Source organism: Nicotiana sylvestris, chromosome 6 (genome assembly GCF_000393655.2).
Source record: "Nicotiana sylvestris chromosome 6, ASM39365v2, whole genome shotgun sequence".
Classification (NCBI taxonomy): domain Eukaryota; kingdom Viridiplantae; phylum Streptophyta; class Magnoliopsida; order Solanales; family Solanaceae; genus Nicotiana; species Nicotiana sylvestris.
In genome coordinates, this window is record NC_091062.1 from 21,590,318 (window position 1) to 21,662,406 (window position 72,089).

General features: G+C 36.2%; 3 protein-coding genes across 3 annotated transcripts; all 3 read left to right on the forward strand.

Annotated features, from left to right (window-relative positions):
* The first annotated feature begins 15,438 nt into the window (after positions 1–15,438).
* LOC104228482 (uncharacterized) lies at positions 15,439–16,032 on the forward strand. Its single transcript, XM_009780946.1, has one exon. The coding sequence runs from the start codon at positions 15,439–15,441 to the stop codon at positions 16,030–16,032; it is 594 nt and encodes a 197-aa protein (XP_009779248.1).
* A 1,425-nt stretch (positions 16,033–17,457) lies between these two features.
* LOC104228481 (uncharacterized) lies at positions 17,458–21,193 on the forward strand. Its single transcript, XM_009780945.2, has 3 exons — positions 17,458–18,394; positions 19,272–19,802; positions 20,671–21,193. Exons 1-3 carry the CDS (start codon positions 17,621–17,623, stop codon positions 20,782–20,784), a joined length of 1,419 nt encoding a protein of 472 aa, XP_009779247.1. The 5' UTR covers positions 17,458–17,620; the 3' UTR covers positions 20,785–21,193.
* Positions 21,194–30,628: 9,435 nt separating this feature from the next.
* On the forward strand, positions 30,629–31,216 carry LOC104228483 (uncharacterized). The gene has a single exon (XM_009780947.1). It carries the CDS (start codon positions 30,629–30,631, stop codon positions 31,214–31,216), a length of 588 nt encoding a protein of 195 aa, XP_009779249.1.
* Positions 31,217–72,089: the final 40,873 nt, after the last annotated feature.

The following is a 72,089-nucleotide window of genomic DNA, read 5'->3' on the forward strand; positions in this document are numbered from 1 at the left end:
GATGAGAATGCTCAAACTATGGATAATTGGTTATGATACATAATACAAAAATAAAAATTATTAAAAATTATCAATATATGTTATAATAAAATAACAAATTTGATTTTACTTTAGACAAACCCAATATCACAAATTAGTACTAAATATGATATTAAGGGTAAAAAAATTAGATGCTAAAAACCAATTAAAAATATCACAATAGTTTTGAAAAATGTATCAATAGGAAGATAGAGATAATATGAGGACATTTATACTTTGAATTAATAAAAAAATGAAGTAAGTACATAATACACAAAAATATTACTGATTAACTTAGAAAATTAAAAAATAAAGTAATAAAAAAAGGTACCAAGGGTAAGATGTGTGTGTATATATATATATATATATATAATCTAATATGCTCAAAATAACAGATATCACAATTTGAAATAATTAGTATTTTTTTAATATGATCCGCGCATCGCGCAGGTTCTAATACTAGTATTATATTAAAAGGAGAGTAGTATGCATTGTGGTTAAGCCAAGTGGCAAGCTAAAATGAAGTCACTTGGCAATTTTAAGTCAATATCTATAATTACAAAGTTGTTATAAAATATTTAGTAAATGTGGATGTCCACTACTCCCACTAATTTCACCCATGATGTAAATTACCTCCCACTACCCATCACCATTATGATTGTAACTCTCATACCTTCATAACCCCTCCCCATGATCTTCCCACGATCTCAATTGTTAATGTCATGCTTAAGACAATCATTTTGTAACCCTCATATGTAATAGTATAAAGAGGCATGAAATGTGAGATGGAACACACTTGAACACTTGATGAAATAAGAAAGTTATCTCTTCTTCTCTTATTCTACTTATCTTCTTGTTTTATATTGTTACTTTGAGCTACATTTTTAATACGTTATCAGCACGAAGTTAAGCTCTTTTCGTTGTTCAGAATATAAAATTCCCCGGTCTTCAATTGGATCAAAGATGAGTAATGAAGATTTATGCCTTTTGGATAGTGCTACAACTCACACAATATTAAAAGAGAGAGAAATTTCTCTTATTTGGTTAAGAAAAAGGCTTATGTTAATACAATATCTGGTAGTACAAAGTTAATTGAGGGCTCTGGAAGAGCGGTCTTATTACTACCTGGAGGAACGATATTAATTATTAATAATGCATTGTATTGTAGTAAGTCTCAAAGAAACTTGTTGAGTTTCAAAGCTATTCGCCAAAATGGCTACCATGTTGAGACCTCTAACGAAGGAAAGGTTGAATACCTTTATATTACTACGATAAAAGCGGGGGGAAAATGTGTGCACGAAAAATTACCCGCATTTTCTTCTGGGTTGTACCACACAAATATTGGTGTGGTTGAATCACATGCCATAGTAAACAAAAGGTTTACTACTTCTAATGATTTTATCATTTGGCATGACCGGTTAGGTCATCCCAGTTCTAACATGATGCACAAAATAATAGAGAATTCAAATGGGCACACATTGAAGAATAAGAAGATTCTTCAATTTAAGAAATTCTCTTGTGTTGCTTGTTCTCAAGGAAAATTGGTTATTAAACCATCAGCAGCTAAAGTTGGGATTGAATCCCCTGCATTTCTGGAACGTATACAGGGTAATATATGTGGGCCTATACACCGTCCACGTGGATCATTCAAGTATTTTATGGTCTTGATAGATGCATCTACAAGATGGTCACATGTGTGCTTATTGTTAACACGTAATATGGCATTTGCGAGATTGTTGGCCCAAATAGTAAAGTTAAGAGCACAATTTTCAGATTATGCAATTAAGACAATTCGTCTTGATAATGCTGGTGAATTTACATCTCAGGCCTTTACAGATTATTGTATGGCTACTGGAATAAAAGTTGAGTATCGGTTGCTCATGTTCATACTCAAAATGGTCTAGCAGAATCATTGATTAAACGACTTCAACTAATAGCTAGACCATTGCTAATGAGGACAAAACTCCCCCTTTCAGTGTGGGGACATGCTATTTTGCATGCAGCAGTACTTGTGCGCATAAGGCCAACCAGCTATCATAAAGTCTCCCCATTACAATTGGCTTTTGGTCAGGAGCCAAATATTTCCCATCTAAGAATTTTTGGATGTGCGGTATATGTTTCAATTGCTCCATCACAACGCACAAAGATGGGTCCCCAAAGAAGGTTGGGAGTATATGTTGGTTATGAATCTCCTTCTATTATTAAATATTTAGAGCCTATGACAGGAGATTTGTTTACAGCCAGATTTGCTGATTGTCATTTCGATGAATAAGTTTTTCCAATATTAGGGGGAGAAAATAAATAGCTAGAAAAAGAGATAGATTGGAACGTATTATATCTATCTCATTTGGATCCTCGTACAAATCAATGTGAACAAGAAGTTCAAAAGATCATTTATATGCAAAATGTTGCAAATCAATTGCCAGATGCATTTACTAACCTTCCACGGGTTACTAAATCGCATATTCCAGCTGTAAATGCTCCAATTCGAGTTAATGTCCCATCTGGACAGTATGATGATGCAAATGAGTCTAGGCCACGCCTTAAACGCGGTAGACCAATTGGTTCCAAGGATAAGAATCCCCGAAAAAAGGAAAAGAGCAAATGATCAAGTTGATCATAACATGGAGGCAATTGCTCAAGAGGAACATAAAGATATAGCAATTGATAAGACCTCACAGGAGGTTCTAGTACCTGAAAATGATGAAAATGAAGAGATCTTAATAAGTTATGTCTCTACAGGAAAAAGGTGGAATCGAAATAACGTTGTTGTTAACAACAATTTTGCATATAATGTTGCAGTTGAAATAATGCAACAAGATGAGGATCTTGAGCCAAAATCTGTCGATGAATGTAGACAGAGAAATGATTGGCCAAAATGGAAAAACGCAATTCAAGCGGAATTGGCTTCACTCAAAAAACGTGAAGTTTTCGGACCAATAGTCCGAACGCCTGAAGGTGTCAAGCCAGTGGGGTACAAATGAGTTTTTGTGCGAAAAAGAAATGAGAAAGGTGAAGTCGTAAGACATAAAGCACAACTTGTGGCACCAGGGTTTTCGCAAAGGTCTGACATTGATTATATGGAGACATATTCTCCTGTGGTAGATGCAATTACCTTCAGGTATCTAATAAATCTGGCAGTCCATGAAAAGCTTGATATGCGGTTGATGGATGTTGTCACAGCCTACTTATATGGCTCACTGGATAATGAAATTTTTAAAAAAATCTCTGAAGGATTTAAAGTTCCTGAAGCACATAAAAGTTCAAGAGAAACTTGTTCAATAAAGCTTCAGAAATCCTTATACGGATTGAAGCAATCAGGGAGGATGTGGTACAATCACCTTAGCGAGTATTTTCTAAAGGAAGAGTATAAAAATGACCATATTTGCCCTTGTGTCTTTATTAAGAGGTCTGGATCTGAATTTGTCACCATAGCTGTATATGTTGATGACTTGAATATCATTGGAACTTCTAAAGAGCTTCCAAAGGCTATAGAGTGTTTGAAGAAAGAGTTTGAAATGAAAGATTTTGGTAAGACAAAATTTTGTCTTGGCCTACAAATTGAGCATGTACCAAATGGAATTTTTGTCCATCAATCAACATATACTGAAAAGGTTTTAAAGCGATTTTACATGGATAATGCACATCCATTGAGTACCCCAATGGTTGTGAGATTGCTTGATATAAATAAAGATTCATTTCGGCCTCAAAAAAATGATAAAGAGCTCGTTGGTGATGAAACTCCATATCTTAGTGCAATTGGGGCACTGATGTATCTTGCCAACAATACTCGACCAGATATTGCTTTTGCAGTGAGCTTATTAGCAAGATTCAACTCCTCCCCAACAAGAAGACATTGGAATGGTGTTAAGCATATATTTAGATATCTTCGGGGAACCATAGATATGGGATTGGTTTATTCTAATGAATTCAAGTCAGAAATGATTGGCTACGCCGATGCAGATTATTTGTCTGATCCACATAAAGCCCGATCTCAAACAGGCTATTTGTTTACATATGGAGGTACTGCTATATCATGACGTTCAATGAAACAAACAATAGCTGCCACATATTCAAATCATGCTGAGATAATAGCCATTCATGAAACTAGTTGGAAATGTGTTTGGTTGAGATCAATGACTCAGCATATTCAGGAAATGTGTGGTTTTCTTATGAAAAAGGATAATCCAACAACACTATATGAAGACAATGTTGCTTGTATTGCTCAACTGAAAGGAGGATACATCAAAGGAGACAGAACAAAGCATATTTCACCAAAGTTCTTTTTCACGCATGATCTTCAACAAAATGGTGAAATTAATGTTCAACAGATTCGTTCATGTGAAAATTTGGCTGATATATTCACTAAGGCTTTACCAACCTCAACATTTGAGAAGTTGAGACAGAAGATTGAAATGCGACGTCTTCAAGAAATAAAGTGATATTTTCATGAGGGGGAGTAAGATACGCGCTGTACTCTTTTTCCCTTAGCCTAGGTTTTGTCCCACTGAGTTTTACTGGTAAGGTTTTTAACGAGGCAGCAAATAAAGCGTATTACAGATATATGTACTCTTTTTCCTTCACTAAGATTTTTTCCCACAGGATTTTTTCTTAGTAAGATTTTAACGAGGCAGATTATCTATTTTTTTGGATATCCACGGGGGAGTGTTATAAAATATTTAGTAAATGTGGATGTCCACTACTCCCACTAATTTCACCCATGATGTAAATTACCTCTCACTACTCATTACCATTATGATTGTAACTCCTACACCTCCATAACCCCTCCGCATGATCTTCCCCCATGATCTCAATTGTTAATGTCATGCTTAAGACAATCATTTTGTAACCTTCATATGTAATAGTATAAATAGAGGCATGAAATGTGAGATGGAACACACTTGAACACTTGATGAAATAAGAAAGTTATCTCTTCTTCTCTTATTCTACTTATCTTCTTGTTTTATATTGTTACTTTGAGCTATATTTTTAATAAAAGTATAAATGAAAACATAATTAATGGAAGTAGTTGAATGAATCTTATACATAATCTAGATAGATCTTAGACAAATTTAATCTATTATTTGTATTTATATTTATATGTATATTTATATCCATATATACTATATTTAGATCATATAATGATCTACTCGTAGATTTTCTTCTATATTAGCTAGAAATATGGAGGTAAAAAGTTAATTTAAAAACTATACTAGAAAAAAATAAAAAATATAGAAAGATGTAAATTGAGATAACATAGGACTATTTATACTTTGAAGTCTATATTATATTAAAAGGAGAGTAGTATACATTGTGGTTAAGCCAAGTGACAAGCTAAAATGAAGTCACTTGACAATTTTAAGTCAATTTCTATAATTACAAAGTATAAATGGAAACATAATTAATGGAAGTAGTTGAATGAATCTTATACATAATCTAGATAGATCTTAGACAAATTTAATCTATTATTTGTATTTGTATTTATATGTATATGTATATCCATATCTACTATATTTAGATCATATAATGATCTACTCATAGATTTTCTTCTATATTAGCTAGAAATATGGAGGTAAAAAGTTAATTTAAAATCTATAGTAGAAAAAAATAAAAAATATAGAAAGATGTAAATTGAGATAACATAGGACTATTTATACTTTGGAGTCTATATTACATTAAAAGAAGAGTAGTATATATTGTGGTTAAGCTAAGTGACAAGCTAAAATGAAGTCATTTGACAATTTTAAGTCAATATCTATAATTACAAAGTATAAATGGAAACATAATTAATGGAAGTAGTTGAATGAATCTTATACATAATCTAGATAGATCTTAGACAAATTTAATCTATTATTTGTATTTATATTTATATGTATATTTATATCCATATCTACTATATTTAGATCATATAATGATCTACTCATAGATTTTCTTCTATATTAGCTAGAAATATGGAGGTAAAAAGTTAATTTAAAAACTATAGTAGAAAAAAATTAAAAAATACAGAAAGATGTAAATTGAGATAACATAGGATTATTTATTCTTTGGAGTAAGTTAAAATATAAAATAAAACTAAAATTTACTTAAGCTATTAAAGATTTATTCACTTTAAAAATTTAAAAAAAATTCAAGCAACAAAATAAGATCTTACATAAAATATACAAATTATATGCAATGCAAAAAATTAAATAATCAATAAAATATATTTTAATAACAAGAATAATAAAGTTATATTAACATTGACAAATCGGTCAAATGGATATTTTATACGTAAATATATATTTCTTATATAATTAAATAAATTTAACTTAAGAAGAACAAATCTTAACCACTCGGACAAAATATAAAAATATTTACAAAATCTAATAAGAATTAAGGCAAAACAAATTTGATCAAATTTAACTTAAAGGTATAAATCAACTAATATTGACTTCTATTTTCATTGTAAATAGATTCCAAAACTTTCTAAAAATAAGAATTTCTATTTTAGAATTACTAACCACATGATCCCTTTTCTTCCATTTCATATTTTTTTATTTTTAGAAATATTATGTAAAAATAAATGATAGCAGAATCATTGTTGTAAACATTTGAGATAAGATTTTGTTTATAAAAGAAATATGATAAGAAATTGAGCCACATGACAATATAATAATATCAAGTATTGAATAATATAATAGAAAAATTGAGAAACAAATAGAGAAAAAAATCAAAAATTTTATCATACAAAAGAAAAAGGATAAAACTTATTTAAATTTGAAATAAGAAAATTTTACTGAAGTATAATAAGAAATAGAATGCATGTGGATAAGGCCACATAACTAAAGTCTATAGATAAAAAAAATTAAATAATAAATAATATAAATAAATTAGAGATCATGTGTGGATATTTATACTAAGAATTACATTAAAAAAATAAAACAATGCAAGTATACAAACTCAAAAATATTATTAAAAAATTTAAATAAGTTACAAATTTCAAACAATCGTTTAAAAATAAAAATGAATATTTAATTTAATATAAAAAATTACATATCTATCTATATTATATTAAAAAATAGCAGTGGATAAGAAAATTAAATAAAGTGCAAAGTTAATAAAACAATTACATGAAAATGTGATAATATTACATATTATATAACATTATAGCAGAAATAAGAAAAATAATTAAAATTTAAAAAATATATTAAAAATAAAAAGAAAAAACTATTTAAACTTGGGATTAAAAAGTTTTTAAAGTTATGATAAGAACACTTAAAATATGAAAATGACCACAAAATTGAAGTCTTGCTAGATAAAGAAAAATAAAATTTTGATACCAAATTAAATATTTAAACATATTAAATAAATGTCTCGTGTAGGTAATTTTATTAATAAAAATTAAAAGCTAAATTTGTATCTTAAAACTAAAAGAGAAAGAAAATTTAATTGCACGTAATACAACAATAATTATAAGAAAATTCAATAGATTTGAAACATTATAAAGGAACTTATGTATTAATTTTTAGACTAATTCAAAGTAATATTTTAAAATAAGACCTGACATTATTTTGAGTTTGGGTCAAATATTTGTGTAAAAGCTAATTAAAATTTCTTAGTAGGGAAGAGAATGTATAAAGAGGAAAATAGAGATAGTGCAATGATACTTATATTGTAAATTTATTTAAAAATATATAAATTAATTATTAAATAATAGTAAAAAAATATTATTGATTTATTTGAATGATGAAAGAGTTCTGAGTAAGAGGATGATAGTATAAATACATTAAATTTTATATAAAAAAATTACATTTATTAATAGGGTAATAAGTAAGACATTAAGTTTATTTATAAGCTAATAAATATTAACATTACATTATAACAATATTAAATAATAAATAATGCAATAACTATAAGTAAAGAACAAAAAAAGAGAAAAATTATGTCTAAAAATGTAGAAGGATAAGACTTATTTGAATTTGAGATGAAAAATAAAGTGGTAGTAAGAATTTTTCCAAAATAATATTATTTAATATGCTCAAACAAGTCATATCAGAATGTTATATGTTGAGTATTCTTTAACATTGACCGTAAAACAAAATACAAGTGTCAACATCAAGGGGTTGGGTTATTACAGTATAAAAAAGAAAACAAGTTATCCACTATGAGATTTGAGAAATGGTTTCATGTACTGCTTCTTAATTAATATCTAATAATTATTTATAATTTCATATAGAAGGTTTAATTTTAAGATTATTTGCACATAATTCAAATAATCCAAATCATAATTTGATATGGTTTATATCACGCATCGCGCGGGTACTAAAACTAGTATTATATTAAAAAGAGAGTAGTATGCATTGTGGTTAAGCCAAGTGGTAAGCTAAAATAAAGCCACTTGGCAATTTTAGGACAACATTAATTATTAGAATTTATAAATAAAAACATAATTAAGGAAAATAGTTTAATAAATCTTATACATAATCTAAATATATTTTAGACAAATCTAATCTTTCTCACTCTCACTCTCAATATATATATATATATATATATATATATATATGTGTGTGTGTGTGTGTGTGTGTGTGTGTGTGTGTGTGTGTGTGTGTTTGTATCCATATCTATATATGTATTTATATCTATATCTGTATTTATATCTATATATTGATCTACTCATAGATTTTCTTCTAAATTAGTTAGAAATATGGAGGTAAAAAATTAATTTAAAAACTATAATAGAAAAAAATAAAAAGTATAGAAAGACGTAAATTGAGATAACCTATGACTATTTATACTTTGGAGTAAGTTAAAATATGAAATAAAATTAAAATTTACTTAAGGTATTAAAGATTTATTGACTTCAAAAATTAAAAAAAAATCAGCCGGTAAAATAAGATCTTACATAAAGTATACAATTATTTATAAGATAAGAAAAAAATTAAATATATTATATTAAAAGGATGGTAGTGAGTCATGATATTAAGCCAAGTGGCGTATTGAGAAAATGTCACTTAGCATTTTTAAGACATAATCTAAATAGATTTTTTAATTTAATAAGGATTAAAACAACTTAGATTTGCTCAAATTTAATTTGCGGTAGAAATCAATTAAAATTGACACACATTCTTATAGTAAATAAATTTTGATAGCTTTTCAAATATAATTATTCACTAACCACTTGATCTGTTTTCTTTCATTTCATAATTTTATTATTTTTAAAAATAGTACATAAAGAAATAAAATGATAGCGAAAATATTATCATTAGATATAATGTGTTCCAACAAATAAGAAATTGTTATAAATATATTATATTATGGATGTTCATTTAGTACTCTGTTGTAAATAAACTTCCTGAAGAAGCTTATCCATATGGGACTCCACCGTAAATATATTTATCTATTTAGTACTATATTGGAAATAAGCTTCCTGAAGAAGCTTATCACTTCGGTACCCGGTTATGGATAAACATTACCCCCAGTAGAAGTTTATCCATATCGGGTATAATAAGCTTATCTTTTCAGTACCCAGTTATGGATAAACATTACCCCCGGTAGAAGATTATCCATACCGGGTATAATAAGCTTATCCATTCAGTACTCCGTTATGGATAAATATTGCTCTCAGTAGAAGATTATCCATATCTGGTACAGCAGCAGCTTACACAGCAGCTTGTAGTAGCAGCTTACAGAGCAGCTTCCTTTCTTCTATAAATAGAAGAGATTTCAGTTCATTATGTAGATCAGTTTGAGTTCGAATAATATATCAGTTTCTCTCTATACTTGTCTTTACTTTATAGTCTTTGTTTCATAACACGTTATCAGCACGAAGCTCTACCATCTCGAGCAAATATTTTGAAAGTATCTGAGGTAAGAACTTTCTTTTCCTAAATATTGTCAAATCTTTCTAAACTTGAATTTGTAGCCCTAGATCGAGCAAAAGCTACATGTCTTGGGTGCTTGATGCTGAAATTCATCTTGATGCAATGGGTCTGGCAGACACCATCAAGGATAAAAATCAGGCATCAAACCAAGATCGTGCCAAAGCAATGATATTCCTACGCCATCACCTTGATGAGGGCCTGAAAATGGAATATCTCACTATTAAAGATCCAGTCATACTGTGGAATAATTTGAAAGATAGATATGACCACCTGAAGATGGTCGTTCTTCCACAGGCACGTTATGATTGGACTCATCTAAGGCTACAAGATTTTAAATCTATCAGTGAGTATAATTCTGCTATGTTCAGAATTATTTCCCAATTAAAATTATGTGGTGATAATATTACTGATCATGATATGTTGGAGAAAACTTTCACCACTTTTCATGCCTCGAATATGCTCCTGCAGCAGCAATATCGAGAGATGGGATTTAAAAAGTATTCTGAACTTATCTCACATCTTCTTATAGCAGAGCAACATAATGGGCTATTAATGAAAAATCATGAAAGCCGACCTATTGGTTCTTGTCCATTCCCTGAAGTGAATGAGACGAACTTCCACCAAGCTAAACGTGGAAGAGGTCGTGGCCCCAGTCGTGGTCATGACCGTGGTCGGGGAAGAAACCCCAATCATGGTAATAATAATGCACCAAAGAAGCCTTCTCACCACCAGCAGTGGAAAAGGAAGGAACAAAAGCATGAAGCGGTGCAAGCGCCAAATGTAGAAAATGCATGCTATAGATGTGGAGGAAAAGGGCACTAGTCACGTACTTGTCGTACACCAAAGCACCTGGTTGAGCTTTATCAAGCCTCCCTGAAGAAGACAGAGAAAAATGTTGAAGCAAATTTTATTTCTGAAGATAATTTAGACTTCATGCATTTGGATGTAGCTGATTACTTTGCACTCCCAGAAGGAGAAACAAGTCATGTAATCGGTGGTGAATCTGTAGAAATGTAAATATTTTAATTTTTGTTATTTGTAATAGATAGTATGGTTATGTAATTGTTGTACATAAAGAAAAATTATGATTTGATAATGATGTTTACTATAATATATCTTATTTATGTCATTTTAAAGAATATGGATAATATTATTAGATCAACTTAAACTCTAGCAGAGTTTGCAAGAAATATACAACCACCAGAAGTAGTTATATTTCATATATCTCATTGTAATTATATTTTGTTAACCACCAGAAGTGGTATATGTCTATGATCACCAGAAGTGATAATTTAGGCTTTCTATAGTTACAATTGAAGATAAGCTACATAAATATTCTCTATATTAAATGCACGCCTCGATTTGCTCCTGAAGTAGTAAATATTTTAAAAGAGGTTGAGGCATCACAATTTGATGTGATTAATGCGCATTCAGATAATTATGTTCGATTTCCTGAAGGATGAGAACTTTTGATAACATTAATCCATTCCCTGAAGTGAATGTGACAATACTAATAAGTCGGGTAAATATGAACGCGCTCTTGATGTGAATACATTACAATTCACCTCCAGAAGAGTTAATATAATTGAGAGAATATATACTCAATATTTCGTATTTTAAATTTGCTCCTGAAGAAGTAACACAGTTGAAATTGCCTCCTGAAGTGGAAAAATATTATGAAGAAGAGTTTTCGTGTGCTTAAACAATTGTTTTACATTGTTTATTTGATTGTGATTTTCTCTCATGACACCAGCAGTGTCTGAGCAATATTTGATAGTACAAAATGTATCAATAACTCCTGAAGAGCTAAATGTTTGCCTAAAGAATACATGACACCAGTAGTGCCAGATAAATATTAGATTGTGGATAATAAATGAAGGCTCTCGAAGAGCTTATATACAAATATGTCATTCATATTATATGATTATGGTCAAAACATATGTTGTAGTAAACCTGAAGTTTACTAATACAAATGGCTATCATATTGAGACTACAAATGATTGGAAGATTGATAATCTTCATGTTTCCACAATCATAGGGGGTAAAATAATATGTATGTGAGAAGTTACCTACCTTATTCTTTAATTTGTACTATATCATGTATCACAGTAAACCAGAAGTTTACTAAAGCAAAAGTTTATGCCATAGTAAACCAAAAGTTTACTAAGAGATAGCACATGACATGATAAACTTGAAATTTTCATTTGCCATTTTTAAATGAGCTATTTGAAAATTCAGATAAGCATATACTAAAGAACTAGAAGATTCTTCAGGAATTCTCATGTGTTGCTTGTTCTCATAATGAATGATTATACCAGCTAAAGTTGGGACTAAGACCCTTGATTCTGAAATATATAAAAGGTGAATATGGACCTGTTCACCTATCATGTGAACCACTTATAGGTGCATATATGAGATGGTTACATGTGTAATTATTGTCAACCTGCAGTTTGGCATTTGGAATTGCTTTTCTCGATTAAGAGCATAATTTTCAGATTATGAAATCAAGACAGTTCATCTTGATAATGCTGGTTTATATCCAAGCTGGTTTAGCATTGAATACCTCCTATTAATGTCTAAACCATTGCTTATGAGAACAAAGCTTCATGTGTTGGTCTAAGATTTTCTAAATTGCATATAGCAGCACTTGTATGCATCAGATCAACAATATATGATAAGTCCTCCCTTCACAATTGGTTTAGGATCAGAAACCAAATATTTTTACTATCTTTTGTTGTGTGGTATATGATTAATTTCTCTACCATAATACACAAAGATATGTTTCCCAAAGATGATTGAGGATATATGTTAGTTTTTCTAACATTTGAAGGATGGAATAAACAGTTGAAAAATATGTTATATGAATCGAATTATCATGATCCTCACTTAGAAGATAATTCAAGTCGAATGCCAGAAGCATTTGCTGATCCAAAATTAAATATCATATTTCAGCTGCAAATGCTCCTATTAAAATTAAAGTCCCTGAAGGATAGAGTTTACTGTACGCATGAAGCGTGGTAGACCAATCGGTTCCAAAGGTAACAATCCTTGAAAAATAGTAGGAGCTAATGATCGAAATGATCATAATGAGGAGGAAATAAGCTCTAGAAGAGCCCACGACATAACATTTCATGAAACTCCCGAAAAAGTTTAGGTACCTGAAAATAAAGAAAGTGATGAGATCTCCACAAGTTATGTCGCTTCAGAACTGACACAAAATGATCGTCGACGATACATTTGATACAATATAGTGCACAATATTTTAAACGATTGTGAGGATCGGACTAGCAGTCCAGACACTTGAAGATGTCGTACCATTTAGATACAAGTCTTAACCTATATGACTTATTTGGCTAAATCTATATGAAGATCCTTGAAGGATTGAAAATGCCCGAAGCATATAATTCAAAGTCTTGAGAAATGTACTCGATCAAATTATAAAGATCTTTGTACGGTTTAAAGCAATCTGGGCGCATGTGGTATAATCGCCTTAGTGAATATTTGCTGAAAGAAGGTTACATAAATGATGTTATTTGTCCATGTATTTTTATAAAGAAAATGGCATCAGAATTTGTTATACTTGCTGTTTATGTTGATGACATAAATCTTGTTGGAACTCCAGAAGAGCTCCAAAAGGCAATTGAATATCTTAAGAAAGAATTTGAGATGAAAGATCTTGGAAAGACAAAACTTTGTCTTGGTCTGCAAATTGAACATTTAGCAGACGAGATCTTTATCCATCAATCTGCCTATACAGAAAGGGTCTTAAAACGCTTTTACATGGACAAAGCGCACCCATTGAGTACACCAATGGTTGTTCGATCACTTGAAGTAAATAAGGATTTGTTCCGACCTCCAGAAGAGGACGAGGAACTCCTTGGTCCTGAAATACTCTATCTCGGTGTAGATGGTGCACTTATTTATCTTGCTAATGCTAACAAAAGTGGTGCAGATCATATTGGTAATGCAGGTTATTTATCCGATACCCATAAAGTTCGATTTCAAACCAGCAAGCAGGGAATGCATATGATTGAGATCAGTGATTCATTCGAGAAACATGTGGGGTGGAATGTGATAAAAGACCCACAATATTATACGGAGACAATGTTTCATGCATAGCGCTATTAAAGGGAGGATTTATAAAAGGAGATAGAACGAAACACATTTCACCAAAATTATTCTACACACACGATCTTCAGAAAAGTGGTGACATTGATGTGCAACATATCCGTTCAAGTGATAATCCAGCAGATTTATTCACTAAATCTTTGCCAACTTCAACTTTTGAGAAGATGGTATACAAGATTGGAATGCAGAGACTCAAATATTTGAAACAAGGTTTTCATCAGGGGGAGTAAAATACGCGATGCACTCTTTTTTCCTTACTAAGGTTTTTTTCTCATGGGGTTTTCCTTATAAGGTTTTTAATGAGGCACCTAACAATGTGTATTACTAAATATCTCTTTTTCCTTCACTAGAATTTTTTTCCCACGTGGGTTTTCCTAGTGAGGTTTTAATGAGACACATTATCTTTTAATGAACATCCAAGGGGAGTGTTATAAATATATTATATTATGGATGTTCATTTAGTACTCCGTTGTAAATAAACTTCCTGAAGAAGCTTATCCATATGGGACTCCACCGTAAATATATTTATCTATTTAGTACTATATTGGAAATAAGCTTCCTGAAGAAGCTTATCACTTCGGTACCCGGTTATGGATAAACATTACCCCCAGTAGAAGTTTATCCATATCGGGTATAATAAGCTTATCTTTTCAGTACCTAGTTATGGATAAATATTACCCCCCAGTAGAAGATTATCCATACCGGGTATAATAAGCTTATCCATTCAGTACCCCGTTATGGATAAATATTGCTCTCAGTAGAAGATTATCCATATCTGGTACAGCAGCAGCTTACACAGCAGCTTGTAGTAGCAGCTTACAGAGCAGCTTCCTTTCTTCTATAAATAGAAGAGATTTCAGTTCATTATGTAGATCAGTTTGAGTTCGAATAATATATCAGTTTCTCTCTATACTTGTCTTTACTTTATAGTCTTTGTTTCATAACAGAAATTAATTTTTAGATTAAGATCTAAATTAAGTGCAGTTATTGAAAGCATAAGATAACTTTTAAAAATGCAGTCCAATTAAAAATTAGAAGGATATAACCTTTTTGAAGATAAAAACAATTCTTCTTAAAATATATAAAGAAAAATATTAAGAATAAATTAGAAATAGTGTGACAATATTTATGCCAAGAATTAGTTTATAAAATAAAATAAAGTGAAATAAAATACTTAAAAATACTATTGATAAATTTAAATAACTCAAGAATTCAAGCAATGTTTTTAAAATAAAATAGATACTTATTTTAAGATTAAAAAAATTCTAGATTTATCTATATTATATTAAAGGATAGTAATGGATAATTATATTAAATAAAGTGGCAACTTAATTAAAAGCCATATGAAACTGGGAAAGGCAGAGCTATAAAATATATTGAAGCTAATCAAGCTTCATGGCTAGTGAGGAAGATTCTGAAGGCTAAGCAGTATATGATAGAGGCTGGGATCAACTTGGAAGAAACACTCGAGAAGAAGCACATAACCATCAGCAATATATACAAGATGTTAAGGAAGGATCACCAGAAGGTGCATTGGAGGAAGCTGATATGTAATAATGGAGGAATGCCAAAGTGGACTTTTATATTGTACATGGCAATACTGGGCAAGATGAATACCAGAGATAGACTAGCAAGATGGGGAGTAACAAATGAGCTACTATGTCCTATGTGTAAAGTAGAAGAGGAAAGCTTGGAACACATGTTCTTCAAATGTTCATTTACAGCAGCAATTTGGAGTAAGGTATTGCAGTGGATGGGTATTACAAGGCAAACGATGGAATGGAGTCAAGAAATAGAATGGACATGCAGCAATGCAAAAAGCAGATCAACAAATTCTGAAATCTACAGAATAGCACTAGCAAGTTGTGTCTATCACGTGTGGCAGGAGAGAAACCACAAAATTTTTCAACATAAGCAAAAGCAAGCGGGGTTACTGATTAAGCAAACTATACAAATGATATGTGGAAGGAGCTATACGTTGCCAAAACTAAGAAGAAGGCTTGAAGAGTTGAATTTCTATCCATAAGGAAAGATGAAGTACTGACAATATAAAAAATTGTAAACTGATAGTCAGTAGGAAGGATAGAAGTTTTTGATGAAACTGAGCCTGGGAAGATGTCCACACTTAGTGTTTGTTGATTTGAACTGTAATTTCTTGCTTTGGTAATAAAATATGATAATTACCAAAAAAAAAAGTCATATGAAACTGTGATAATACCATATATTTGATAACATAATAGCAAAAGTAAAAAAAATAATTAAAAATTTAATATTAGAAATGAAAGACTATTTTACTTAATGTTAGAAAGTTCTTAACATTATGATGAGAATGCTCAAACTATGGATAAGACCACCAAAAATTAAATTCTTGCTAGATATAGAATTAAATTTTAAAAAATATAAAATAAATATCTAATAGAAGTAATTTTTTAACGAAAACAAAAAATTAAATTTTGTATCTTGAAACTAAAAGGAAAGAAAATTTATTGCATGTAATACAAAAAATAAATATAAGAAAAACTCAATAGATTTGGAATATAATAATCAAAGAACTTGTATATTAATATTTTAGACTAATCAAAGTTATAATTTAAAGTAAAATATGATATTATTTTGATTACAGGTAAAATATTAATATAAAAAATTAATTAAAAATTTCTTAGTAGGGAATAGACTGTATAAAGAAAAAAATAGAGATAGTGTGAGGATATTTGTACTTTAAATTATTTTAAAATAAAACAAAGTAAATAATTGAATAATATTCAAAAATAATACTGTAGATTTAAATAGTAAAATATTATCGAGTATTAAATTTTAAAAATAAAAAATAATATTTATCTATAATTATTAAAAGGATAATAAGTAAGATAGTAAGTTAATTAGCCGAAAAAAAATCATATGAAAGTATAATAATATTAAATAATAAATAATATAATAATTATAAGCAAAGAACAAAAAAAATGTGTAAATTTTAAAAGAATAAGACTTATTGGAGCGTGAGATAAAAAATAAAATGATACTAAGAATTTTATTAAAATAATATGATCTAATATGTTCAAACGAGACAAATCACCACATGACATATTTAGTGTTTTTTTTAAAAATATTGATAACGTTACGAAATTCAAATACTAAAATTAACCGGTTGGATTATATAAATATAGAAAAAGAAAACATGTTATCAACTAAGAGATTTGCAAAATTGTTTCATGTCTTACTTCTTAATTAATATCTAATGATTATCTAAAAAATTTATCTGGAATATTTATATTTTAAAGTTATTTATACATAATTCAAATCATAATTTGACATGAAATGTATCCGTGCATTGGGTACTAATACTAGTTTATTTTAAAAGTAAACTAGCATTCTCATCTCTCCAATCTCTTTTTGTGGTCAAAGTCTTTTCTTTATTCCTTGTACTTAGTAATCTATTAACATGTGGAGATGCAATTAAGTTTTCGAGGCATAAAATTCTATATTCCTACTTTGCCTTGGGCGTAGATTGCGGTGTCTAAAAAGGTACTCCATCTTCAAAACCTACTAACTTTATTCATATTCCATTCTAATAACAGTTAATCCGTTCTAAAACCCCTTCGTTCATCTTCAAAAAAATGAAAAAAATTCAACTACCAAGCAAAATCGCATCTTGCCATAGCATCAAAAATCTTATTTTAGTGTCCTCTTTTGTTTCTATAATCTATTTTCTATATCCTATCATTCTTGCCCCTAAAACCAACTTTGTTCATACCTCAATTTCATCACAAAAATATGATTTATCATCTCCAACAACACTTCACCATGTTGTTTTTGGTATTGCGTCTAATGAGAAATCATGGTCTAAGAGAAAAGAACTTGTTAAGCTATGGTACAAACCAAATGAAATGAGGGGTTGTGTGTTTCTTGAAAAAATGCCTAATAGTAGTACAAATGATTCTCTTTTGCTCCCTCCAATTTATATTTCTGAGGATATTTCAAGATTCCCATATACAAATAGAGGTGGGAATCCTTCAGCTATTAGAGTGGCACGTGTAGTTTCAGAAACAGTAGCACTTAATCATTCAAATGTTAGGTGGTTTGTATTTGGAGACGATGACACAATTTTTTTCCCTGAAAATTTGGTGAAAACACTTTCTAAATATGACCATGGGCTTTGGTATTATATTGGGTCAAATTCTGAAAGTTTTATACAGAACAAGTTTTTTTCCTTTGAAATGGCTTTTGGTGGTGCTGGTTTTGCTATAAGTTATCCACTGGGTAATGTTTTGGCTAAAGTATTTGATTCATGTATAGAGAGATATCCACACCTTTATGGAAGTGATGGTAGAATTCATGCTTGTTTGACGGAGCTTGGTGTTACTTTAACACATGAGCCCGGTTTCCATCAGGTATATCTTCTCCTTTTTTTGCCATTGTAAATTAGAAAAATAGACCGCGTAGCCTTGGCGTAACCGATAAAGTTGTTGCCATGTGACAAGAAGGTCACAGATTCGAGCCGTGGAAACAGTATCTTTCAGAAATGCAGGGTAAGTATGCATACAAATAGACCATTGTGGTCAGGCCCTTTTCCAGATAATGCACATAGTGGGAGTTTAGGGCACCTAGATGCTCTTTTGTAAATTGGAAAAATAGACCGGGGTAACTGGTAAATTTGCTGCCATTTTTTCGGCAGGTCACGGGTTCGCGCCGTGGAAACAACCTCTTGCAAAAATGCTGCATAAGGCTACATATAAATAGACCCTTGTGGTCCGGCCTTTCCCCGAACATTGTGTACAGCGGGAGCTTAATGCACCCGGGCTGCCTTTTTGTAATTGAAAAAAAGTCAAATTTACTTTTTTACTACAAGAAATATCTTAATTTCCCCGTTACATTATAGAACAATTCATATCTTGCTGTTAACTAATCGTGTCGTATTTGCCCGTGATTTTGGTGAAGCCACAATGCCGTATTCGATGAATTTTAGGCATCAAAATACTTCAAGAAACGCGTCTAAATTTACCACTTTACTTTTGGCTATGTTTTAAAAATTACTCTCCTATTATATTTCGGATAGGAGCTTAGTTAAGGCAAAGGGCTAATAGAAGACGATTTGTTAACAACATGAATATGAATGACTCAAAACCACAATGGAGGTAAAATTAAGATGTTTGGTATAGTGGAGAGTATTTTTTTACTTTACTACATTGCAAATTTTGAATTTTGGTAGATGGAAGGTGAATTTAACACCAATTTTCTTGTTCTGTTTGTGTGAAATTGAATGACTAGATGGATTTTCATGGAAATGTATTTGGATTATTGGCTGCACATTCCATTAGACCTTTGGTATCTCTGCATCATATGGAGATAATTGAACCGATATTCCCTAATATGACAAGAATGAAGTCTCTGGAGCATTTGTACCAGGCTGCAAGTTTCGATCCACAACGACTTTTGCAGCAAGCAGTATGTTATGATCGTCGATTTTCTTGGACAGTGTCAGTGTCTTGGGGATATGCTGTACAAGTTTTTGCACATAATGTGTTTTTGACAGACGCTCAGCGTGTACAAGAGAGTTACTTGCCCTGGAAAAAGAATGCATATGGTACACTTTATGAATATAATACAAGGAAATTTGAGTCTGATCAATGTAAAAAGCAGATTATTTTTTTCTTGAACAAAGTTTCTTCTGGCATGGATGAAATCAAGACCATTTACAAGAAGAAAACATCTGATAATTGCACATTCAGCAAGAATTCACCTAGAGAAATAGAAGAAATCAGAGTGTTTTCGCACAAGTTGGATCTTGACACAAATCAGGTATATTTTTTCTCTAGCTTTTGAATTCAATTCAGGCCGATATATTCTTAACCTATAATCAATGGTGGAGCCAGAAATTCTAACAAGCAAATTAAAAAAATACAAGAATATTGCACATGTAATTCAAATTTGCAATCTAGAGCAATTCTTGAGCCTGCTTTATCACTAAACTATAAGCTTCCTTTACGTCAAGTGTATTCAACAATTCATATATATACACACACTCATAATTCTTTTTTGCTTTTAACTTATTTGAGTATAATAATTTTTTTGACAAAGTAGATTCAATTGAACCCCTTCGTATCATGTAGCTCTGTAACACCCCAGACTATAGACAGAGTCCCACATCGGCAAAACACAAGAGGGATGTTGGATATATAAGTTAAGAAGCCTTGGACCCTAGTGACACGTTTTAAACCCGTGAGGGCCTACGGACAATATCACTAGCGGGCTGGGCTGTTACATATGGTATCAGAGCCACATTTGTGTCAGCCTTGCCGATGGTGGGTCGAAGTTCAACTAAGTTTAGGTAAATCCCGGTTAGGCGAGACAAACCTCAGTGCTGAGTCTAGGCAAATCTCATGCGGTGGGGCAAACCTCAGCGAGGACGATGAGTCCATAAGAGGGGGTGTATGTAACACCCCAGACTATAGACAGAGTCCCACGTCGGCAAAACACAAGAGGGATGCTGGGTATATAAGTTAACAAGCCTTAGACCCTAGTGATGCGTTTTAAACCCGTGAGGGTCTAGGCCCAGAGAGGACAATATCACTATCGGGCTGGGCTGTTACAAGCTCGGCCCCTTTCCTATAATTAGGACTCTTATATGTTTAAATTATTTTAACATTTTGTTCAATGATTCATGCAGTTGCTAGCACCAAGAAGACATTGTTGTGATGTATTGCCTTCTACATCTGGTAAAGTGATGGAAATGGAAATAAGAGAATGCAAAGAAGATGAACTTATTTACATGCACAAGTAGTGCTCTCATTCAGCATTGCAGCCACCATTGGTTCTTTTTGCAATTGGCATAAGGAGTTCCGCTCACCGCGAAATTTGTATCTGATGGAACCACTTAGTTGTGATTTTTTTCAATGGCAAATTGGTGACCTAAAGAAAGTTTGGAGCACAAGAAAGTTTTACACTGCCTCTGTATTTCTTGAAGGCTACTTTGCTTTCAGATCAGAGAAGTTTAATTTCTTTGCTTGTGACTAAATTTAGCTGCAGAAGATAAGTCTTAGTTTTCAGAATTGTTATTGTACGTGTTTAGTCTGTTATATATATATATATATACTTTATATAAGCAAATAATTTAGAGGACTACGAGACATGGTCATACTTTTCTTTGATTAGCAGCAGGCCTAATAACTTGAGTTCATGATTTAAGAAAATCTCAGACTTGACTGGAACTTGTTCAAGATTTTTTCAGTGTGTGTATAATCATGATTACATACAGAGAGTGAAACATTATTATGGCATAACCAAGTAAGGCTTATGATTAATTTGTCTGAGCTCTGAGTCTGTGCCAACAATTATACAAACTCTGCAACCTGAATTTGTGCATGTGTTAAACATAATTAGAATTTCGTATAGTTTTCACAATATCAGAAACTTTCTTGCTTTTCACTTCAAAACCGGTTATGAGAGCAGGGTTGGTCTTATCACCCCGAAACGAAAATGAAAGTAATTGATAGTGCAAGATCAGATCCTCTTTTTTTTCCTCATTAATTTGTGTTACACTATCTGGGAATCTTTGAATCTATGCTTATTTTCAGCTCCATGAAATGGCAGAAACGTATTCAAGGAAAGTAAAGCTAACTCTAAAAATTGAGTATTACTTCAGCTCAAAGTTTGTTTATTGAGAAGTAAAATGCTACTGTAAGATTTTTGGGTGATTGAGTTTCTAAAGTACCTTACCTTTCATTGTCTGGAAAAGAAATGAACTAAATTGAGGATATCTATAGTCTGAAAATAAAGCTGATAATAGCATTTGAAGGTTTTCATGCACTCGATCTCAAAATGGTTTTGCAAATCATGTGGGCCTATTGGGCCGAGGAAACGAACTGATCTTCTTAGCATGGGCTACTCCTGCTCGTTTCTACTCACAATGGACATGATTGGGTTTGGACCGTGCTCGTCGCACTTATCAGACAAAATAGCACGGGCTAGAAAGTTCCAACATAATATAGTAAAAATTGTGTGGGGTAGCCACTTTTTAAAGTGGTATTTATTTTTTATCCACCATTTTCAATGTTTAGCAATAATAGCCATTAGTCTATTAAAATTAATATGAAAAGACTTTGTTACCCTTTCTTCTATCTCTTTCATGTTAGGGAGAAGAACTGTGAACAGCGGCACCCTTTCTCCAGACAAAATGTAATGCATATTACACTATGCAGTATTCACCAGCAACGAATCTCACAAAAATCTGTCAAACACTCAAACCATTACAGCTTTCCACCCAAATGTAAAGCGCATAGTATATGATAGAAATTCAGGAAAGTACAGTCCCTAAGGTCAGAGGCGGCTAGTGGGTCAAGCAGTTAAAGCAATTGCTTTGGGTCCCAAAAATTTTGGGCCCCAAAATTCTTTTTTCGGTATTTGTATTGAAGCCCCGACTAATTTAAATTTGTATTGAAAAGCACTCTAACATGATATCGTCCATAGGGCTCAAACCTGAAATATCTTATTAAAGTAGGTTAAATCGTATCCATCCCACCACAATCCTTGGAGGTGGAGCCCAACTTTTATCAATAATAAATTTATAAATTAATATTTTTAAAAAATATTGAGTATTAAAAATAGAAAAGTAAAATCTTTTATAAAAAGTAAAGACAACTTTTAGTTTGTTATTGATATAATTGTTTGAGCAAAAATTGAAGAAAGAGAATTACTTTCCCTAAAACCCTTACCCGAAATATAAAATTATGTTATTTACATTTTAAAATCGACATCATTAGTGAAATACCTACATTATCTTTCTCTTTTTTATATTTCTCACTAGAAAACGTGTAATAAACTTTTAGAGTCTCTATTTTAGTATCTCTAATTGTCCAAATCTCATTTTTTATATTTCTCATCAGATAATGTGTACTACACTCTTATATTTTCTTTCTTGGTTTCTGCAAAAGTTCAAGTTTTCGACAAGCTATATTGTTTCGTAAAAAAAGATTATTTTTTTCCAATAAAAATAAGAGCTGCAGAATACTATTGAATACGCTTTATTACACATTCTTAATTTTTCTCCTCTGCAGGTTTCAAGCATTACAACAAGTATATTAAAAAATCAAATAATTATTTCGATATCAAGTTATCAACATTTTGAATCTAGTTTTATTTCCTAAGATCAACAATATCCTAAGAGTGATTAAATGGTTTGTAAAAGAAATTATTAATAACTTTACATCTCAAAAAGCTAGAAAAAATAGATTTCAAATAAAAATATATACGAAGGTTTTGTTTCAACAAAGGCCTCAAATTAAATTTTTGCTTTAGAACTCCAATCTTGTTGAGCCACCCCTGCCTAAGGTGTACTCCATGTCTGGGCAAAAAAATGTACTCAAACTGGTCATGCAAACTTCTCTACAAATTTTGCTACATATGTATATTTTACTTGAAATACACAATTTTGTTATCTCTTGCAAAAACTTATTATTTCTCTTATGAAATGTTTATTATTCGTTGATGGACTTAAAACTTATGCTATAGAAAGTTTGGTTTTCTGCTACGTTATGGATCCTAAATTTACAGTTACCAGTTTAAAAGTTAAGGACACTTGGTCCTGAACTTCGATTCCAAGTTCAAAAGTTAAGGATACTTGGTCCTGAACTTAAAATTACAAGTTCAAAAGTTAAGGACACTTGGTCCTAAACTTAGACTAACAAGCTCAAAAGTTAAGGACAATAGGTCCTAAACTTAGACTTACAAGTTCAAAAGTTAAGGATAAGTAGTCCTTAACTTAGAGTTACAAGCACAGAACTTAAGGACAGGTGGCCCTGAACTTCGAGTTCCAAGTTCAAAAGTTAAGGACATGTAGTCCTGAAGTCCTGAACTTCGAGTTGCAAGTTCAAAAGTTAAGGACATGTAGTCCTGAAGTCCTGAACTTAAAGTTGCAAGTTCAAAAGTTAAGGACACTTGGTCCTGAACTTTTATGAGCAGAAGGATGTTTTCGTCCGAGCAGGTGAAGTTTATTAAAGCAGTGGCTAAAGACTAAAGACATGTTAAACAGTGGCTTAAAATTAAATACATATGTTATTAGTGGCTAACCGTGCACTTCCCCCCATAATATACTGGAGACTGGAGCACATGTGTATGAACTTCCAGCATATTATGCTGGACCGGTATATTATACTGGAGCTCCAGTATATTATGCTGGAATTCTAGTATAATATACTGGAGTTCCAGTATAGTTATGTTGGATATACTGGAGTTTCAGTATATTATACTGGAATATCAGTATGTTATGCTGGAGTATTTTTCGGATTTTGAACAGTATTTTCGTTCAGATTTATCTTTATATGAAAAGTGGCTAAATTTTGATAACTTTTGAAATTGTGGCTGTTTTTTAATTACCAATTGTAAATCTGGCTATTTTTAAATTTCTCCCCACTTATCAACTTCGTTACTTTCATGTACCCATCAGACGACAGCTCTTTCGGAGATTCCTTAGGGACCGATCATTCATCGTAGATTGTGTGAATTATTATGTACTCAAATTGAAAAAAAAAAAAGGATTTGGATTAAATTTGATTGATCGAATACAAATTGCTCATTATCGTAGATTATCATTTTCTGACGGCCAAATATTATTTTTCTTGTCTTATTAAAAAGTGGAAGGATGACTTCGCTTATTTTTTTTCCTATTAGTCCATTAGAAATAGTTTCTAAAGTTTAAAGAGTATCGGATAGGGAAAAAATGTTTCTTCTAGAACATGTTTTCCGAAAAAGATATTTTTCATACCAAACACACCTATAAGCACACAAATACTGTACATGATTATTGAACTACGAAAGATATAGTTAATAAACAAATGGGGACCATGTCAAGTGTTGAAACTTTAATTTTTAGTCATTTAGTATTTTCACACTTTATTTTTTGTTCCACATGATATTTTATGAAGTACTACTAGTTAAACAACTTATTTGAAAACTTTCTTGAAAGAGTCTTTTCGTGCACTAAAAATTAATTTCGGCCAAGTGTAATACAAGCCATCTGTTTCTTTGAAAATATAGGGATTTTTACCTAGCTATACTATAATAGAAACCTATTTACTGTCTTTATTTAGGTTCTATAATAATTATTTTATATACCTATATTTACTAGTTTTATACAAAATCATAAAAAGAAGGAAATGAAACATACCTTAAATATAGCGTATCAGTTACACATAGTCCTCCTACATTTAAGATTCTTCTCTCTTTCTTTAACAATTAGCCATATTTGTACTTACCCACAATAAGAATTCTCCCACCGATACCCAGAATCTTTCTAACCCAAAAATCTCGCTTACTCACTCCTCTTCCAAAACTTTTAATATTCGATTTCTCTCTTTCAATCATCCACTGGTATAATCCCAAAATTGCAGATTTTTTTTCCTCTTCCAAAGCTTTTGATATCCGATTTCTCTCTTATTTTGAATGTTGTTTTCTTATTTTCTAAAATCTTTATTGTATGTCACTTGTATATGATACATCAATACCCAAAATAATACTTGATACAATACTAATACAATTATAGTGCGATTATATTAGATTTTTAGTGTAAAGTTGTGACTGAAACTTGAAGAAGATAAAGATCATAATTGTATCACAATTTTTCGGAAATGAATCACGATTGTATTATAATTGTATATGTATCATAATTGTTGAAGGGATTGTATTATAAATGTATGATAATTGTATATTTATTGTATATTGTTACGAGCAGTTGTGAGTTTGTGAAGAATTTCACGATTTATATCACAAATATATGATAATTATATATTAATTTATTAGTATTGTATCAGGTATTATTTTGGGTATTAATGTACCATATACAAGTTAGACACAATTGTGATACAAATATGATACAATTATGTATTAGGCATTGATGTATCTGATATAATTCAAATACAATTACGATACAATTATCATACAATTCCTGAATATTTTTTCATTTTCAGTGTTGTCCAATCTCCTAGCAAAAGAACAATACAATTGACGATTTTTAATAATATAAAACCGTCGGCAATGGTGGGAAGAGATAAGATGGAGATTCTGGCGTAAATTAAGGGATTTTGATGTAAAAAAGGAAGGAGAGAGGAGAGGAGAGGGAAAAAAAAGAAGGAAATGATGTAATTGAATCCCTTAATTGAAGGCACTAATAATGGGGGTGAGAGCCTTTTAAGGAGCAATCTACAAAATTTGTAAGAAAAATTTGGATACTTATTAAAAACTACAAAACATAGAAAAGATAAGTAGATGGTGTTTGGATTGGCTTTTAAGCTGGTCAAAATAGCTTTTAAGTTCTTTTTAGCTTTTTTCAGTGTTTGGCAAAGTCAAAAAGTGCTTAAAATAACTAAAAAACTACTTAAAACAAGCCAAAAGCAATAAGCTGGACAACCCCAACTTATTGCTTTTTGGCTTAAAAGCTATTTATGTTGAAAAGCTACTTTTTTAAGCCATTTCAAATGGGCTCGTAATTAAGTTTCTAATATAGTGTAATTAGGTAAAAATCCCGAAAATATATTATAGTTCTTTCTCCTATATTAGACGAGAGATGGTTAGCCCGTGCTGCCGTACGGGCCCAGTCTCAAATGCCTCGACTCTATGTCTTTCCAAATTTGGATGAGTTGACTCTCTCTTTCCAAATTTAGATATAATTAACAAATTTAATCTTTATTTTGATTATGATAATCAGGGAACTCAAGTTAACGCCCACTTTGTTATGTTTCCAGTTTTCTTTTTTGAAAAAGAAAAATACTTGCATTTGCATAAGTTCAAAAGTTGTTCACTCATTGCCAAACTTAATTTACTTTTTCAAATATTAGCTTGCGGTTTGGTCATTTTAATTTTTAATTTGATTTATGTTTATTCATAAGTTGACATAGTTTATCACATGATGTAGCAAATACTAAATTCACCTAATAATCGTAATTTCTTGTTTGCTTAATATCAAAACTTAAAAACCTATCCAACTTTTTATTTTGAAATTTATAAACTGTTTCAATCTTGGGAAAGAAAGGGGGGGGAAAACATTAGAAAAACACTTAGCAAAGTCATGAAAATTGTGGTTCATCATTGTAGTGCAAGAAACTTCTTTCCAAAATAAGAGTTATTTTTTGGTTGCTCCTCCTTTCACTCTTCAGATGTCCTACACTCCTACTCCTCTTTTTTATATTTGTTTTTCTTTTCTTTTCACCTTCTCTATTTTCTTTTTCTAGGAGTCTCCCATTTAATTAATACTCCAATATAGTGGAAAAGTACTTTTTCTCACTTTAAACTTTTATTTTCTTTAAATTTCCTTGTTCCGTAGTTTAGCTCAAACTTTTTCGTAAAAATTATACGTGAGAGCCACTTTGTGCAGTGGTCTTTAAGCCATACCCAGTTTTCAAATTATTTTGCACCTGCACCCATTTTTGTCTTAAAGTAAGTTCAAAAGTACTACTTTACCCTCCATCAAGATCTGGTCTCATGGGCAGCCGCACGCTCCTCCATCACGAATTTCCACAATCTCTATTGCTAATCTTCCACCACCTCCGTCGCTCTAATCTGGCGCAGCGCTCCTCCGTTACCCTTACCTTCGTCCCTAACACCTACCTTTGTTCCTCATATCTAATAAACAATCATCCTATGTCGCTACTTCCGACAACAGAGAATAATATTGTCATCTGCGCTGCTCATTCCGCTTCACCATCCTTTCAGTCACATAGTCAACATCCTCAAGAATTTGAGCCATTTTACCACCAATTACTACTCTCTGTGGCAGTATTTTCTAAAAAATTTAAATAGCCAAGTGTCCTTCTAAATTACAAATGTCATACCTATTTCTAAGTGGCTACTATGCATGTGGGAAATTCCACAAGTGTCTTTGGTCTATTTCAATATATGTGGCATCCTTTCTCTTGGTTTTGGGTAAGTGGTATAAGCCAAGTATCAAGTGGCAGAGGAGACATAACACTTGTCTCAAGCAATTGCCATTATTGAGCTTATAAATAGGCTTTCAATCTCTACTGATGAAATATCAAGAAAAGCTAATCATTAGCTTCAAATCACTACTTGCTCTCTTTCTTTCATTCCGATGTTCTTCTTATGTCTCCACCTTTTTCTATTTTCAATAGATACTTTATTAGTTTCTTCTAGCAACTTGCTAGTATATTATATTCCTGTATATTATATAAACTTGTTTAATCCCGGGAAACATTTCACATTGCTGAAATAGTTTCTTAGGACAGTGCCCAGCACGACTCAAGTCAATTTGTGTATTTCCGCTCACAAATATTATTATAGTATTATTGTTGTTATTTTTCCGTGTCATTGCCCTACACTCTTGAGAGATTATACGATAGTTTCAAAATCCTTCAATTTCCACGTTCATTATTTTCTCTCCCCTTTTTTCTTTCTCTTTCTATAGAGTAAGTATCACCAATTTAATCGGTGATACTTCCTTTTATTTAATGCTATTTTCATATTTCATGAATTTGACTATTGGAACTAGGCTTTCATGTACGTATCTTCTGTCTAGCTTACTCAAGTTTTTGGTTGTAATACACGATTCCATTGGTAATGGTACGTTTCTCTTATGCCCGCACACTATATGGGCTCGTGAGGTTGTTGTTTTCAACTATTGAAAAACTTCATGCTTCGGGACCTGAAGTTCGGCAATAGCAGGGTCTAACTTCAGACTCGAATTTCTGAAGTTTATACTCTAATACCTGAAGTATATACCCATTTATCTGAAGTTCATAGCCAAATATCTGAAGTTCATAGCCAAATATCTGATGTATATACCCAAATACTGAAGTTTATAGCAAAATGTCTGAAGTTTTATACCAAAAAGTCTGAAATTTATACCCAAACGACTAAAGTTTATACCCAAATGATTGAAGTTCATAGCAAAATGTCTGAAGTTCATATCCTAGTGTATGAAGTTTATATCATAAATGTGTAACATGCATACTCAAATGACTAAGTTTATAGAAAAATGTCCGAAGTTTTTCTTTTTATTCTTTTTTTCTCCTCGTTGTATGTCATTTTTTACTTTGTTTTTCATCAGATTTAGATTCGGTTATCATAAGTAATTTAGTTGTACATTGTAGAGGTTGAGCTACACTTTATGCAACTGGGGTTATTTCCTTCCCTTTTCCTTTAAATTATTCATCATTTTAACAATTCAGGGGTATTATTTAATAATTTGGTTTTGTTGAAATCTTATTTTAGGTTGGTTTATATGGAGTTGACTGGTAGCTCTTCTTTTTTGTTTTGGCTTGATTTTAAGGATATCAATTTGACTTCTTGTTGTGTGTAGTCATGTATCAGATATGTATTCATGTTCAGTTTCACCACTTTATCCAATAAATCTCACATTGCATGTTAATTTTTGAAACTCCAAATAATTTGTTATGATATCCCCTTTTTGAGGAATATTTTGTTTAGTTGGCTGGAGTTGGCTTATTGAAGTGTAAACTTCAGACCTGGAGTCTAAAGTTCACCTGTAGCGGTGCAAACTTCAGACCTCTGCTTGTACCTAGCAAACTTCATATTAGATCTAGTTTTAATGATGCAAATAATATATCTGTACAGGAAATCAATTACAGAAGAACAAGCAATCAAGGAGCTACTACAAGATCGCTGAAGTAAATCTTGATGCTTATGAAAAGAAATCAATCAGCAAAGATTACGAATCAATCAGCAAATCTGAATGCCTAAGGAAAGAAATTAATCAGAAAATCAATCAGCAAAGATTACAGACAGTTGCGATCGAAAGAATCAAGCAAGCCTAAACTTAAGGCGTTAATCAAGGCCATCACATTCAAATCCGGAAGATCGAAGATTCTGTGAAGAGTTGCTGCGCGGCTAATTTCGGAAGGACCAACATTCAAGGAGTAAACCTTCATCATAAACAACTGTTAAAGGAAAGCTATCAGGGAAGAGCAACGACAAGCAATCTTATTCTTGGAAAGAATCAATCTCTTTCCAAGGATCAAATCTCTTGGGTTGTCAAGCCTCTTCAACAAACGATCTTCACCAAAGTATTTATACCCAGCTTCAAGCCTTAGATAAACATACATTGTCAAACAAAAAACCCTCCCTTTGTTCTACTGCAAACAAACATTGTAGTTCTCTAAGATCTACTGTGTAACAAGTTAGAGAAAAAGGAGAGTACAACACTGGTGAGTCATTGTATCAAAAGAGACGAGTGTTGTAGGAACTGAGTTATCAAGTCATTTCTATTGTACTCAGAGAAACGCATTTACTAAAGAGAACTCCCTTGCAATCCAAGAGGACTGGACTAGGATTCACATTTAATCCGAACCAGTATAAAATTTCGGTGTCTTTAATCCCTGTACTTACTTTCTGTGTTTTACTTTCTGTTATTATAACTGTTAGGTCATTACATCTAGTCGACTAATCGATAAACTAGTCGACTAATAAGAGATTAAGTTTAAAAATATACAATTCACCCCCTCTTGTACTTTCAATTGGTATCAGAGTAAGGCTCACATTCTAGTTTTGCTTAACAGCTTGTGAGAAAAGATCATGGCAAATCAAGTTATCATAGGAGCTCTTTTTCAGGAAGGAACTTCATAAGTTAGACCACCATACTTCAATGGACAACATTTGTGCGGATGAAGATCTTTGCCAAGGCCTATTACGTCAAAGTTTGGAGAGTCATCAAAAATGGGAACTATCCCTTACCAGCTGCTACTCCACCACTTGCTGATCCTGAAGATATAGATTCATATACAAAAGAGCAAATGAAAGTGGTACAAGTTAACAATAAAGCAAGAAATCTGCTTCATAATGCTATAAGTGGTGAAGAATATGAGAAAATTTTAAGCTGTGACACAGCCAAAGAAATGTGGGACAAGCTTGAGGTCACATATGAAGGAACCAACAAAGTAAAGGAAACACATATTAATATATTGGTTCATAATTACGAACTCTTCTCAATGAAAGAAAGAGAATCTATTGAAGAGATGTTTGCCAGGTTTAGCAAAATAATTAGCGATCTAAAGGCATTTGGCAAGCCTTATATCAGTGGTGATCAAGGTAGAAAAATTCTCAGAAGCCTGCCAACCACTTGGCAGACCAAAGTAGTCACACTGGAATCTCAGTATCTAAACAAATTATCTTATGATGAACTACGAGGAGAACTCATAGCTTTTGAAAAGACGCATCTCAAGAAGACTAGTCAAGAAGAAAAAAGAAAATAGTTGCATTCAAGACTTCAACTAAAATAGCTGAAAACGAAATTGATGATGATCCTAAAGCCCTACAAGAAGAGATTGCTATGCTATCAAGAAACATGGATGGATTAATGAGAAGATTTAGAAATACAAAGAAAGGAAGAATTCCACCAAGACGATCCAGGCAATACAACGAACATGACAAGAATGATGGTAAGTGCTATGAGTGTGGAAGATTTGGGCACATTCAAGCTGAGTGCCCAGAACTAAAAAGGAAGATCTCTAGAGGCTTTAACAAGAACAAATCCTTTGGAAGCTGGAGTGATAAAGACAATTTAGACCACGAAGAGATAGCAAATCTTTGCTTCATGATGATTTTGGAAAACAAAATGAACAAATCCTTAGGATGCTAGACAGATGAGGACACTTCAGATGAAGAAAATGAAAACTGTTTCATGGCACGAGGTGAAACAAGTGAGGTAAGATCTTATAACTATGAAAGGTGCAATGAATTGCAGGATATTCTTGATTTAACTTTGAAAGAGTCTCAAAAAATGATGAATGAGATTAAGAGACTAACTAAAGAGGTTAAAGACTGGAAACTCAAACATGAAGTATGTGAAATCGAAAAAGAAGTACTTCAAGAAGAGTTTGAGGAATTGCAAATGCAACTCAATGGCATGCGCAAATCCACCAGTCACAGTTCTGTCAGATCAAACCAGACGACTTACAAGTCAACTGAAAAAGGACCAGCCAAAACTAAGTCCACTAGTACTAACACTAATGAAAGACCTAAAGGTGGGTCAGAAGTTACGTGTCACTACTATAACAAAAGTGGGCATAAATATTTTTTTTGTCATTTTTTGTAAAGCAAATGTTTCAGGATAGGTTTGGAAACCAAAAAACAATTCTGAATCTAGTAATACTAACTCTCTAGGACCCAAGCAAGATTGGGTACCTAAAAGAAAGTAATCATTTGTTTGCAGGAACACCATAGAATAAGCCGCAAAGGAAAATGGTATCTAGATAGTGCGTGTTCCAGTCATATGACAGGTGACAAAAACCTGTTCAAAAAATTACAAAAATTGATGGAGGAAGTGTTAAGTTTGGGGATGACTCAAAAGGTAAAATAATTGGTACTGGAACAGTTCCCTTCAATAACAACTGTGACATCACTGAAGTTTATCTCTTTGATGGACTCAACTACAACCTCCTGAGCATAAGTCAACTATGCGACTCAAGATATGAGGTAAATTTTAAGAAAACAGGTTGTGCTATTGAAGACGAATCATGTAAAATAGTCCTTCCTGGAAAAAGGTATGGAAATTTTTATATCCTTGATGGTTTTGAAAAGATAGATGGTCGTATTTGTTTAACTTCTATATCTGATGATCCATGGTTATTGTGAGCACATGATTTTTTCCCTACAAGAACTACTCCCACAAAAATTCAAAATAAAATAGTTGTGTGTTGCTTGTGATTTATTTGTATTTGTCTGTGTATGTTTTATTCTATTTTTACTACTGAAAAATACAAAAATATATGTGTTGCATTGACATTTACAATTTAGGATTAATTAACCATTGATTTGTTTTAGGAAAATGAAAATCATAAAAAAATAATATACTTTGCATTTTTAGCATTTAATGTTGAATTGTGTGATTTTATTGTTAATTGGCATTTAATTGTATATGATAAGTGTTATTAAGAGATAATTAGTATTTTTCGTAAGTTAACTTGGTTTATGATTTTAGAAAATAATTTAGAAATCAAAATGAATGAAAAGAATAAAAGAAATAAGAAGGAAATAAAGAGAGAATCAATAAAAGAGAAGAACCAAACTTGGGCCAAAAGCAGCCAAGCCCAAACCAAACTCGTCCAAACCCACACCTGCTCCAGCCCATTACCAGTCCAATCCAGTCCATCTCGGAGACACCCAAACGACATCGTTTTGGGGAAGCCCTGATTAGGGCCGTTGATCTCACTTGATCAACGGTCCAGATCACTCTGCCCTCACCCGTAACCCCATACCCGACCCATGGCCCCGAATCAACCCGATCTCTTAATAAGACCAAACGACACCGTTTGAGTTAAGTGAACTGATCTGGACCCTCAATCTTTCTTGATCGAACGGCCAAGATCAAACCACACCCCCACTATATAAATGAAATCTCATACCCAGCCCCCCAGTCCAAACCCCTGTTCATCATCGTCTCTCAGAGACGAAGCCTCTTCCCCAAACCCTAGCCGCCATGGCATTCCTTCGCTTGAAACCCGGCGGCAACGCCGCCGCCGACCACCAAAATAATACCCCTGAACCTCCTAACCACCCCTAATCCAAATCCAGTACCCGTTTGCTTCGAATCATCCTCAAACTTCTTGAATCTTCATTTGAAGATTCGAGCAAAACTTGGACCTACCCCAATCCGCCCTGAACTCACACCCTAGCACCCCTTGACCTACCTCATGACCAAACCACCGTTGGTTTGGTTCGAATCTGGCTAGAAACACTCGAACCCCAAATCGAAACGTAAGAACCCTAGAAAACCAAAACTGGTTTCTGTCCGAGGTTTAAGGGGATTTGGGTGTTTAACTGACCTTAGTCGAAGTGTTATCAGTTGAGAACACTCGATTAAGGTCCGTTTGACCTCAAAAAATTCAAGTTCGATTCGATTCAAGTCCGTCTGTTCTCTGTTCCATTCAAGGTATTTTTCCTTTTTTCTTTTATTCTATTTTGATGTTTTAAATGTCTGTTTATTTGTTTAGTATTGTTATATTAATTTTTCAATTTTTGTCGATTGTTCTGTTCTTCTCCCTCGAACCTTTTTATTTGGTCGAATTTGTTTTTGTTCGTAGTTATGTATAATTATAGGCTGTGCAATCGATTCGAATAAGTTCGTCGATTAGTTAAGTTTTATTGCAAATCCCTGTTCTTGTCAATGCTGCTTGAATTGCCTGATTATCTATTTCTGATTGATTGATGTCAATTGTTGTAGGCAATCGGTTAATTAGTTTTCGTCGATTAATTCGTTCTTGTTTGTAAACCAATAAGTTCGTCAAATGGTTGTTGTGTGTGCTTGATCTGTGGACACTTATCTTCAGGGCATTGTCAATAGGCAGACAATGATCCTGCGTTCATGTTCATTTTGATTCAATTTTCAGTTTCAGTTTTAATGATTCTATTGAGTTCTGTGTTGTGATTTAAATTCAGTTCATTGGTTTCAATTGGAACTCAACCTTAGTCATTTAGTTGTTAGGAGGATTGGTTATAACTGTTAGTCAGATTTAGTTTTAAATCATTGTTAGCTTGAACAGATTTTAGAGTTAAAAGGTTTTAATACAGATGAATAGATTGTATTAGGGGCAGTAATATTAAGGGGTTTCAGGGGTGATTTGGGAATGGAATAGTTAGGGTAATATTTTAGTATTAGTGACTTGTTAGTGGGGTATTAAATGTCCTTAAATTAATAAGGTAATGGGGAACAAGAGGGAATGAGGGCTGAAAATAAGGAAAAGCTTTCCTTAGTGGGTTTTAAGTGGAAAAAAGGCAGATATTTAGTGGGGAAGGGGGTCGGGCAGTTAAGTTTGAGAGAGAGGGAAGGTCTGGATGGCTATATAAGGGAGGGGGATTAGGACTGAAAAGAGGATGGATGGCTAGAGAGTTTAAAAAGAGAAAACAAAAAAAGAAAGATCCCGTTTCATTGCATCTGTAGGAGGAACTCGAACTCTGAACATTGAATCCGATTCCCTTTGATTGCTTAAGTGGTTCAGTGGTGTACTGGTCCAGTTTCTCGTTTAATATACGTTTGGTTGAATTTGTTTGTGGTGTTATTGGTTGTTGCTATTTGGTCTTTTACAAACTTTCTGGGCTGTGTCGGTAGCTGTTTGGAATTCCCAACTGCTGTTGTGGAACTGCTATTGCTGTGTTGCTCGTACTACTGCATCTGTTGTTTCTCATCTTCCTCTTCTTTTGTTTCCAATACCAGGTACACGACTATAACACTGGCTATTATAAGCTGAAATATGTGGAAGCATGAATACATATAAAAATAGAAGTTTGAAGTTTGATTCAGCTTTTTCTTTATTTACTGATTATAGTTAGAATATTTTGTACACTACTGCTATGTAAATTTTTGCTGCTTTGTATAGTTGGACTGTTATATGTTGATGCCCAAGTAATGTAGATGCAATGGTTTAGTATAGTTTAGATTTGATTTGTATATGATTGTATAAAGTGGGCTGAAGTTGGACGTGTATGTTTATGTTAATTAGCCTGCATATTGGTGCTAATCACCAATCTTGATGTAATAGGATTTATCCATGTGGTTTAAATGTTGAAAAAAATTCAGAATAGTTTGAAGCATGAGACAAAAAAAATGTGAGATTTACATCATTCGCGTGTAGTGATAAGTAGAAACTGGTTGTCATTTAGGACATAGGCATTAATCCAAAGACATCCTTTTGGCATTTGTTTGCTGATAACATTTCAATATCATAGCTTCAAAATATTGGGTGTTTTTGAATATTGATCTAGTAAGGCTAACTTGAATCAATTGATTTAATCAGCCGCCTCGCGTCTTTGGCAAAAATCATGTTTCTAATAGTGATTTGAACAACCCCAAATGTAGAAGTGGTAGTAGAATTAATAATAAAATTAGGATTTTCTTCTTCAATAATTTTTTAGAGAAAATATATATAGACAATCGTATTCATTTTAGCATAGACCTTGAAATAAAACCTGAGACGAGCCTCGCCGGATAAAACGTGTAAATAGCGAGGCTCTCAATAATTGGCTAAAGAATAGAACATCTAGAATTCGGGATGGGTCGTTTAGTGAATTTCATGGCCCTCCCCAAAGTAATAACGCGTTAGTCACGTACTTTTAATAATTTACTTTCTTAAACTCGGGTGCACATTTATGTGACCCAAATCTAAATCTCAACGAAGTCGAAATGTGTCGCTAATCACGGGTACATTGATTGTGACGTGGTTCGAGATGCATTTCCACGACGTTGCAAATTCCTTTTAATAAATAATGAATGAGACGAGCCTTGACAAACAAAAATACACAAGCTGCGGGGCCCTCTATATGTGTTGGTAAAATTACTTAGACGTCGGGATGGGCCGTTTAGCAAAATTTCATGGCCCTACCCAAAATAATGACACGCTAGTCACTTTAAGCGCGTATTTAATAATGTTATCTTCTTAAACTCAGGTGCACATTTATGTGACCCAAATCCAAATCTCAACAGAGTTGAAATGTGTCAATAACTACGGGTGCATTGATGTGACGTGGTTCGAGATGTATTTTCATGATGTTGCAATTCTCGGTAAAAATAACAATAATAAAAGCGGTACACAGTTAAAATTTGCACATAGGTTCAACATGTATTAAAATCAGATAAATAAGCCGAATATGACAGTTGAGCGACCGTGCTAGAACCACGGAACTCGAGAATGCCTAACACCTTCTCCCGGGTTAATAAAATTCCTTACTTGGATTTCTTGTTCGCGGACTATAATACAGAGTCAATCTTTTTCTCGATTCGGGATTCGACCGGTGACTTGGGACACCATAAATCTCCTAAGTGGTGACTCTGAATTAAATAATAAATCCCGTTTCGATTGTCCTTTAATGGGAAAAACTCCCTTTTATGCCCCTTTGCGGGGTGTAGCTGAAAAAGGAGGTGTGACAGCTCTGGCGACTCCGCTGGGGAGAAACCTATACTACTCTGTTCCACAAATTGAGGCAATTAGGCCTATTGAGTCTTGTTGAGCCCAAATTGCCAAATCCCCTCCCCAAAAATCTGGACCACTCGATAAGCTGTGAATATTGTTCGGGGGCTCCTGGGCATGATAATAAGAAGTGCTGGAAGTTGAAGACTGCCGTACAAGATCTTATTGAAACAAATAGGATCGAGGTTCAGACACTAGAGACACCCAACATCAATGAGAACCCGTTGCCGGTGCACTATGAGGCCCACATGATCGAACTAGTGCACGAAGGAAGGGAGCCCAAGAAACCCTCACAAATGGTAATGATGATTCGTGCCAGTCCAAACGAAAAGCCGACCAGTGGAAAGGCAATGGTACAGTTGGGAAGGGTAGATGACAAGCCAGTTGTAGTAATGGGGAAAGGTTCGTCTGTTGTTGCGAAGAAGCCAGAGCCGGTCAAGGTAGTGCTGCAGGGAGTACCAGACACACCAGTGTTGGTTGTGAAGGGGGCCCGCGTAGAACCAGTTGTTATCATGCCAGTAATGCAGTTGTCGATAACAAGTGAGAAAGCTGTGCCCTGGAGCTATAGTCAAGTGACAGTGATGCATAAGGGGAAGGAGGTTGTGGAAGAAGTATGCGAGACCCAGGGGTTAACTCATTCGGGAAGGTGTTTTGCTCCCGCAGAATTGAGAAGGGCCAATCCTATAACAATAAAGAAGCCAGTGACGGAGGAAGAAGCAGAGGAGTTTTTGAAGAAGATGAAGGCACATGACTACTCCATTGTAGAGCAGTTGAGGAAGACCCCGACCCAGATTTCGCTGCTATCCTTGTTGATCCATTCAAGCGATCATTGTCGGGCATTAATGAAGATTCTGAACGAAGCCCATGTTCCGGACAAGCTCTCAGTGAACCATTTGGAGAAAATAGTGCACAAAATATTCGAGGTAAACCGAGTGACATTTTCTGACGATGAGTTGCCAGTAGAGGGTACAGAACACAACAAAGCACTCTATTTGACTGCGAAATGCGAAGACTCGGTGGTCACTCGAGTACTAATTGATAATGGGCCTAGTGCCAATATCTGTCCTTTGGCCACTCTGAACAAACTGAAAGTTGATGATGATAGGATTCGCAAGAACATCGTCTGTATCCGAGGTTTTGATGGGGGTGGTACTGACACAGTGGATGATATCATACTGGAATTGACAATTGGTCTGGTCGAGTTCACCATGGAATTTCAAGTGATAGATGTGGCGGTGTCGTATAATCTTCTGTTGGGGCGACCCTGGATCCACGCAGCCAAAGCAGTTCCTTCTACCTGCTAAAGAAGAGAGTTATAGGGCAGAAATAGGCCAGCTAAAGCAACAAATTAAAAACCTGGGATTTGAAAATAGTCTGCAAGTTGACGCCTGTCGCACCTCCTTTTTACCGCGCCCGCGGGGCGCGTGGGGAGTTTTCTCCAATTAAAGGACAGTCGAAACGGGATTTATTTAATTATTTCAGAGTCGCCACCTGGGAATTTTAAGGCGCCCAAGTCACCAATTTTAATCCCTGAATCGAGGAGAATATGACTCTGTTTATTATTCTGCGAACCAGAAATCCTGAGTAAGGAATTCTGTTAATCCGGAAGAAGGTGTTAGGCATTTCCGAATTCCGTGGTTCTAGCACGGTCGCTTAACTATTTTTATTATTGGCTTAATTATCTTGATTTTTACTAAATACATTTTTATTGCATGATTTTTACTACCGCTTTTTACTTATTGTTTACAATTATATGGACGAATTACGCGTACGTATATTCGTATTATATATTTTTTATAAGTACCAGGGATTGTGCCACGCGTACGTGTACACAATAAAATTGTCCATGTTATATATATAAAAAAAATATATATTCGAAAATTAAAAATGAAATCCCGCACATCATCATCCTTTTATTTGGACAATGAACTACACATCTTGGGTTATATGAAATTATTTTTTGACATCCGCGGAGAAATACTTTAAAATATTCGCTCGAAATTGCGCGTACGCATAATCCGAATTTGCTTTTATATATAATCAGGGTACGCGAACGCATCCCTAATTGCGCAAACTACTGTAATGGTATTATGGAATTTCCACAAAATGTTTATTATATCACGAGAAATCTCCATTTAAGATACCTTTTAATTCTTGAAAAAGAATCCACAATTTATTAAATGTTGCCCGTCGATTTAGAATTTCCGCGTATAATTTATGTTCATCCAAGACTATTCAAATTCAAAATAAAGAATAAGAACATGATTAATACTATTCTTCACAAATACAACATATATACATATACCAAAGAATGAGGGACATATGAAACTCACAAAATGATTTATGAAGGGAAGAAGTATTTTTGAACAATTTTTATTTATTTCTTATTTAGTGCAAATTCTATTTCTACTTACCATTGATATAAGTATTGTAATTTATGCTTGTACACCTCATTTTATTCTCATATACTTGCTTTTGATCTAATTGGCCTAATTGTTTGGTTAATTTATTTATGAGGGTGAATAGGCATCAAGTTGATAAGAAAAGAATTATTATACAAATTGATTGACAACATTGCCTTACATGCAACGTATTTGTATGTCTTGAAACATTCATAGCATTTTAACATCATAATGAGCCATAACAACTCAACTCACCATCCACTAATGGTTCTATAAATACCTGTTATCATACCACATAAGAACGTACAACTTATATCATTCCATCCATAACTAAATCAAGTATAAGAATAAACTAGCAATATGGTTTTGATATTTTCACTCTATTCTAACAACGCCACAAGGCCTAGTTAATGGCCAATCTTTATGTCATGTTTCCTACCTTGACAGTTCAAATATGATTAAACTAATGAGATGAAGGGCTAACATTATTACAAAGCTTTATACGAACTTTCAAAGTAAGACAATTAGCTCATAGCTATCAAATTGAATTCACTACTAATTAACTAACATGAAACAAAAAATGAAATTTAAACTGATGAACTTGGACAAATGGAAAACAGAATTTCAATTCAAGCTTCATTGATGAGTCATGTTGAATCTCTTTCCAACTTAAAATTTAAAAGACATGTACCTGAAAATGAAGGTAGAAGGAGTAAATTTCAACAGTAGCAGCAATAACAAAATCAGTAGAATGTACCGATAACACAACAAGTCTGAACAAGAATAGGATCCGAGGAGCCCAGATGCAGAGTAACAGGATTTTTGGGAAAAACTTTCAGATTTAATCCAAGTAATATCAAACAAATAGACCCGGACAGATCCAAAGAAAAGTATGTTTCTGATTTTCTTTTCTGTTTCTATATCTGTTTCTGTTTTTCTTTTTCCTCTTCCTCTTCAGATTCCAAGAAGAATCTGATTTTTCTGCTGGGTTTTTCTCTTTTATCTCATTCTAGGTGTATTTTTCTTAAATTCTCTTTCAAAATCTGTTATGAAGTCTCTCTAAACTCTCTTCTCTTTCTAACTGAAAACTCTCAATCAGATTTTTCTCCTCTTCTCCTAAATCAGATTTTCTTCTTCCAAAATCTCTTAAAATCTCTTTTTTCTGAAAACTCCTCCCCTTCCTTTTAAATCTGTCCCTGTATTTATACAGGTATGCCCCATTTCTTTTTGTGCTGCCTGGACCCTTTCTCTTTTTTTTTTTTTAAAAAATCAGAAAAGTTCCATTAAAACTACTTTTGAATACTTTAAATCTAAGTGCCCTTATCCTGATTTTCAGCAGCCCCATTACTCTTTGTTTCCCATTATCACTTTAAATAATAGCCACTAACTTTTCACTTTCAGCACATTGCTATTAACATATTATCCTCATTGTTTTATCCCAGAAATGTCCAGATTTACTGTTTTCTACTGGTATTACTGCCTTAAATTCAGCATCTTAACAATACAGATTTTAAAATCTGTATAAGCCTGATTATTAATCTGATTTACAACAGCTACAAACCAATCCTAAAGTTTGGACTGAATCCTGACTAAGAATGTAACCCCCTAACACAATTATATCCAATCAACATTTGTAAACTTGAATTCAAACTTGACATTACAACAATATTACACTGAGTTCAGCATAATAATTCAAACTGATCTTCAAATTGAACTAAGATCAAACATACACAGGAGCATTGTCAATATACTGACAATGCCCTGTTCAGAAAACAACATATACAGCATACATTTGAATTCACTGATTCACAAACAAACATGATTTAATTGACGAGTATTAATCAGTTGACTATTTACAACATTTGTCCATAATCAGTCTAAAACAATAGAAGCAGACTGTTTCAGTCAGCATTTTCAGAAATGAAAATTCGTAATATAACTAATCGACGAACTTAAACGAGTCGATTACACACATTGTAAACAATCATAACCAACAGAAATAATTCACATTTGGAATCAAGTAGACGGGTAGGGGACAGTATAACAAAATTGACTAGAAAATTATATAGAAAATCAAACAAACTAATGAAACGAACATAGAATACACATAGAATGCACATAAGAAACAGAAATTACCTCTGAACCTTTAAATTCAACTGAACTCAACTCAACTTGGATTTGGATTTTGTTTGAAATCAAACAGACCTTAGTCGAAGTATTTTCCACTGAAAATACTTCGACTAAGGTCGATTAAACCTCAATCTTTATTCAACCTGAACGGAATCCAAAAGTTTGGTATTTTTAGGGTTTTCTGATTCTTGGATCCTAAATTCGAACACTTCTAGGCAGATTCGAAGGGAACCAAAGATGACACAAGGGTGAGGGAGGCCTAGGGGTCGTTTGGTGTTAGTTTGGAAAGAATCTGAGTGAGTTCAGATTTGATTCGAACCTTCAAAAGAAGATTCGAAGAGTTCTGAGGCGATTCGAACCAAACCAACACCAGATCCACAACGAGGGTAGTTAGGGGAAGCCATGGTGTTAATTTGGGGCTGGTTGGTTTAGATCTAAGTTTGGCTCGAATCTTCAAATGAAGATTCGAGAACCTTCAGGAAGATTCGAGCCAAACGGCTAACATATTCGGATAGAGGAGGTTCAGGGGGTTCTAGGGTGTTATTTTGGTGACCGGCGGCGTTGATGCTGCCGGGTTTCAGGCGGTGGGATCCAAGGGCGGCTAGGGTTAGGAGTGGGGGTTTGGGGGACGATGATGAACAGTGTAGGAGGGGGGGGTGCTTAGTTTGAGGCCGGGGTAGGGCTTGGGACTTATATAGGGGTGGAGTGGATTGATATTGTCCGTCCGATCAAGTAAGATGAAGGGCCAGGATCAATCCACTTATCAAAACGACATCGTTTGATTTAAGTTGGGGAAAGGGTCAACCCGGGGTTGAAATGGATCGGGTTTGAGTGAGTTTTTTAAGACCGTGGGATCAAAATGGATGAACGGTTCAGATCTAGTTGCCCTAAACGTCGTCGTTTTATTTATGCAAGGGCTGAACTGGACCGTTTGATTGCACTGAATCAACGGCTCAGATTTGAAGTACCTCATGCGATGTCGTTTAGTCTTGTTCGAATTGGACCGGACAGGGGGATGTTGGATTGGGCTGTGGGATTCATTTCGTTTGGGCCTGGATTTTAATCCAGGTCCGATTTTCATATTCTAACTTATATTTTTATTTTATTATTAATTAATAAAATCCTAATCAAAAATTATAAAAACAAAATTATCATTACAATAATACTAATTATCTTTTAATAACCATTAACACGTAGATAAAACATTGACACATTTAAAATAGAACGAATGCATATTTTTTGTGATTTTATTTAAATTATCTTTCAAATGCATAATTAAATCCTATATGCATGCAACATGTATTTTATTTTAATTTTCATTTCATTATGACGAAGTAAGCATTTATGAACATAACACAAATATTTAACACCACGCAAATTCAAAAATTACACAGTAAAAGAAATTTATTTTATTTTTTGATTTATTTTGGAGTAGTTTTTTGTAAGGCAAAAATCACGTGCTCACAGCTGCCCCTCTTTGTGCGGAAACTCGAAGAGTTTTCGTGCAAAGATAAAGTGAGCGGATACGAGCGATTTTTGCCCGTTCGAATACTCCGTGGGAAGCATTTTTAGAAATATTTGACCGAACCTCTGCTTCAAAGGTATCCTACATATCCTTGGCTATAAAGGAATCAGGTCAATGTAGTTCGGGAATTTTGGGTAGCTGGGACTACCGTGAGACTGTGATGTTACTGCTGCTTCGTGCTGTTTTTACTGCTTGCTGACCTCCTTATTACACCTTACTTTAAAGGAAATACAAAAAGCTAAACTAGACTATGGTACATGAATTATAAAAATCTTATCTAGATCATGCCCTTGCGTTTCTTGTTGTCTTGATATCTTGGTGACTCTTGGGCATTTGGCTTATTCCGTATTCCTTTTGGAACTCTTGTTGTTTCTTGCTGGGGATTTTGTTGGACTCCTCTGCTTTATGGGTTCTAAGTGTGCTTCTTTATCATATGAGCGGGCTTTTGATTTCAACACTTCAATTGTATTCCCTCGTTCCCTAGGTGGACGCCTGACTTCCTTTTTTCTTCATCCTCATTCTCCAGGTAGACGCCTGACTTCTTTTTAACTTCTTCATCCTCATTCTCCAGGTGGACGCCTGACTTCTTCATCCTCATTCTCCAGGTGGACGCCTGACTTCTTCAATTCTTCATCCTCATTCTCCAGGTGGACGCCTGACTTCTTCTTTTCTCATCCTCATTCTCCAGGTGGACGCCTGACTTCTTCTTTTCTCATCCTCATTCTCCAGGTGGACGCCTGACTTCTTCAATTCTTCATCCTCATTCTCCAGGTGGACGCCTGACTTCTTTAATTCTTCATCCTCATTCTCCAGGTGGACGCCTGACTACTTTAATTCTCATCCTCATTCTCCAGGTGGACGCCTGACTACTTTAATTCTCATCCTCATTCTCTAGGTGGACGCCTGACTTCTTCAATTTCTTCATCCTCATTCTCCAGGTGGACGCCTGACTACTTTAATTCTCATCCTCATTCTCCATGTGGACGCCTGACTACTTTAATTCTCATCCTCATTCTCCAGGTGGACGCCTGACTTCTTCAATTTCTTCATCCTCATTCTCCAGGTGGACGCCTGACTTCTTCAATTCTTCTTATCCTTATTCTCCAGGTGGACGCCTGACTTCTTCTTTTCTCATCCTCATTATCCAGGTGGACGCCTGACTTCTTCAATTCTCTACCAGGTATTTCCTGACACAAATATTGTATTTGCCCCTGTTTTAAATGAAAGAAAACTTTGTTAGTTTAAAGCAGGGTGGTTAACTGGGGCATTCTTGCCGATGGTGAGGCTTCTCCTCATCTCTCTTTATTGCCTTGGAATGGTTGAAAAGACTGTTTTGTTCTTGTAATTGATCCTTGACTATAGGATTCCCCTCCGTATGTTTCCCTTCAAACCCTTTTAACTGTAATCATATGTCCCTTCTGACTTTGCTGATCCACTTTCGATTTCACCTTTCTTATACCCATATCTTTTATCTCCCACCTTTCGTGGTCGTATTTTGTAACCTTGAATCTTGGTAGTATACCTTGACATTCCTTCTTATTTGTTTGGAATAAAACTTATCTCAAAGCTTTTAGAAAAGTAAGATTATTAGTGACGAAACACGTTGATTTCGACAATTATAGAATGAAAAGAAAAATCCAATTTTGGATGACTGTTGGAGAAAGAATAAAAACTTATCTGATTGGAGTTACTGGCACCAATGATCATGGTATGCATTTCGGATTAATCAACCCAGTCTTTTAATCAATCTCCTTTCAATTGTCTCATTTTTGTTTTTGCCAAAATTTCCATAACCCAACTTCATTTTTCATTTCACAGACCTGTTGGACTTGCAACGTCTCAAAGAGTTTTCACCGATAAACTTTCCTCATTTGTTCATTTCTCACTTCCTTTTCGCCTTAGGGTGCCTATGAAGGTTTTCACCAATAAGACTCTCTCCTTTTACTTTTCTCTCAACTTCCGTCGCCTTATGGTGCCCGTGTGGGTTTTCACCTATAAGACTCTCTCATTTTTACTTTCTTTTCTTGTTTGTACCAGAGTATTATGAACCATCTTCATTTGCTTGACTCAGCATTTTTCTAAGATTGGTCGAAAGGTCTTTCTGGTATGGGGTTAGAAATGGAAAAGGTATTAAAAGCTAAACAGTTTTGGTATGTGTTTAAAATTACAACTCTTGGAATCTTTTTCTTATTTCCAATACAATTCTTGCCCCAGTTCCTTGATTGGGGTCGCTTGATGTTTCTTTTTGTGCACATTATGTATATTGTGCACCCTATGACCGAGCCGTGAGGCGCCTACGTATCCTTCTTTGAGGAATCAGGTCAAACGTAGTTCACTACAATAATAGTGTTTTGATTTTTTTTTTTACATATTTGTTTTTCATTGATTCCAAGAGAGGGTAAGAAAGAAACAAGTATGGCTCAAAGGGGGGAAACAAAGGGTATAGTGTTTGGATAGCAGAATAAATTGCCTTTGTCATTCCAATCTTCGAAATAATGCTAAATACAAACATTCAAGAATTTTATGCATAATATCTCTTTACCGCGTCAGAATTGATCGCCATGTCTATGCATTTGCCTTCAATGTCTGTTAAGCATAGTGCACCATTCGATAATACTCTGGTCACAATGAATGGTCCTTGCCAATTCGGGGCAAATTTGCCTTTTGCTTCAACCTGATGTGGAAGAATACGTTTCAGCACATGCTGACCTACTTCAAACTTCCGGGGACGTACCTTTTTGTTGTATGCTCTTTCTATTCTTCTTTGATATAATTGACCATGGCATACTGCGGTCAATCGTTTTTCATCAATCAAGTTTAACTGTTCTAGACGGGTTTTGACCCATTCATCATCATCAATCTTTGCTTCGGCGATGATCCGAAGGGAAGGAATCTCAACTTCTGCAGGAATTACTGCTTCAGTGCCATATACCAACAAATAAGGAGTGGCTCCTACTGAAGTGCGAACAGTAGTGCGGTATCCCAATAATGCAAATGGTAATTTTTCATGCCATTGTTTTGAACCTTCTACCATTTTCCGAAGTATCTTCTTTATGTTTTTGTTGGCTGCTTCTACTGCTCCATTCGCCTTGGGCCGATATGGGGTAGAGTTGCGATGTGTAATCTTAAACTGTTGACATACTTCCTTCATTAGGTTGCTGTTAAGATTAGCACCGTTATCTGTGATGATCACCTTCGGGATTCCGAATCAACATATGATATTTGAGTGGACAAAATCGACCACAGCTTTCTTGGTCACTGATTTGAATGTCTTGGCCTCAACCCATTTGGTAAAATAATCAATAGCTACCAGAATGAACCTGTGCCCATTGGATGCTGCCGGCTCAATTGGTCCAATTACATCCATGCCCCAGGCAACGAAAGGCCATGGTGCCGACATTGTGTGCAACTCGGATGGTGGAGAATGAATCAAATCTCCGTGTATTTGGCATTGATGACACTTGCGCACAAAACTGATACAATCTCGCTCCATGGTAAGCCAATAGTAACCAGCTCGGAGGATTTTCTTTGCCAACACATATCCACTCATGTGGGGTCCGCAAACTCCTGAATGTACTTCAGACATGACAGCTGTAGCTTGTCTGGCATCTATGCATCTTAATAATCCAAGATCTGGTGTTCTTTTATACAAAACTCCTCCGCTTAAGAAGAATCCATTTGCCAATCGCCTAATGGTCCTCTTTTGATCTCCTGTGGCTTGTGCGGGATATATCCCCATCCTGATATACTCCTTGATGTCGTGGAACCATGGTTCACCATCAAATTCTTCTTCAACCATATTGCAATAAGCGTGCTGATCGTGGACTTGAATATGTATTGGATCTACATAAGCTTTGTCCGGATGGTGCAACATTGATGCCAGGGTAGCCAATGCATCGGCAACCTCATTATGGATTCTTGGAATATGTTGGAATTCCACTGATTGAAACCGCTGACAAAGATCATGTAGACATTGTCGGTATGGTATGAGCTTCAAGTCTCGGGTTTCCCATTCTCCTTGAATTTGATGTACCAAAAGATCCGAATCTCCCATGACTAAGATTTCTCGGATACCCATGTCTGCGGCTAGCCTTAACCCCAAAATACAAGCTTCATATTCAGCCATATTATTGGTGCAATAAAATCGTAATTGAGCCGTAACAGGATAGTGATGCCCTGTTTCAGAAATGATTACAGCTCCTATCCCGACTCCTTTCATGTTAGCGGCTCCATCAAAGAAAAGTTTCCAGCCAGGTTTTTCAATTTGCTTCACCTCGTCGATATGCATTGTTTCTTCATTAGGAAAATAAGTTTTCAACGGCTTATATTCCTCATCGACCGGGTTTTCGGCTAAATGATCGGCCAGTGCTTGAGCCTTCATTGCAGTTCGAGTCACATAGATGATGTCGAATTCTGTGAGCAATATCTGCCACTTTGCAAGTCTTCCTGTTGGCATAGGCTTTTGAAAAATGTATTTCAATGGATCCAACCGAGAAATGAGGTAAGTAGTGTAGGATGACAAATAGTGTTTCAATTTTTGAGCTACCCATGTTAGGGCGCAACATGTCTTTTCCAGATGAGTATACTTAACCTCATAAGCTGTGAACTTCTTGCTAAGGTAGTAGATGGCCTGTTCTTTTCTGCCAGTGAGGTCATGCTGCCCCAATACACAACCAAATGAATTTTCCAAAACCGTCAAGTAAAGAATCAAAGGTCTTCCTGGCTCTGGCGGGACCAACACGGGTGGTTTTGACAAGTACCCTTTTATTTTATCGAACGCTTCTTGACACTCATCGGTCCATTTGACCGCAGCATCCTTTTTCAACAATTTGAAAATTGGCTCACAAGTTGTTGTGAGCTGAGCAATAAACCTGCTGATGTAATTTAACCTCCCCAACAAACTCATTACTTCAGTTTTATTTCTTGGAGGTGGCAGTTCTTGGATGGCTTTGATCTTTGAGGGGTCTAGCTCGATGCCTCGTCGACTGACTATGAATCCCAACAATTTTCCAGACGGAACTCCAAATGCGCACTTGGCAGGGTTAAGCTTGAGGTTGTACCTGCGAAGTCTTAAGAAGAACTTCCTCAAATCCCCAACGTGGTCGGCCTGATGCTTTGATTTTATGATCACATCGTCCACGTATACCTCAATCTCCTTGTGTATCATATCATGAAACACTGTGGTCATTGCTCTCATATAGGTTGCTCCGGCGTTCTTTAAACCGAATGGCATTACCCGGTAGCAATAAGTTCCCCATGGTGTGATGAATGCCGTCTTTTCTGCATCTTCTTCATCCATTAGAATTTGATGATACCCGGCATAACAATCCACGAAAGACCCTATATCATGCTTGGCACAATTGTCGATCAAAATATGGATATTGGGTAATGGGAAATTATCCTTTGGACTTGCTTTGTTGAGATTGCGATAGTCGACGCATACTCTAATTTTGCCGTCTTTCTTTGGTACAGGAACGATATTAGCCAACCAAACAGGATATCGAGTGACTCGAATGACCTTTGCTTCCAATTGTTTGGTGATTTCTTCCTTAATTCTCACACTCATATCAGGTTTGAATTTTCTCAGCCTCTGCTTGACAGGAGGCACCGTTGGATCGGTGGGCAATTTGTGGACCACTAAGTCAGTGCTCAAGCCCGGCATGTCGTCATACGACCATGCAAAAACATCTTTGAATTCTATGAGTGCTTTAATTAACTCCTCTCGGATCTTTGGTTCCAGATGGACACTTATTTTAGTTTCTCGGATATTACTCGTGTCCCCTATATTGATGTCCTCGGTATCACTCAAGTTAGGTTTGATTTTTTCCTCAAAGTGAATTAACTCTTTACTAATCTCTTCAAAAACCTCATCTTCATCATATTCTGATTCATAATCACAATATATTTCTTGAATTAATATTTCGGAACCAGATTGATTTTTAAGACTGGGCTGAGGATTCCTCATGCATGCCATATCACTAGAGCCAGCGTAAAAGGAACTGTACAGGAAAGAAGAAAAAGAAAAGAAAGCTATTAGGAATGATAATAAAAAGGAAACTGCTTTTTATTGGATGATGAAAGATAACAAGGTTTGCACACTTCAAACAAACTGTAAGATAAGCTTTGGGATTACAACCCTGAAGTAACCCAAACAAACTGAAAGAAAATCAAAATAAACTACCAAGACTCCTTTCGAATTGGGAGAGGAGTGGCTTTCCAATTATTGAGCTTTGTTTCTGGCCCAACGAATTGAACTTCTGCGTTGCTACACCCTTCTCCGCTTTCCAACATATTCACATCACTAAACAATTTCTCGAACCTTTCAATTAATTCCTTCTCAGGATTGACCCGGGATTTAGGAATTGTTGTTATCGGGCGATTTTTAGCACCGGTCTTGACAAAAGACTTTGACAGATGTGGGACTGGTTTTTGGAAGAACCCATGCTTGGTGTTTCAGCTTCCTAGCCCTTATCACGTCATTGGCAGTGGGTATGAACCCCAAACCGAATGTTCCCCAGTTCTCGGGGAGAGATACTGGTTGTATAATTCCTTGCAAAGATAAACCCAGACCTTTGCCGGGTATAAAGCCATTCTTTAACATTTCATAAGCTACCATGACTGATGCAGAGGATATCTTTGGATTTGGAAGGTATTTCCCCTCTGGAATTTTCTCTATCGACACTGTGTCGGTCACTTGGTATACCCATGGTCCCTGGTCATTTTCTGTTCCCTCGACCGGTACAATGGTACTGCTTTGAGCATTTAAACTTTCTTCTCCATACACGACTACTTCTTGATGATCCCATTCAAACTTGACAGCCTGATATAGTGTTGACGGGACTGCTTTAGCAGCATGGATCCATGGTCGACCCAATAACAAGTTGTAAGAAACAGTTATATCCAACACTTGGAATTCCATTGTGAATTCAACTGGCCCTATAGTTAGTTCCAACACTATGTCGCCAAATGAATCTCTGCTTCCACCGTCAAACCCCCGTACGCAGATACTATTCTTCTGGATCCTCTCCTCTTTAATTTTTAATTTGTTTAAAGTGGAGAGAGGGCATATGTTTGCACTTGACCCATTGTCAACCAATACCCAGGTTACTACGGAATTTTCACATTTCACGGTGAGGTAAAGAGCTCTGTTGTGCTCGGTACCTTCCACAGGTAATTCATCATCCGCAAATGTAATTCTGTTTGTCTCAAAGATTCTGTTGGCTATTTTTCCCAAATGATTTACAGAGATCTTTTCAGGAACATGAGCCTCATGCAGGATTTTCATCAAAGCCAGACGGTGCTCCTCTGAATGGATCAGTAATGACAACAATGAAATTTGAGCGGGGTCTTCTTTAATTGATCCACAACAGAATAATCATGGAGTTTCATTTTTCTTAAAAACTCCTCCGCCTCTTCTTCCATCACAGCTCTCTTTGTTGGCGTTGGATTGCTCTTAGTTTTTCTCAACTCTTCGGGAGTAAAACATCTTCCCGAACGTGTCAAGCCTTGCACCTCACACACTTCTTCCTTGATTTCTTTGCCCTTGTACATTACAATCACCCGTTCATAGTTCCATGGGATGGCTTTGTTGTTGATGACTGGCAGCTGAATTACAGGTGCAATAATAACCTGATCTGTACGGGCTCCTTCCACGAATACAATGGGTTTGTTAGCAACCCCTGGTACTACCACTTTTGGCCTTTCTTGTTTTGCGGCAACTTTGCTCGATGATCCCCCATCGACTATCATAGATGGTTCATCACCATTTTTGTTCTGCTTAGACACCGGCTTCTCCTCCATTAACTGCTTATCTGGCTTGGTTTCATGAGACTTGATCATCATGACAGTTTGTGACGGCTTCTTTGTCTCCCCATCAGCTTGTATGATTTCTATCATATTAGCCTCTTGATGGGCTGGCATTGGATTTCTATTGATATTTGGGGCTTCGGGGGTTTGAACCTCGATTTTATTAGTATCAATCAGCTCTTGTATTGCATTTTTCAAATGCCAGCATTTCTCTGTATCATGGCCTGGTGCACCGGAGCAATATTCATAGCTAATGGTGTAATCCAGATTCTTTGGAGGAGGATTGGGTAGCTTGGATTGTATTGGTCTCAGCATGTCTAGCTGTCTCAGCCTGTGGAACAGACTAGTGTAAGATTCTCATAATGGAGTGTAAGTTTTCTTTTTCTGTTCCCTTTCTCTCCTGAATGCTGGCCTAGGCCTGAAACCTGGTCCGGGATAGGCTCGTGGGTAAGTATTTGGTGTGACAGGAGCACGCCAATTGGTGTGAACAGGTGGCTGATTGTATGCTTGAGCATGGTTAATGGAAAAATGAGGCTCTGAAGGGTGATAGTAGTGTTGGGATGAATCATGGTGGTAAGCTGATTGGCGAGGTCGTTGTTGATTATAGTAAAGCGGTGAACCTCTGGGTCCCGGCCAAATTCCTGAATCAACTACTGCTGCTTCCTCCCTCTTCTTTCTTCCGATTCCTCCTACCCCGCCTTGAATAGCTTGAGTAGTTGCCTTAATTGCTGAATAGCTCATGATTTTATTTGTCTTGAGGCCTTCTTCCACCATACCTCCCATCTTTACTACTTCGTTGAATGATTTCCCAACCGCTGAAACCAAATGGGCATAGTAAGTCGGTTCCAAGGCTTGGAGGAAGTAGTCTACCATTTCGCTCTCCTTCATAGGAGGATCCACTCTTGCTGCCTGTTCTCTCCACCGAAAACCATACTCTCTGAAACTTTCATTATGTTTCTTCTCAAATTTTGTCAAAGATAATCGATCTGGGATGATTTCCAGATTGTATTGGAAATGGTATGCGAATGCCTGCGCCAGGTCATCCCAAGTGTACCATCTCACATGGTCCTGGCGTGTATACCACTCCAAAGCTGATCCGCTTAAACTTTGACTGAAGTAAGCCATTAATAATTCATCTTTTCCCCCAGCTCCTCGCATCTTGCTACAGAAACCCCTTAAGTGGGCTACTGGGTCGCCGTGCCCGTTGTATAAGTCAAATTTGGGCATCTTGAAGCCAACTGGTAATTGTACGTTTGGGAACAAGCACAAATCTTTGTAGGCTACACTGACTTGCCCACCTAATCCTCGCATGTCTCTGAACGATTGTTCTAGACTCTTGACCTTCCTGAACATCTCTTCTTGCTCAGCATTTTTGGCTGGCTTGTCAATTTCGGTTGGGAGATTAAAACGAGGAGTAGTTGAATGAATTTCGGAAGCTTTGAGGGTGGGTTCCGGGGGGTAATATTGGTTGTCCTGGGCCTAGAATGTAGGCTCACTAGGAGATTTGTGGAATGTAGCAGGGGGAGGTGCTACGAAAACAGGAGTCATAGGTGGAGGAAAATATGGAACGGGTTTCGGAGGTGGAGACTGTGGTGTCTGAGAGGTGGTGCCTCGGTAGTGCTGGTAAATGGGGAAGTTTGGGGATAATTCAGTGGTGATATTATCCTGAGTTTGAGTCATTGATGGAGCAGGGTTATTTGGGTAAGATAGGGGTAACTGTCCTGTAGACCAAGCTTGGTACATCTCAGCCATTTGCTGCTTGAGCTTAAACATCTCTTCTTTCATTTTCCCGACATCCATCTCCTCTATCTCCATACCTGTGTCAACATCTGGGATAGACATACTTTCGGGTATTGGTCCTTTTGATCTTGTGTGATAGTGATAATATGCCAGTATACTCTTTAGAGAAACTAACTGCTTGAATTCTGAAAATGAACAAACTTGTTAGTTTTGAGAGTTTAACACATATATAATCACACGTTGAGATGCAATGCTCCTAGACAAATAATCCCTTTCTATTATGCATTTGCTCGGCTGCTTGTGTCGTCCCAGCTTTCTTGAAATTGAAAATTGTCATTCACTTTTATTTACTATATATATCTTTTATCGTGGTGGTCGAATCTGAGAGATTGCCTACGTATCATGCCCTTACATGAATCAGACCTTGCGTAGTTCGGACCAAAGGCAATCACTTTTATTCATTACACAAAGATGGAATTACATTTGAAAACTTTAAGAAAATGGCTTGAAAACACACACACTTAAATCAAAATAAAAGATACAATTCTTAACATCTCACAACGTGCCCCACTTTCCACTTTTGTTGTCAAATATTGGATTATCTGCTCAATGTGGGGCTTGACCCTGGATGGCCTCCCAGCGTACGATACATCCTTTCCAACTCCATTGCTAGATGACGAGCAAAAGTGGGCGCATGCTCTGTAAACCTTTCATAATCCATTCCTTGGCAGTTTACATAACTTTGAGATGTGAAGACTGCCAGGTCGTGGATTTGTGCCCTGAAACCTTGGAGACGTTGGTCTTGGTCTTGCAATTGCTGCTGACGAGTGGTGGCTATATCTCTGACACGGTTCTCACGATCTAGAGCTGATTCTAACAGAGCTCGGAGTCTGGCCTGCTCTAATCTTGCTTGCGCTCTTTCCCTGTCGAGGTCTGCTTGTTGGTGTTTTCTGTTGCATCTTCTTGCCTCTTCTAGTTGTGCACGAAGCTGGTCTTCTGATTGCATCCAATAGTCCTTTTCCTTCTTGAATTGTGCCTTGTCTTTTTCGGATTGCCTATCCTGGCGTTCCTTGTTAGATCTGGCTTCTTCGTTTAATTGTTGGATCCTTTCTTTTGCCTTGCTTAATTCCCTTTCGTTTTCCGCAAGAATGGAATCATAATCTTGCATTCTTTCAAAGAGATTGGCGATGGTTTTTTGATCCTTCCAGCTCCTCTTTGGCGTTTCAGAAACTCTTTTCATTTTTTGGAATCGAGCATGAAGATTTTCATTCTCACAAGCTAGACTCTTCTTCTCGCCTTCGGCTTCTTGTGCTTGTAAATCTTTTTCCAAACTGAGGCTTCTCAGATTTTCTTTTAGGGCATGGATAGTTGCTTTGTACCCTTTTTCCTTTTCTCCCCAGATCAACCGTTCTTGGATTTTATCATTGAAGTTTTGAACATGGGGTCTTTTTGTTGGCCTTCTTAGTTCAGGGCTCTGATACATCATCCACGCGAGATCGTTTTTCAAACCACCTTGCATATCCAGGATTTATCTCACCCTTTGTAGCGTCTGGGACTTGAGTATCACTTTTCAAGTATCGGCACCCATTCCACATCTGCTGAAGTAGAGCCTCGGGAATAGTGGCTTCTGGGTGTAATTCGATTACTTGCACACTCAAATCTTCATCATCAGGAACTATTTGATATCTCCCTAATTGCCTTAGGACTCTCAGTGGTGCATATGGCTGAATGCTTCTCAATCCCAATAGTAGTAGATAACTATTTGAGGCTGACATGTGTACTACTTCCCTCATCGGGAGCCATCCCAGAGTCCATTCAATTTGATTTGCCGTTAAAACCTTTAGATGAGATACCCATGCTTCTATCCCTTCTGGAGCCTGATAATTTTTTGTTCTTTCCTCATAGCTCTCGATGCAATTATCTTTGTTTGATCCATACTGTATGATCTTGGGCTGTTGTTGGAGATGCTCCATCACCCACATTTGCAACAAAATTTTGCATCCTTCGAAGACCTTTGCTCCTGATTTACATAAAGTCAAAGCTCGATAAATGTCTGATAGAATGATGGGGACAAAGGTGTGATTTTCTTTGGTGGTGAGGATTTGCACAATTTTTGCGGTGCGAATATCAATTGTTCGCTCTTTGTTTGGAAAGACCATGACTCCTAGAAAAGCCACCATGAAAGCAAAGCGACGGTGAATCTGCCAAGTGTCTTTGTTTTGCTTATTGGTAAGGCCTTTCTCATGAATTTCGAACCCATCTGACTTTCCGAACCTTGAATACAAAAAGTTGAAGGAACAACATCCATTGATGACATTGCTTTTCCTGATTTGACTGCTGATGTTCAGAAGACCGAAGAATCGATGTACCGAAGGAGCCTTTGTGAATATCAAGCTTTGATTTCTTAAACTTCCGTCAAAACCAACATAGCCAGCTATCTCCTCTAATGTAGGAGTAAGCTCGAAGTCAGAGAAACGAAAAACATTGTGAACAGGATCCCAGAAAGTTACTAACGCCGCAATCAGATCATCACGGGGTTTAACTTTCATAATGTCCGTGAGATTTCCCAAATGCTTGACGACCCATTTTTGACCGTCTTCGCCTAAATCATACCACCACATTTGAAGCTGACATAGAAATTCTTCCGTACTTGTGGATGAGGGGCTTTGTGTGGTGCTCATTTTGTATCTGAAATTTAATTTTGATAAAGTTAAAATTCATTTTGAAAATTTATACTAAAAAAAAATCATTTTCGAAATTTTTTTTTTTATTTATTTATTAAATACCTTTATTTCAAAATTTAAAACCATATTTTTTCGAAATTTTTAAAACAACCCATTTTATTCTTTTCTTCTCACCATGATTTTGTTTAAGCTGGTCAACAAGCATGTTCGAGGCAAATGAATGCACAAGTAACAAGTAGGATGCATCATGATGGTCTTTTTATTTTGGGTTCACCTGTCCTAGACAGACCCAACCCCTGTGTTGAGTCTCCAAGGCCAAATGCATATGATGCAAATATTCGTTCCTACTAGGGATCCGGTACATGGCTGAGTTATTCTAAGTGTAAAACCTTAGGTTGATTGTTCTAAACCTGGCTTACCCAAACGGACAGTTTGAGCCGAAGCGGGGGCAACGTACCGGGAGCACGAAAGTCTGCCCGGCCTAGTTACTTGTCCCAACTCCGTCTTATTTGGTATGACTTTAACAGAAAGGTGGGTCACGCGCACGTGTACACCATAAATTCAGAAGACTCAGAAAGAAAGGAGTTTCGTAGCAGTTGTATATATTCACAATTCAAATAATATTAAAGCAGTAAAAAAACATTTAGCATGTTAAGAATATAAACAATTGAAAATCATATAGTAAATAAAGCCAATTAATGCAGTTATTTTAAGCTCGAATTCTTTAAACCCTGAACCAGTGGTTCTGGGTTACAGTGGACGGGTAGGGGACAGTATAACAAAATTGACTAGAAAATTATAAAGAAAATCAAACAAACTAATGAAACGAACATAGAATACACATAGAATGCACATAAGAAACAGAAATTACCTCTGAACCTTTAAATTCAACTGAACTCAACTCAACTTGGATTTGGATTTTGTTTGAAATCAAACAGACCTTAGTCGAAGTATTTTCCACTGAAAATACTTCGACTAAGGTCGATTAAACCTCAATTTTTATTCAACTTGAACGGAATCCAAAAGTTTGGTATTTTTAGGGTTTTCTGATTCTTGGATCCTAAATTTGAACACTTCTAGGCAGATTCGAAGGGAACCAAAGATGACACAAGGGTGAGGGAGGCCTAGGGGTCGTTTGGTGTTAGTTTGGAAAGAATCTGAGTGAGTTCAGATTTGATTCGAACCTTCAAAAGAAGATTCGAAGAGTTCTGAGGCGATTCGAACCAAACCAACACCAGATCCACAACGAGGGTAGTTAGGGGAAGCCATGGTGTTAATTTGGGGCTGGTTGGTTTAGATCTAAGTTTGGCTCGAATCTTCAAATGAAGATTCGAGAACCTTCAGGAAGATTCGAGCCAAACGGCTAACATATTCGGATAGAGGAGGTTCAGGGGGTTCTAGGGTGTTATTTTGGTGACCGGCGGCGTTGATGCTGCCGGGTTTCAGGCGGTGGGATCCAAGGGCGGCTAGGGTTAGGAGTGGGGGTTTGGGGGACGATGATGAACAGTGTAGGAGGGGGGGTGCTTAGTTTGGGGACGGGGTAGGGCTTGGGACTTATATAGGGGTGGGGTGGATTGATATTGTCCGTCCGATCAAGTAAGATGAAGGGCCAGGATCAATCCACTTATCAAAACGACATCGTTTGATTTAAGTTGGGGAAAGGGTCAACCCGGGGTTGAAATGGATCGGGTTTGAGTGAGTTTTTTAAGACCGTGGGATCAAAATGGATGAACGGTTCAGATCTAGTTGCCCTAAACGTCGTCGTTTTATTTATGCAAGGGCTGAACTGGACCGTTTGATTGCAATGAATCAACGGCTCAGATTTGAGGTACCTCATACGACGTCGTTTAGTCTTGTTCGAATTGGACCGGACAGGGGGATGTTGGATTGGGCTGTGGGATTCATTTCGTTTGGGCCTGGATTTTAATCCAGGTCCGATTTTCATATTCTAACTTATATTTTTATTTTATTATTAATTAATAAAATCCTAATCAAAAATTATAAAAACAAAATTATCATTACAATAATACTAATTATCTTTTAATAACCATTAACACGTAGATAAAACATTGACACATTTAAAATAGAACGAATGCATATTTTTTGTGATTTTATTTAAATTATCTTTCAAATGCATAATTAAATCCTATATGCATGCAACATGTATTTTATTTTAATTTTCATTTCATTATGACGAAGTAAGCATTTATGAACATAACACAAATATTTAACACCACGCAAATTCAAAAATTACACAGTAAAAGAAATTTATTTTATTTTTTTGATTTATTTTGGAGTAGTTTTTCGTAAGGCAAAAATCACGTGCTCACAGCTGCCCCTCTTTGTGCGGAAACTCGAAGAGTTTTCGTGCAAAGATAAAGTGAGCGGATACGAGCGATTTTTGCCCGTTCGAATACTCCGTGGGAAGCATTTTTAGAAATATTTGACCGAACCTCTGCTTCAAAGGTTTCCTACATATCCTTGGCTATAAAGGAATCAGGTCAATGTAGTTCGGGAATTTTGGGTAGCTGGGACTACCGTGGGACTGTGATGTTACTGCTGCTTCGTGCTGTTTTTACTGCTTGCTGACCTCCTTATTACACCTTACTTTAAAGGAAATACAAAAAGCTAAACTAGACTATGGTACATGAATTATAAAAATCTTATCTAGATCATGCCCTTGCGTTTCTTGTTGTCTTGATATCTTGGTGACTCTTGGGCATTTGGCTTATTCCGTATTCCTTTTGGAACTCTTGTTGTTTCTTGCTGGGGATTTTGTTGGACTCCTCTGCTTTATGGGTTCTAAGTGTGCTTCTTTATCATATGAGCGGGCTTTTGATTTCAACACTTCAATTGTATTCCCTCGTTCCCTAGGTGGACGCCTGACTTCCTTTTTTCTTCATCCTCATTCTCCAGGTAGACGCCTGACTTCTTTTTAACTTCTTCATCCTCATTCTCCAGGTGGACGCCTGACTTCTTCGATTCTTCATCCTCATTCTCCAGGTGGACGCCTGACTTCTTCTTTTCTCATCCTCATTCTCCAGGTGGATGCCTGACTTCTTCTTTTCTCATCCTCATTCTCCAGGTGGACGCCTGACTTCTTCAATTCTTCATCCTCATTCTCCAGGTGGACGCCTGACTTCTTTAATTCTTCATCCTCATTCTCCAGGTGGACGCCTGACTACTTTAATTCTCATCCTCATTCTCCAGGTGGACGCCTGACTACTTTAATTCTCATCCTCATTCTCCAGGTGGACGCCTGACTTCTTCAATTTCTTCATCCTCATTCTCCAGGTGGACGCCTGACTACTTTAATTCTCATCCTCATTCTCCATGTGGACGCCTGACTACTTTAATTCTCATCCTCATTCTCCAGGTGGACGCCTGACTTCTTCAATTTCTTCATCCTCATTCTCCAGGTGGACGCCTGACTTCTTCAATTCTTCTTATCCTCATTCTCCAGGTGGACGCCTGACTTATTCTTTTCTCATCCTCATTCTCCAGGTGGACGCCTGACTTCTTCAATTCTCTACCAGGTATTTCCTGACACAAATATTGTATTTGCCCCTGTTTTAAATGAAAGAAAACTTCGTCAGTTTAAAGCAGGGTGGTTAACTGGGGCTTTCTTGCCGATGGTGAGGCTTCTCCTTATCTCTCTTTATTGCCTTGGAATGGTTGAAAAGACTGTTTTGTTCTTGTAATTGATCCTTGACTATAGGATTCCCCTCCGTATGTTTCCCTTCAAACCCTTTTAACTGTAATCATATGTCCCTTCTGACTTTGCTGATCCACTTTCGATTTCACCTTTCTTATACCCATATCTTTTATCTTCCACCTTTCGTGACCGTATTTTGTAACCTTGAATCTTGGTAGTATACCTTGACATTCCTTCTTATTTGTTTGGAATAAAACTTATCTCAAAGCTTTTAGAAAAGTAAGATTATTAGTGACGAAACACGTTGATTTCGACAATTATAGAATGAAAAGAAAAATCCAATTTTGGATGACTGTTGGAGAAAGAATAAAAACTTATCTGATTGGAGTTACTGGCACCAATGATCATGGTATGCATTTCGGATTAATCAACCCAGTCTTTTAATCAATCTCCTTTCAATTGTCTCATTTTTGTTTTTGCCAAAATTTCCATAACCCAACTTCATTTTTCATTTCACAGACCTGTTGGACTTGCAACGTCTCAAAGAGTTTTCACCGATAAACTTTCCTCATTTGTTCATTTCTCACTTCCTTTTCGCCTTAGGGTGCCTATGAAGGTTTTCACCAATAAGACTCTCTCCTTTTACTTTTCTCTCAACTTCCGTCGCCTTATGGTGCCCGTGTGGGTTTTCACCTATAAGACTCTCTCATTTTTACTTTCTTTTCTTGTTTGTACCAGAGTATTATGAACCATCTTCATTTGCTTGACTCAGCATTTTTCTAAGATTGGTCGAAAGGTCTTTCTGGTATGGGGTTAGAAATGGAAAAGGTATTAAAAGCTAAACAGTTTTGGTATGTGTTTAAAATTACAACTCTTGGAATCTTTTTCTTATTTCCAATACAATTCTTGCCCCAGTTCCTTGATTGGGGTCGCTTGATGTTTCTTTTTGTGCACATTATGTATATTGTGCACCCTATGACCGAGCCGTGAGGCGCCTACGTATCCTTCTTTGAGGAATCAGGTCAAACGTAGTTCACTACAATAATAGTGTTTTGATTTATTTTTTCATATTTGTTTTTCATTGATTCCAAGAGAGGGTAAGAAAGAAACAAGTATGGCTCAAAGGGGGGAAACAAAGGGTATAGTGTTTGGATAGCAGAATAAATTGCCTTTGTCATTCCAATCTTCGAAATAATGCTAAATACAAACATTCAAGAATTTTATGCATAATATCTCTTTACCGCGTCAGAATTGATCGCCATGTCTATGCATTTGCCTTCGATGTCTGTTAAGCATAGTGCACCATTCGATAATATTCTAGTCACAATGAATGGTCCTTGCCAATTCGGGGCAAATTTGCCTTTTGCTTCAACCTGATGTGGAAGAATACATTTAAGCACATGCTGACCTACTTCAAACTTCCAGGGACGTACCTTTTTGTTGTATGCTCTTTCTATTCTTCTTTGATATAATTGACCATGGCATACTGCGGTCAATCGTTTTTCATCAATCAAGTTTAACTGTTCTAGACGGGTTTTGACCCATTCATCATCATCAATCTTTGCTTCGGCGATGATCCGAAGGGAAGGAATCTCAACTTCTGCAGGAATTACTGCTTCAGTGCCATATACCAACAAATAAGGAGTGGCTCCTACTGAAGTGCGAACAGTAGTGCGGTATCCCAATAATGCAAATGGTAATTTTTCATGCCATTGTTTTGAACCTTCTACCATTTTCCGAAGTATCTTCTTTATGTTTTTGTTGGCTGCTTCTACTGCTCCATTCGCCTTGGGCCGATATGGGGTAGAGTTGCGATGTGTAATCTTAAACTGTTGACATACTTCCTTCATTAGGTTGCTGTTAAGATTAGCACCGTTATCTGTGATGATCACCTTCGGGATTCCGAATCGACATATGATATTTGAGTGGACAAAATCGACCACAGCTTTCTTGGTCACTGATTTGAATGTCTTGGCCTCAACCCATTTGGTAAAATAATCAATAGCTACCAGAATGAACCTGTGCCCATTGGATGCTGCCGGCTCAATTGGTCCAATTACATCCATGCCCCAGGCAACGAAGGGCCATGGTGCCGACATTGTGTGCAACTCGGATGGTGGAGAATGAATCAAATCTCCGTGTATTTGGCATTGATGACACTTGCGCACAAAACTGATACAATCTCGCTCCATGGTAAGCCAATAGTAACCAGCTCGGAGGATTTTCTTTGCCAACACATATCCACTCATGTGGGGTCCGCAAACTCCTGAATGTACTTCAGACATGACAGCTGTAGCTTGTCTGGCATCTATGCATCTTAATAATCCAAGATCTGGTGTTCTTTTATACAAAACTCCTCCGCTTAAGAAGAATCCATTTGCCAATCGCCTAATGGTCCTCTTTTGATCTCCTGTGGCTTGTGCGGGATATATCCCCATCCTGATATACTCCTTGATGTCGTGGAACCATGGTTCACCATCAAATTCTTCTTCAACCATATTGCAATAAGCGTGCTGATCGTGGACTTGAATATGTATTGGATCTACATAAGCTTTGTCCGGATGGTGCAACATTGATGCCAGGGTAGCCAATGCATCGGCAACCTCATTATGGATTCTTGGAATATGTTGGAATTCCACTGATTGAAACCGCTGACAAAGATCATGTAGACATTGTCGGTATGGTATGAGCTTCAAGTCTCGGGTTTCCCATTCTCCTTGAATTTGATGTACCAAAAGATCCGAATCTCCCATGACTAAGATTTCTCGGATACCCATGTCTGCGGCTAGCCTTAACCCCAAAATACAAGCTTCATATTCAGCCATATTATTGGTGCAATAAAATCGTAATTGAGCCGTAACAGGATAGTGATGCCCTGTTTCAGAAATGATTACAGCTCCTATCCCGACTCCTTTCATGTTAGCGGCTCCATCAAAGAAAAGTTTCCAGCCAGGTTTTTCAATTTGCTTCACCTCGTCGATATGCATTGTTTCTTCATTAGGAAAATAAGTTTTCAACGGCTTATATTCCTCATCGACCGGGTTTTCGGCTAAATGATCGGCCAGTGCTTGAGCCTTTATTGCAGTTCAAGTCACATAGATGATGTCGAATTCTGTGAGTAATATCTGCCACTTTGCCAGTTTCCTGTTGGCATAGGCTTTTGAAAAATGTATTTCAATGGATCCAACCGAGAAATGAGGTAAGTAGTGTAGGATGACAAATAGTGTTTTAATTTTTGAGCTACCCATGTTAGGGCGCAACATGTCTTTTCCAGATGAGTATACTTAACCTCATAAGCTGTGAACTTCTTGCTAAGGTAATAGATGGCCTGTTCTTTTCTGCCAGTGAGGTCATGTTGCCCCAATACACAACCAAATGAATTTTCCAAAACCGTTAAGTAAAGAATCAAAGGTCTTCCTGGCTCTGGCGGGACCAACACGGGTGGTTTTGACAAGTACCCTTTTATTTTATCGAACGCTTCTTGACACTCATCGGTCCATTTGACCGCAGCATCCTTTTTCAACAATTTGAAAATTGGCTCACAAGTTGTTGTGAGCTGAGCAATAAACCTGCTGATGTAATTTAACCTCCCCAACAAACTCATTACTTCAGTTTTATTTCTTGGAGGTGGCAGTTCTTGGATGGCTTTGATCTTTGAGGGGTCTAGCTCGATGCCTCGTCGACTGACTATGAATCCCAACAATTTTCCAGACGGAACTCCAAATGCGCACTTGGCAGGGTTAAGCTTGAGGTTGTACCTGCGAAGTCTTAAGAAGAACTTCCTCAAATCCCCAACGTGGTCGGCCTGATGCTTTGATTTTATGATCACATCGTCCACGTATACCTCAATCTCCTTGTGTATCATATCATGAAACACTGTGGTCATTGCTCTCATATAGGTTGCTCCGGCGTTCTTTAAACCGAATGGCATTACCCGGTAGCAATAAGTTCCCCATGGTGTGATGAATGCCGTCTTTTCTGCATCTTCTTCATCCATTAGAATTTGATGATACCCGGCATAACAATCCACGAAAGACCCTATATCATGCTTGGCACAATTGTCGATCAAAATATGGATATTGGGTAATGGGAAATTATCCTTTGGACTTGCTTTGTTGAGATTGCGATAGTCGACGCATACTCTAATTTTGCCGTCTTTCTTTGGCACAGGAACGATATTAGCTAACCAAACAGGATATCGAGTGACTCGAATGACCTTTGCTTCCAATTGTTTGGTGATTTCTTCTTTAATTCTCACACTCATATCAGGCTTGAATTTTCTCAGCCTCTGCTTGACAGGAGGCACCATTGGATCGGTGGGCAATTTGTGGACCACTAAGTCAGTGCTCAAGCCCGGCATGTCGTCATACGACCATGCAAAAACATCTTTGAATTCTATGAGTGCTTTAATTAACTCCTCTCGGATCTTTGGTTCCAGATGGACACTTATTTTAGTTTCTCGGATATTACTCGTGTCCCCTATATTGATGTCCTCGGTATCACTCAAGTTAGGTTTGATTTTTTCCTCAAAGTGAATTAACTCTTTACTAATCTCTTCAAAAACCTCATCTTCATCATATTCTGATTCATAATCACAATATATTTCTTGAATTAATATTTCGGAACCAGATTGATTTTTAAGACTGGGCTGAGGATTCCTCATGCATGCCATATCACTAGAGCCAGCGTAAAAGGAACTGTACAGGAAAGAAGAAAAAGAAAAGAAAGCTATTAGGAATGATAATAAAAAGGAAACTGCTTTTTATTGGATGATGAAAGATAACAAGGTTTGCACACTTCAAACAAACTGTAAGATAAGCTTTGGGATTACAACCCTGAAGTAACCCAAACAAACTGAAAGAAAATCAAAATAAACTACCAAGACTCCTTTCGAATTGGGAGAGGAGTGGCTTTCCAATTATTGAGCTTTGTTTCTGGCCCAACGAATTGAACTTCTGCGTTGCTACACCCTTCTCCGCTTTCCAACATATTCACATCACTAAACAATTTCTCGAACCTTTCAATTAATTCCTTCTCAGGATTGACCCGGGATTTAGGAATTGTTGTTATTGGGCGATTTTTAGCACCGGTCTTGACAAAAGACTTTGACAGATGTGGGACTGGTTTTGGAAGAACCCATGCTTGGTGTTTCAGCTTCCTAGCCCTTATCACGTCATTGGCAGTGGGTATGAACCCCAAACCGAATGTTCCCCAGTTCTCGGGGAGAGATACTGGTTGTATAATTCCTTGCAAAGATAAACCCAGACCTTTGCCGGGTATAAAGCCATTCTTTAACATTTCATAAGCTACCATGACTGATGCAGAGGATATCTTTGGATTTGGAAGGTATTTCCCCTCTGGAATTTTCTCTATCGACACTGTGTCGGTCACTTGGTATACCCATGGTCCCTGGTCATTTTCTGTTCCCTCGACCGGTACAATGGTACTGCTGTGAGCATTTAAACTTTCTTCTCCATACACGACTACTTCTTGATGATCCCATTCAAACTTGACAGCCTGATGTAGTGTTGACGGGACTGCTTTAGCAGCATGGATCCATGGTCGACCCAATAACAAGTTGTAAGAAACAGATATGTCCAACACTTGGAATTCCATTGTGAATTCAGCTGGCCCTATAGTTAGTTCCAACACTATGTCGCCAAATGAATCTCTGCTTCCACCGTCAAACCCCCGTACGCAGATACTATTCTTCTGGATCCTCTCCTCTTTAATTTTTAATTTGTTTAAAGTGGAGAGAGGGCATATGTTTGCACTTGACCCATTGTCAACCAATACCCGGGTTACTACGGAGTTTTCACATTTCACGGTGAGGTAAAGAGCTCTGTTGTGCTCGGTACCTTCCACAGGTAATTCATCATCAGCAAATGTAATTCTGTTTGTCTCAAAGATTCTGTTGGCTATTTTTCCCAAATGATTTACAGAGATCTTTTCAGGAACATGAGCCTCATTCAGGATTTTCATCAAAGCCAGACGGTGCTCCTCTGAATGGATCAGTAATGACAACAATGAAATTTGAGCGGGGGTCTTCTTTAATTGATCCACAACAGAATAATCATGGAGTTTCATTTTTCTTAAAAACTCCTCCGCCTCTTCTTCCGTCACAGCTCTCTTTGTTGGCGTTGGATTGTTTTTAGTTTTTCTCAACTCTTCGGGAGTAAAACATCTTCCCGAACGTGTCAAGCCTTGCACCTCACACACTTCTTCCTTGATTTCTTTGCCCTTGTACATTACAGTCACCCGTTCATAGTTCCATGGGATGGCTTTGTTGTTGATGACTGGCAGCTGAATTAAAGGTGCAATAATAACCTGATCTGTACGGGCTCCTTCCACGAATACAATGGGTTTGTTAGCAACCCCTGGTACTACCACTTTTGGCCTTTCTTGTTTTGCGGCAACTTTGCTCGATGATCCCTCATCGACTATCATAGACGGTTCATCACCATTTTTGTTCTGCTTAGACACCGGCTTCTCCTCCATTAACTGCTTATCTGGCTTGGTTTCATGAGACTTGATCATCATGACAGTTTGTGACGGCTTCTTTGTCTCCCCATCAGCTTGTATGATTTCTATCATATTAGCCTCTTGATGGGCTGGCATTGGATTTCTATTGATATTTGGAGCTTCGGGGGTTTGAACCTCGATTTTATTAGTATCAATCAGTTCTTGTATTGCATTTTTCAAATGCCAGCATTTCTCCGTATCATGGCCTGGTGCACCGGAGCAATATTCACAGCTAATGGTGTAATCCAGATTCTTTGGAGGAGGATTGGGTAGCTTGGATTGTATTGGTCTCAGCATGTCTAGCTGTCTCAGCCTGTGGAACAGACTAGTGTAAGACTCTCCCAATGGAGTGTAAGTTTTCTTTTTCTGTTCCCTTTCTCCCCTGAATGCTGGCCTAGGCCTGAAACCTGGTCCGGGATAGGCTCGTGGGTAAGTATTTGGTGTGACAGGAGCACGCCAATTGGTGTGAACAGGTGGCTGATTGTATGCTTGAGCATGGTTAATGGAAAAATGAGGCTCTGAAGGGTGATAGTAGTGTTGGGATGAATCATGGTGGTAAGCTGATTGGCGAGGTCGTTGTTGATTATAGTAAAGCGGTGAACCTCTGGGTCCCGGCCAAATTCCTGAATCAACTACTGCTGCTTCCTCCCTCTTCTTTCTTCCGATTCCTCCTACCCCGCCTTGAATAGCTTGAGTAGTTGCCTTAATTGCTGAATAGCTCATGATTTTATTTGTCTTGAGGCCTTCTTCCACCATACCTCCCATCTTTACTACTTCGTTGAATGATTTCCCAACTGCTGAAACCAAATGGGCATAGTAAGTCGGTTCCAAGGCTTGGAGGAAGTAGTCTACCATTTCGCTCTCCTTCATAGGAGGATCCACTCTTGCTGCCTGTTCTCTCCACCGAAAACCATACTCTCTGAAACTTTCATTATGTTTCTTCTCAAATTTTGTCAAAGATAATCGATCTGGGATGATTTCCAGATTGTATTGGAAATGGTATGCGAATGCCTGCGCCAGGTCATCCCAAGTGTACCATCTCCCATGGTCCTGGCGTGTATACCACTCCAAAGCTGATCCGCTTAGACTTTGACTGAAGTAAGCCATTAATAATTCATCTTTTCCCCCAGCTCCTCGCATCTTGCTACAGAAACCCCTTAAGTGGGCTACTGGGTCACCGTGCCCGTTGTATAAGTCAAATTTGGGCATCTTGAAGCCAACTGGTAATTGTACGTTTGGGAACAAGCACAAATCTTTGTAGGCTACACTGACTTGCCCACCTAATCCTCGCATGTCTCTGAACGATTGTTCTAGACTCTTGACCTTCCTGAACATCTCTTCTTGCTCAGCATTTTTGGCTGGCTTGTCAATTTCGGTTGGGAGATTAAAACGAGGAGTAGTTGAATGAATTTCGGAAGCTTTGAGGGTGGGTTCCGGGGGTAATATTGGTTGTCCTGGGCCTGGAATGTAGGCTCACTAGGAGATTTGTGGAATGTAGCAGGGGGAGGTGCTACGAAAACAGGAGTCATAGGTGGAGGAAAATATGGAACGGGTTTCGGAGGTGGAGACTGTGGTGTCTGAGAGGTGGTGCCTCGGTAGTGCTGGTAAATGGGGAAGTTTGGGGATAATTCAGTGGTGATATTATCCTGAGTTTGAGTCATTGATGGAGCAGGGTTATTTGGGTAAGATAGGGGTAACTGTCCTGTAGACCAAGCTTGGTACATCTCAGCCATTTGCTGCTTGAGCTTAAACATCTCTTCTTTCATTTTCCCGACATCCATCTCCTCTATCTCCATACCTGTGTCAACATCTGGGATAGACATACTTTCGGGTATTGGTCCTTTTGATCTTGTGTGATAGTGATAATATGCCAGTATACTCTTTAGAGAAACTAACTGCTTGAATTCTGAAAATGAACAAACTTGTTAGTTTTGAGAGTTTAACACATATATAATCACACGTTGAGATGCAATGCTCCTAGATAAATAATCCCTTTCTATTATGCATTTGCTCGGCTGCTTGTGTCGTCCCAGCTTTCTTGAAATTGAAAATTGTCATTCACTTTTATTTACTATATATATCTTTTATCGTGGTGGTCGAATCTGAGAGATTGCCTACGTATCATGCCCTTACATGAATCAGACCTTGCGTAGTTCGGACCAAAGGCAATCACTTTTATTCATTACACAAAGATGGAATTACATTTGAAAACTTTAAGAAAATGGCTTGAAAACACACACACTTAAATCAAAATAAAAGATACAATTCTTAACATCTCACAACGTGCCCCACTTTCCACTTTTGTTGTCAAATATTGGATTATCTGCTCAATGTGGGGCTTGACCCGGATGGCCTCCCAGCGTTCGATACATCCTTTCCAACTCCATTGCTAGATGACGAGCAAAAGTGGGCGCATGCTCTGTAAAACTTTCATAATCCATTCCTTGGCAGTTTACATAACTTTGAGATGTGAAGACTGCCAGGTCATGGATTTGTGCCCTGAAACCTTGGAGACGTTGGTCTTGGTCTTGCAATTGCTGCTGACGAGTGGTGGCTATATCTCTGACACGGTTCTCACGATCTAGAGCTGATTCTAACAGAGCTCGGAGTCTGGCCTGCTCTAATCTTGCTTGCGCTCTTTGCCTGTCGAGGTCTGCTTGTTGGTGTTTTCTGTTGCATCTTCTTGCCTCTTCTAGTTGTGCACGAAGCTAGTCTTCTGATTGCATCCAATAGTCCTTTTCCTTCTTGAATTGTGCCTTATCTTTTTCGGATTGCCTATCCTGGCGTTCCTTGTTAGATCTGGCTTCTTCGTTTAATTGTTGTATCCTTTCTTTTGCCTTGCTTAATTCCCTTTCGTTTTCCGCAAGAATGGAATCATAATCTTGCATTCTTTCAAAGAGATTGGCGATGGTTTTTTGATCCTTCCAGCTCCTCTTTGGCGTTTCAGAAACTCTTTTCATTTTTTGGAATCGAGCATGAAGATTTTCATTCTCACAAGCTAGACTCTTCTTCTCGCCTTCGGCTTCTTGTGCTTGTAAATCTTTTTCCAAACTGAGGCTTCTCAGATTTTCTTTTAGGGCATGGATAGTTGCTTTGTACCCTTTTTCCTTTTCTCCCCAGATCAACCGTTCTTGGATTTTATCATTGAAGTTTTGAACATGGGGTCTTTTTGTTGGCCTTCTTAGTTCAGGCTCTGGTACATCATCCATGCGAGATCGTTTTTCAAACCACCTTGCATATCCAGGATTTATCTCACCCTTTGTAGCGTCTGGGACTTGAGTATCACTTTTCAAGTATCGGCACCCATTCCACATCTGCTGAAGTAGAGCCTCGGGAATAGTGGCTTCTGGGTGTAATTCGATTACTTGCACACTCAAATCTTCATCATCAGGAACTATTTGATATCTCCCTAATTGCCTTAGGACTCTCAGTGGTGCATACGGCTGAATGCTTCTCAATCCCAATAGTAGTAGATAACTATTTGAGGCTGACATGTGTATTACTTCCCTCATCGGGAGCCATCCCAGAGTCCATTCAATTTGATTTGCCGTTAAAGCCTTTAGATGAGATACCCATGCTTCTATCCCTTCTGGAGCCTGATAATTTTTTGTTCTTTCCTCATAGCTCTCGATGCAATTATCATTGTTTGACCCATACTGTATGATCTTGGGCTGTTGTTGGAGATGCTCCATCACCCACATTTGCAACAAAATTTTGCATCCTTCGAAGACCTTTGCTCCTGATTTACATAAAGTCAAAGCTCGATAAATGTCTGATAGAATGATGGGGACAAAGGTGTGATTTTCTTTGGTGGTGAGGATTTGCACAATTTTTGCGGTGCGAATATCAATTGTTCGCTCTTTGTTTGGAAAGACCATGACTCCTAGAAAAGCCACCATGAAAGCAAAGCGACGGTGAATCTGCCAAGTGTCTTTGTTTTGCTTATTGGTAAGGCCTTTCTCATGAATTTCGAACCCATCTGACTTTCCGAACCTTGAATACAAAAAGTTGAAGGAACAACATCCATTGATGACATTGCTTTTCCTGATTTGACTGCTGATGTTCAGAAGACCGAAGAATCGATGTACCGAAGGAGCCTTTGTGAATATCAAGCTTTGATTTCTTAAACTTCCGTCAAAACCAACATAGCCAGCTATCTCCTCTAATGTAGGAGTAAGCTCGAAGTCAGAGAAACGAAAAACATTGTGAACAGGATCCCAGAAAGTTACTAACGCCGCAATCAGATCATCACGGGGTTTAACTTTCATAATGTCCGTGAGATTTCCCAAATGCTTGACGACCCATTTTTGACCGTCTTCGCCTAAATCATACCACCACATTTGAAGCTGACATAGAAATTCTTCCGTACTTGTGGATGAGGGGCTTTGTGTGGTGCTCATTTTGTATCTGAAATTTAATTTTGATAAAGTTAAAATTCATTTTGAAAATTTATACTAAAAAAAAAAATCATTTTCGAAATTTTTATTTTTTATTTATTTATTTATTAAATACCTTTATTTCAAAATTTAAAACTATATTTTTTCGAAATTTTTAAAACAACCCATTTTATTCTTTTCTTCTCACCATGATTTTATTTAAGCTGGTCAACAAGCATGTTCGAGGCAAATGAATGTACAAGTAACAAGTAGGATGCATCATGATGGTCTTTTTATTTTGGGTCCACCTGTCCTAGACAGACCCAACCCCTGTGTTGAATCTCCAAGGCCAAATGCATATGATGCAAATATTCGTTCCTACTAGGGATCCAGTACATGACTGAGTTATTCTAAGTGTAAAACCTTAGGCTGATTGTTCTAAACCTGGCTTACCCAAACGGACAGTTTGAGCCGAAGCGGGGGCAACGTACCGGGAGCACGAAAGTCTGCCCGACCTAGTTACTTGTCCCAACTCCGTCTTATTTGGTATGACTTTAACAGAAAGGTGGGTCACGCGCACGTGTACACCATAAATTCAGAAGACTCAGAAAGAAGGGGGTTTCGTAGCAGTTGTATATATTCACAATTCAAATAATATTAAAGCGGTAAAAAAAACATTTAGCATATTAGCATATAAACAGTTGAAAATCATATAGTAAATAAAGCCAATTAATGCAGTTGTTTTAAGCTCGAATTCTTTAAACCCTGAACCAGTGGTTCTGGGTTACAGTGGAAGATAGAAACCACTTTTATCCCCAGCAGAGTCGCCAGAGCTGTCGCACCTCCTTTTTACCGCGCCCGCGGGGCGCGTGGGGAGTTTTCTCCAATTAAAGGACAGTCGAAACGGGATTTATTTAATTATTTCAGAGTCGCCACCTGGAAATTTTAAGGCGCCCAAGTCACCAATTTTAATCCCTGAATCAAGGAGAATATGACTCTGTTTATTATTCTGCGAACCAGAAATCCTGAGTAAGGAATTCTGTTAATCCGGAAGAAGGTGTTAGGCATTTCCGAATTCCATGGATCTAGCACGGTCGCTTAACTGTTTTTATTATTGGCTTAATTATCTTGATTTTTACTAAATACGTTTTTATTGCATGATTTTACTACCGCTTTTTACTTATTGTTTACAATTATATGGACGAATTACGCGTACGTATATTCGTATTATATATTTTTTATAAGTACCAGGGATTGTGCCACGCGTACGTGTACACAATAAAATTGTCCATGTTATATATAAAAAAAATATATATTCGAAAATTAAAAATGAAATCCGGCACATCATCATCCTTTTATTTGGACAATGAACTACACATCTTGGGTTATATGAAATTATTTTTTGACATCCGCGGAGAAATACTTTAAAATATTCGCTCGAAATTGCGCGTACGCATAATCCGAATTTGCTTTTATATATAATCAGGGTACGCAAACGCATCCCTAATTGCGCAAAATACTGTAATGGTATTATGAAATTTCCACAAAATGTTTATTATATCACGAGAAATCTCCATTTAAGATACCTTTTAATTCTTGAAAAAGAATCCACAATTTATTAAATGTTGCCCGTCGATTTAGAATTTCCGCGTATAATTTATGTTCATCCAAGACTATTCAAATTCAAAATAAAGAATAAGAACATGATTAATACTATTCTTCACAAATACAACATATATACATATACCAAAGAATGAGGGACATATGAAACTCACAAAATGATTTATGAAGGGAAGAAGTATTTTTGAACAATTTTTATTTATTTCTTATTTAGTGCAAATTCTATTTCTACTTACCATTGATATAAGTATTGTAATTTATGCTTGTACACCTCATTTTATTCTCATATACTTGCTTTTGATCTAATTGGCCTAATTGTTTGGTTAATTTATTTATGAGGGTGAATAGGCATCAAGTTGATAAGAAAAGAATTATTATACAAATTGATTGACAACATTGCCTTACATGCAACGTATTTGTATGTCTTGAAACATTCATAGCATTTTAACATCATAATGAGCCATAACAACTCAACTCACCATCCACTAATGGTTCTATAAATACCTGTTATCATACCACATAAGAACGTACAACTTATATCATTCCATCCATAACTAAATCAAGTATAAGAATAAACTAGCAATATGGTTTTGATATTTTCACTCTATTCTAACAACGCCACAAGGCCTAGTAAATGGCCAATCCTTATGTCATGTTTCTTACCTTGATAGTTCAAATATGATTAAACTAATGAGATGAAGGGC

Excerpts from the sequence above, each read along its gene's own strand:
- LOC104228483 (XM_009780947.1), top strand. The coding sequence starts at position 30,629 with ATGAAGATCTTTGCCAAGGCCTATTACGTCAAAGTTTGGAGAGTCATC.
- LOC104228481 (XM_009780945.2), top strand. The coding sequence starts at position 17,621 with ATGAAAAAAATTCAACTACCAAGCAAAATCGCATCTTGCCATAGCATC. Across the intron at positions 18,395-19,271 it reads ATGAGCCCGGTTTCCATCAG|ATGGATTTTCATGGAAATGT; the intron begins GTATATCTTCTC and ends TTGAATGACTAG. Across the intron at positions 19,803-20,670 it reads TGGATCTTGACACAAATCAG|TTGCTAGCACCAAGAAGACA; the intron begins GTATATTTTTTC and ends TGATTCATGCAG.
- LOC104228482 (XM_009780946.1), top strand. The coding sequence starts at position 15,439 with ATGATAGAGGCTGGGATCAACTTGGAAGAAACACTCGAGAAGAAGCAC.